The 70,811-nt window shown below is 47.3% G+C and overlaps 1 protein-coding gene and 1 pseudogene across 5 annotated transcripts; both read left to right on the top strand.

The window, feature by feature from the left end:
- Positions 1–11,812: 11,812 nt before the first annotated feature.
- On the top strand, positions 11,813–12,169 carry LOC129041455 (large ribosomal subunit protein eL31-like; annotated as a pseudogene).
- Positions 12,170–18,325: 6,156 nt separating this feature from the next.
- TMEM248 (transmembrane protein 248) lies at positions 18,326–55,617 on the top strand. Of its 5 annotated transcripts, none has more exons than XM_054495073.2 (8): positions 18,507–18,635; positions 24,829–24,964; positions 38,969–39,145; positions 42,094–42,379; positions 45,617–45,767; positions 48,032–48,215; positions 50,294–50,437; positions 52,562–55,617. In XM_054495073.2, the coding sequence occupies exons 3-8, from the start codon at positions 38,987–38,989 to the stop codon at positions 52,580–52,582; spliced, it is 945 nt and encodes a 314-aa protein (XP_054351048.1). In that variant the 5' UTR covers positions 18,507–18,635; positions 24,829–24,964; positions 38,969–38,986; the 3' UTR covers positions 52,583–55,617. The 5 variants fall into 5 exon arrangements, with proteins under 5 accessions (XP_054351047.1, XP_054351048.1, XP_054351050.1 ...); XM_063668317.1 differs by lacking the exon at positions 18,507–18,635 and adding an exon at positions 19,138–19,417; XM_054495072.2 differs by lacking the exon at positions 24,829–24,964 and having other exon boundaries at positions 18,326–18,635.
- The last annotated feature ends 15,194 nt before the right edge of the window (positions 55,618–70,811 follow it).

The raw sequence follows: 70,811 nt of genomic DNA, 5'->3' as shown, positions 1-70,811 counted from the left end.
GGCTTCCCGGCGGCCCGGAGAGACCCGGCTCCTGCCTGACGACGGTCTCTCCCGGCCCAGCTGTGGCCTCACGTGGGCCTCCCCGGGCCACGTTTCCGCCTGCCTCGCGGCAGCACCGGTAGGCCCGGCTCCGGCCTGCTGAGGGTCTCTTGAAGAGGCGCATCTCGTGCCTGGCCGCGGCCTCCCCAGGCCAGGCTCCTGCCTCCCGGCAGCCTCCGCGGGCCCGGCTCCTGCGTCCCGATGGCCTCCCTAGGCCCGGCTCGTGCCTCGCTGCGGCCTCTTGAGGCCCAGCTTTTCCCTCGTGGCGGCCTCTCCAGGCCCAGAACTTCCTCAGGTCGGCCTCCCCCGGCCCAGTGGCTGCCTCCCAGCCTCCTCTCCGGGCCCAGCTCTCTGCTCGCGGCTGCGCCCGCAGGCCCAGCTCCCGCCTCCAAACAGCCTCCTTTGATTCGGCTCCTGCCCAGCTGGCGGCGGCCTTCGTAGGCCCGAAGCCTCCTCCGGTCCAGCGCTCCGGGCCCGCCTCTTGCCTCGCCTCGCCTCGCCTCGCCTCGCCTCGCCTCGCCTCGCCTCGCCTCGCAGCTGCCTTTCCAGGCCCAGCTCCCGCCTCCCGGCGGCCTTCACCGGCCACGCTCGTGCCGGCCACCCGGCAGCCTCCACAAGCCCAGCTCCTGCCTCACGCTGGCCCCTCTGGGCCCAGCTCATGCCTCGCGGTGGCCTCTCCGGGCCCAGCTCCCGCCCAGCCCGATGGCGCTTCCCGGCCCAAAGCTGCCTTCCTCGACGTCGGCCCCTCTGGGCCCAGCTCCTGCCTCCCGCTGATGGCCTGTGCGGGCCCGAAGCGTCCCGAAGTCGGCCTAGCCAGGCCCAGCTCCTGCCTGGCGTAGGCCCCTAGGGGCGCGGCCTCTGCCCCACACTGGCCCCTGCGGGCCCGGCTGCGGCCTCAGCCTGGCCGCCTCAGGCCCAGCTCCTGCCTGTTGGCAGCCTATCCAGACCCGGCTCTTGCCCCTCGGTCTCCTCTCCAGGCCCAGAACTGTTTACAGTCGGCCTCTCCGGGCCTGGATCTCCCTCGCGGCCGCGTCCAGGGGCCCAACTCCTGCCTGACGACGACCACGTTCGGCCCAGCTCCTGCCCAGCTCCTGGCAGCCTCTGTAGGCCCCAGGCTTCCCTGCGTTCAGGCCTTCCAGGCCCACCTTCGGCTTCCCGGCGGCCCGGAGAGACCCGGCTCCTGCCTGACGGCGGCCTCTCCCGGCCCAGCTGTGGCCTCACGTGGGCCTCCCCGGGCCACGTTTCCGCCTGCCTCGCGGCAGCCCCGACAGGCCTGGCTCCCGCCTGCCGAGGGCCTCTTGAAGAGGCGCATCTCGTGCCTGGCTGCGGCCTCCCCAGGCCAGGCTCCTGCCTCCCGGCAGCCTCCGCGGGCCCGGCTCCTGCGTCCCGATGGCCTCCCTAGTCCCGGCTCGTGCCTCGCCGCGGCCTCTTGAGGCCCAGCTTTTCCCTCGTGGCGGCCTCTCCAGGCCCAGAACTTCCTCAGGTCGGCCTCCCCCGGCCCAGTGGCTGCCTCCTGGCCTCCTCTCCGGGCCCAGCTCTCTGCTCGCGGCTGCGCCCGCAGGCCCAGCTCCCGCCTCCAAACAGCCTCCTTTGACTCGGCTCCTGCCCAGCTGGCGGCGGCCTTCGTAGGCCCGAAGCCTCCTCCGGTCCAGCGCTCCGGGCCCGCCTCTTGCCTCGCCTCGCCTCGCCTCGCCTCGCCTCGCAGCGGCCTTTCCAGGCCCAGCTCCCGCCTCCCGGCGGCCCTCCCCCCGCCACGCTCGTGCCGGCCGCCCAGCAGCCTCCATTAGCCCAGCTCCTGCCTCACGCTGGCCCCTCTGGGTCCAGCTCATGCCTCGCGGTGGCCTCTCCGGGCCCAGCTCCCGCCCAACCCGGCGGCGCCTCCTGGCCCAAAGCTGCCTTCCTCAACGTCGGCCCCTCTGGGCCCAGCTCCTGCCTCCTGCTGATGGCCTGTGCGGGCCCGAAGCGTCCGGAATTCGGCCTGGCCAGACCCAGCTCCTGCCTGGCGTAGGCCGCTAGGGGCGCAGCCTCTGCCCCACACTGGCCCCTGCGGGCCCGGCTCCGGCCTCAGCCTGGCCGCCTCAGGCCCAGCTCCTGCCTGTTGGCGGCCTCTCCAGACCCGGCTCTTGTCCCTCGGCCTCCTCTCCAGGCCCAGAACTGTTTCCAGTCGGCCTCTCCGGGCCCGGCTCTCCCTCGGGGCCGCGTCCAGGGGCACAACTCCTGCCTGACGACGACCACGTTCGGCCCAGCTCCTGCCCAGCTCCTGGCAGCCTCTGTAGGCCCCAGTCTTTCCTGCGTTCAGGCCTTCCAGGCCCACCTTCGGCTTCCCGGCGGCCCGGAGAGACCCGGCTCCTGCCTGGCGGTGGCCTCTCCCAGCCCAGCTGTGGCCTCACGTGGGCCTCCGCAGGCGAGGTTTCCGCCTGCCTCACCGCAGCCCCGGCGGGCCCGGCTCCCGGCTGCCGAGGGCCTCGTGAAGAGGCGCATCTCATGCCTGGCCGCGGCCTACTACCCAGGCCAGGCTCCTGCCTCCCAGCAGCCTCCGCGGGCCCGGCTCCTGTGTCCCGATGGCCTCCCTAGTCCTGGCTCGTGCCTCGCAGCCGCCTCTCAAGGCCCAGCGTTTCCCTCGTGGCGGCCTCTCCAGGCCCAGAACTTCCTCAGGTCGGCCTCCCCCGGCCCAGTGGCTGCCTCCTGGCCTCCTCTCCGGGCCCAGCTCTTTGCTCTTTGCCGCGGGCCCATCTCCCGCCTCCCAACAGCCTCCTTTGACTCGGCTCCTGCCCAGCTGGTGGTGGCCTTCATAGGCCCGAAGCCTCCTCCGGTCCAGCTCTCCAGGCCCTCCTGTGTCCTCCTGGTGGCCTTTCGAGGCCCAGCTCTCTTCTCACAGCCGCCTTGCTATACCATTTTTGTGCCTGCCTTGTTGCAGCATCTCAAAGCCCAGCTTTTGCTTCTTGTCTGCCTTCTGAGTCCCAGCTCTTGTTTTATGGCAGCCTCCTGAGGCCCAGCTCCTGCCTCCCATTTGCCTCTTTTAGCCCAACTCTTTGCTCACCATGGCCTTCCAGATCATGTTCCTGCCTTTTAGCAGCCACTAGAGGCCCAGCTTTGCCTCCTTTCAAGAGTCCTGCCTCACGGTGGCCTCCCAAGGGCAACTTTCTGCCTCATGTCAGCTTCTTGTGCCCTGGTCCTGTCTCCTGGTAGACTATGCAGGCCCTGCTCCTTCCTTACATTGCCCGTTTTATAAAGATCCAGTTCCTGCCTCCTGGCTTCCTCTATGAGCCCAAATCCTGCCTAACAACAACCTGTTTTTGCCCAGCTCCTGCCTCCGGGCAGCCTCCTTAGGCCCAAAATTTCCTTCATTTGTCCTCTCCAGGCCCAGCTCCTGCCTCTCAGTGCCCTCTTTAGGCCCATCTCCTGCCTTAATAAATTTGAATAAATTATTATTACGTGATTATTTTGTGAAACATTTTTTCTTCAAAAGGTAATGAAAATTGAGGTAAAGTATAAAAGTCTAACATGTAAATTTCTCTATCGTCACCCCTCGTATTAGTCACAGTTCTCTAAAGGAGCAGAACTGTTAGGATAGATGTGTATATACAAGGGAGTTTCTTAAGGGGTATTAACTCACAGGATCACAAGGTTCCACAATAGGGTGTCTGCAAGCCGAGGAGCAAGGAAGCCATTCTGAGTCCCAAACCTGAAGAACTTGGAGTCTGATGTTCTAGGGCAGGAACCATCCAGCATGGGAGAAAGATGTAGGCTCAGAGGCTAAGCCGGTCTCACCTCTTTATGTTCCTCTGCCTCATTTTTATTTTTGCCACACTGGCAGCTGATTAGATTGTGCCCACCTAGTTTAAGGGCGGATCTGCCTTTCCCAGCCCCCTGACTCAAATGTTAATCTCCTTTGGCAACACCCTCACATACACACCCAGGAACAACAATACTTTGCATCCTTCAGTCCAATCTAGTTGACAGTCAATATTAACCATCACAAGTTCACCCCTTGTCAACTTTAACCCATACACATCTTCTGAAATTATACATAATCTTTAAATAAAGACAATAATAAGGTCATAATTATGCCTAAGATAGTAATACAAGTATTCTTCATACAACTGGAAATGCACCAATCCTGAACCCAAATGCTCTTATATAAAACTAACACTTAGATGCTTATATGAAGTCAATCAATCTTATTCACACAATAAAGGAAAAAGGAAATAAAATGAAATATATTCTTAGTACAAGCGTATATGTGCACAAACATGTTTTTAACGAAAGAAGGAGGAAATACTCATGACAATTACAGTCCTCATTTCTGTAGCTGGTCACATGGTCATAGCTGGTATTGATGACTGCCTTTTTCTATTACCCATTCTGTATTCTTTTTGCCTTCAGAAAGCATCTCAGCAGGTTTTTCCCTGGAGTGACCCAAGCCGCCATTCCTGAAGGGTCTGGGACATTTGTAGTCCTGCCTGGGTTGGGCTGTTATAGTTTCCCATTGACCTTAATCACAGGGCATGGTAATACTAAGAGACACCCTAAAGGATCTCCTGTATTCCACGCATACTCTTCCTTACCTCCATTGTGGAGTAGTAGACTGATTTCATCTTGATAGCCCGGGTGAATCATCCCGGAAGGTTCTAACTCCCTTCTTAGCCTGTTGACTTAAAAGTGGCAGGACCACAAAGTGTCCAGGTGGCAATCGTAACTTCCAGTTTAATGGAATCATTGTTGGGTCTCCTGGTGGCAGCTTTCTTCCCTCTGGATCTAAGACCTCTAGACCAGCAGAATGTAATGTTGTGGGAACAGAAAGCCAAAATTTTCTAGTGGATCACTAGGGGTGATGGTGAATGATGCCACTTCCACTTCCACCCCTTGATTCCTGGACCTGTGAATCCTGGCTATGGGATAAACAGTACCATATATTGGATGCTGATTCAGAGCAGACATGGCCTTCTGGAGAATTTTGCCCCAGCCCCGCAGAGTATTATCACCTAGTTGGCATTGTAATTGTGACTTCAAAAGGCCATTCCACCATTCTATCAATCCAGCTCCTTCAGGATGGTGGGGAACATGGTAGGATCAGTGAATTCCAAGAGCATGAGCCCACTGTCACACTTTAGCCGTAAAGTGAGTTCCTTGGTCAGAGGCAATGCTGTGTGGAATACCATGATGGTGGATAAGGCATTCCGTGAATCCACAGATGGTAGTCTTAGCAGAAGCATTGCGTGTAGGATAGGCAAACTCATATCTGGAGTGTCTATTCCAGGGAGGAGAAACCTCTGCCCTTTCCACGATGGAAGAAGTCCAATATAATCAATTTGCCATGTAGCTGTGTGATCACCCAAGGAATGATGCCATATCAAGGGCTCAGTGTTGGGCACTGCTGCTGGCAAATTGGGCACTCAGCAGTGGCTGTAGCCAGGTCTGCCTTGGTGAGTGAAAGTCCATGTTGCTGAGAAAGTCCATCCCTGCCACCATGGCCACTTTGTTTATGGGCCCATTGGGCGATGGCAGAGGTGAGTGGGGAAAGAGGCTGAGTGGTGTCTACAGAATGAGGCACCCTGTCCACTTGATTATTAAAATCCTCCTCTGCTGAGGTCACCCTTTGGTGAGCACTCAGATGAGATACAAATATCTTCACTGTTTCTGACCACTCAGAGAGGTCCATCCACATACTTCCCCAAATTTCTTTGTCACCAGTTTTCCAATCATGCTTCTTCCAAGTCCCTGGCCATCGAGCCAAACCATTGGCTACAGCCCATCAGTCAGTGTATAATTGCACACCTGGCCATTTCTCCTTCCATGCAAAGTGCACAACCAGGTGCACTGCTTGAAGTTCTGTCCACTGGAAAGATTTTTCTTTACTGCTGTCCATAAGGGATGTCCCAGAAAGGGGCTGTAATGCTGCAGCTGTCCATTTTTGGGTGGTGCCTGCATATCGTGCAGAACCACCTGTGAACCAGCCCCTAGTCTTCTCTTCCTCTGTCAACTGATCATAGGGAACTCCCCATGAGGCCATCAGTGCAGGCTGGGGAAGAGAAGATAGGATGGCAGGAGTGGAGACCATGAGCATTTGAGCCACTTCCTCATGTAACTTAGTTGTGCCTTCAGGACCAGCTGGAGCCTGATCACATATATACCACCTCCATCTGATGATGGAATGCTGCTGTACACGACCCAATTTATGGCTAGGTGGGCAGAAAACACCAGTTCATGACAGGTAGTTCAGGTCTCATGGTGACTTGATGACCCATAGTCAAATGTTCAGTTTCCACCAAAGCCCAGTAACAAGCGAAGAGCTGTCTTTCAAAAGGAGAGTAGTTCTATGCAGAAGATGGCAGGGCCTTGCTCCAAAATCCTAGAGGCCTATGGGGGTCTGCCAGAGGCTCCAAACACCATCCCTATCTGCCACTGACACTTCAAGCACCACTGGGTCCACTGGGTCATATGGCCCAAGTGGCAGAGCAGCTTGCACAGTGGATTCGACTTGTTGCAGAGCCTTCTCCTGTTCTGGACCCCACTTCTGGTACCAAAATCTGTATTAGGGTCCTCTAAAGGGACAGAACTAATAGAATATATATATATATATATATATATATATATATATATATGAGTTTATTAAGGGGTATTAATTAACTCACCAATCACAAGGTCCCTTCACAGGCCATCTGCAAGCTGAGGAGCAAGGAAGCCAGTTTGAGTTCCAAAGCTGAAGAACTTGGAGTCTGATGTTTGAAGGCAGGAACCATCCAGCACAGGAGAAAGATGTAGGCTCAGAGGCTAAGCCAGTCTAATCTCTTCACATTCTTCTGCCTACTTTTTATTCTGGCCTTGCTGGCAGCTGATTAGATGGTGCCCACCTGGATTGAGGGTGGGTCTGCCTCTCCCAGTCCACTGACTCAAATGTTAATCTCCTTTGGCAACACCCTCACAGACACACCCAAGAACAATACTTTGCATCCTTAAATCCAATCAAGTTGACACTCAATATTAACCATCACACCCCTCCTCCCTTCCCCAATTCCCACCACAAAAGCATAATAATTTGTCCAAAGAGTCCTACACTTAGTCCTTCTCTAAACAAAATGCCAGGTGGTTGTAGGCTGAGTGTCACTCCTTTGTCACGTCTCCTCAGTTATTTTTTTTATTTTTGAGACAGGGTTTCCCTCCTGCCCAGGCTGGAGTGCAGTGACACAATCCTAGCTCACTCTAACCTTCAATCCTGGGTTCAAATGATCCTCCCCCTTCAGCCTCCTGAGTAGCTGGGACTACAGCTACTTAACCACTATGAACCACTTCTGGCTCATTTTAAAATTTTTTATACATATGGGGTCTCACTAGATTGCTCAGGCTGATGTGGAACTCCTGGCCTCAAGAGATCTGCCCACCACAACCTGGTTCAAGCAATTCTCCCGCCTCTGCCTCCCAAGTAGCTGGGATTACATGTGCGCACAACCATGCCCAGCTAAGTTTTGTATTTTTAGTAGAGATGGGGTTTCACCATGTTGGCCAGGATGGTCTCAATCTTCTGACCTTGGCCTCCCAAAGTGTTGGGATTACAGACATGACAGTGTTTTAATTGCCCATTTTAATTTTCAATTAACCTGAGAGTTTGAGAGTGATAAGGAATGTGATAAGTCCATCGAATGTGCTGGTTCTTTGCTCATTGTTGCTTGGCATGGGTGTGGATTGAGTGTCTTGATCTGGGAAAACGTAACTGAGAGTGACAAACCAATATGCCTGTTCAAAGCCAAACAGACCAGGTGTGATCACTCATGCCTGTAATCCCAGCACTTTGGGAAGCTGAGGCAGGAGGATCACTTGAGCCCAGGAATTTGAGACCAGCCTGGGCAACATAGTGAGACCCCATTTCTACAAAAAAATTTAAAAATTAGCCAGGCTTGGTGGTATGCACCTGTAGTGCCAGCTACTCAAGAGGCTGAAATGGGAGGATCTCCTGAGCCTCTGAAGTTGAGGCTGCAGTAAGCTGTGATTGCACCTCTGTACTACTGCCTGGGCAACAGGTGATACCCTGCCTGTAAAAACTAAAAATAATTAAAAAATAAAAACAAAGCCAAACTCAGAGTATGCATGCAGACCTGTCAATGTCCATTTAATTTCTCTTGGAAAAATGGGTAAATGGCCAGTAACATCTACTTGCCAGCTGTGGGCTGGACTTCCTCCCCAGGAAATACTCCCAGACCTAACTGCAAACATAAACTTCTCTGTTGGTAAACAGAGCAATATTTAGTAAACATTTGAACTTCTGCAGGGAAAGTACTACATGGTGCTCAGCCCCTCACTTCATGGCACGAGTGCCCCAGGCCCACTCATTTTATGGACCCACATTGCTACTTTATGAGCTTGAAGTAGGGCAGGTGCAGTGGCTCAAGCCTGTAATCCCAGTACTTTGGGAAGCTGAGGCAGTAGAATTGCTTGAGGTCAGGAGTTTGAGACCAGCCTGGGCAACATAGGGAGACCCTGTCTCTACCGAAAAAAAAATTAGCTGGGTGTGGTGGCACATGCCTGTGGTCCCAGCTACTTGGGAGCCTGAGATGGAAGGATCTACTTGAATTTGGAAGGTCGAAGCTGCAGTGAGCTGTGATGGTGCTACTGCACTCCAGCCTGGGCAACAGAGCAAGACCCTGTCTCAAAAATAAATAAATAAATAAATAAATAAATAAATAAAATGAACTAAAGGGCCAGGTGCAGTGGCTCATGCCTGTAATCCCAGTACTTCGGGAGGCCGAGGCAGGTAGGTTGCTTGAGGTAAGGAGTTTGAGACCAGCCTGGCCAACATGATGAAACCTTGTCTCTACTAAAATACAAAAGTTAGCGGGATGTGGTGGTGCATGCCTGCAATCCCAACTATTCAGGAGGCTGAGCCAGGAGAATCACTTGAACCCAGGAGGCGGAGGTTGCAGTGAGCCAAGATCGCTCCACTGCACTCCAGCCTAAGTGACACAGTGAGACTCCATCTCATAAAAAAAAAACTAGGTATTCACTTGTTGATTCTGGCCACCTTCAGACCCTTGCATAAGGCTTCTTTTGGTGAGCATTGATATGCCCTGCTTTGATTTGCCTTTTATTTTATATATATTTTCAGAGACGGGGTTTTGTTCTGTTCCCCAGGCTGGAGGGCAGTGGTGCGATCATAGCTCACTGCAGCCTCAACCTCCTGGACTCAAACAATTCTCCTCCCTCAGCTCCCCAAGTACCTGGGAACACAGGCATGTGCAACTATACTTGGCTAATTTTTTTTTATTTTGTAGAGATGGAGTCCTGCTATGTTGCCCAGGCTTGTCTCAATTCCTGGCCTCAAGCAATCCTCCCATCTTGGTCTCTCAGAGTGCTAGGCATGAGCCACTGCACCTGGTCTCACTTGCCTTTTAAATTCCCATGGAGGTTTCCCAAGAGCAGTAGACCACAAGGGGATGCATTGTATTCTCCAGTAATGTAAGAACCCACTTAAGCCACATTGCAAGTCCACTGACAAAAGTCAATCTACAGCCAACCAATGGGTCCTTTATCTGTGTCCAGTTCATCAATTACTGCACTGAATATAGCCCCTGGGTCAGCTTGTGTTTGCCAATCTCCTGGACTCAGGTAGCAGCTCTCCATGTTGGTCTATGGCCTGTGATTCTGAAACTGTAATCTGTGGGCCAGCCAGTTGCCTTCCATCCTCCGGCAATTGGTTGAACAGAGGGGTACATATGGCAATAGTAGCAGGCAGGTCCCTGGACATCTCTAGAGTAAGTCCTAGGAGGAGAGGCTATTTGTTCCTGAATATATTTATTTTTAAAACAATTTTTAATTTTTTTTTTTTTGAGACAAAGTCTCACTCTGTCACCTCAGCTGGAGTACAGTGGCGTAATCTTGGCTGACTGCAACCTCCACCTCCTGGGTTCAAGCGATTCTCATGCCTCAGTCTTCTGAGTAGCTGGGATTACAGGTGTGCACCACCATGCCTACCTAACTTCTGTATTTTGTTAGAGATAGGGTTCCACCATGTTGGCCAGGCTGGTCTCAAACTCCTGACCTCAGGTGATCTTCCCGCTTTGGCCTCCCAAAGTGCTGGGATTACAGGTGTGAGCCACAACACCTGGCCGATGTTTGTTTATCCATTTATTGAGACCGACTCTGTCACCCAGGTTGGAGTGCAGTGGCATGATCTTGGCTCACTGCAACTGTCGTCTCCTGGGTTCAAGCGATTATCTTGCCTCAGCCTCCCAAGTAGCTGAGATTACAGGTGCATGCCACCATACCTGGCTAATTTTTTGTATTTTTAGTAGAGACAGGGTTTCACCATGTTGGCCAGGCTGGTTTCGAACTCTTGACCTCAAGTTATCTGCCTGCCTCGGCCTCCCAAAGTGCTGGGATTACAGGCGTGAGCCGCTGCACCTGGCCAATGTTTATTTATTTATTTTTTAGAGACAGGGCCTCCCTCTGTTGCCCAGGCTGGAGTGCAATGAGGCAGTCATGGCTCACTGCAGCCTCAACCTCCTGCTTGCCTCAAGTGGGATCCTCCTGCCTCAGCCTCCTGAGTAGCTAGGACCACAGACATGTGCCACCACGCCTGGCTAAGTTTTTTTATTTCCTTAATTTTCTTATTTTCTTCAAGATGGGGTCTTGCTCTGTTGCCCAGGCTTGTCTCAAACTCCTAGCCTCAAACGATCCTCTCATCTCAGCCTCCCAAGTTGTTGGGATTACAGGCATGAGTCATCATGCCCAGCAAGCAGCTATAGGCTTTTGCTAGAGAATCAGCTGCCATGAGTGTGGGTGGCCAACACTTCTCATGTTATTTTAGTGGTGGGATCATATTCTAATAGAATACTTTGGGCTACAATTTTCTGTAGACCTAAGAAGGTGTGTTATTGTTCCAGCCAATCAAAGATGATCCCTTTGCTGGATGATTTTATACACTGAGGCCAAGTAAGGAATATGAGTCTCCAAAAGCCACATAGGCCCACTAGGCATTTAGCTTCTTGTTTACTCTGAGGGGTGGGGAGAGACATTGTATTCCAAGTTGTCTGCGTGTGGTAGGTCATAGGTCACTGAAAGCCATGTAATTCTTCCTGAATTGCAGTCTGTGTGGGTCTTGGATTTTTGCAATTCATTAACCATCCCTAATCTGATTATGAGCTTAATAAAGTTGTTTTAGGCTGAGCGAGGTGACTCACGCTTGTAATCCCAGCACTTTGGGAGGCTGAGGTGAGAAGATCGCTTGAGCCCAGGAGTTTGACACCAACCTGGGCAACACAGTGAGACTCCATCTCTAAATAAATAAATAAATATGATTGCTTTTAGCTTAACCCATAATCTCCCAGATAATCGTATCATCAATATAGCATACTAGAATAATGTCCAGTTTTATTAGCTCTACATCTCACCTTACCAGCTTGTGAAAGTATGCAAGAGAGTTCAAATATCTTTCAAGAGTACATGTATATTGTAGACTATCGCACATAAATGCAAATTATTATTGGCTCTCTAGCAACTGACATGGAGCAAAATTGACTAGCCAGATCAGCTGTGGAATACCAGTCACTTTCAGTTTGCTGTGTAAGTTGCATAGTCTGCACCATATTCCGGGCTTCTGAGGCTTCTTGGGGTTGCTGTTTGGTTGAATCCCCTGTAGTCTACCGTGAGTCTCTATGATCTGTCAGCCTCTCACACTGGCCACACCAGGGTGTCATACAGTGAGTTTGTGCATACTATTTGTATATACATTTTATTCGTAATATACCTGCATTAATATTTCATTAATGAGACCTGGCAGAATGGCTCCCACAAAGAAGGGTGGCGAGAAGAAAAAGGGCCAGTCTGCCATCAACGAGGTGGTGACCCGAGAATACACCATCAACATTCACAAGCGCATCCATGAAGTGGGCTTCAAGAAGCGTGCCCCTCGGGCACTCAAAGAAATTCAGAAATACGCCATGAAGGAGATGGGAACTCTAGATGTGCACGTTGATACCAGGCTCAACAAAACTGTCTGGGCCAAAGGAATATCCCATACCGTGTCTGTGTGTGGTTGTCCAGAAAATGGAATGAGGCTGAAGATTCACCAAATAAGCTCTATACTTTGGTTACATATGTACCTGTTATTACTTTCAAAAATCTACAATGTGGATGAGAACTAATCGCTGATTGTCAAATACATCATATAAAGTTATAAAATTGCCAAAAAAAATTTCCTTAATTAGGGAAACAATTTCTTGTTGCTCTTCAGGTCTTTTTTTTTTTTTTTTTTTTTTTTAAGAGACAGGGTCCCACTCTGTCACTCAGGCTGGAGTGCAGTGGTGCGGTCATGGTTCACTGCAGTCTCAACCTCCCTGGGCTCAGGCAGTCCTCCCTTTCAGTTCTTTTTTTTTTTTTTTTTTTTTGAGACAGAGTCTCGCTCTGTCACCCTGGGTGGAGTGCAATGTCACAATCTCGGCTCACTGCAACCTCCACTTCCCAGGTTCAAGCAATTCTCCTGCCTCAGCCTCCTGAGTAGCTGGGATTACAGGCGTGCACCACCACGCCTGGCTAAGTTTTGTATTTTTAATAGACACGGGGTTTCACCATGTTGGTCAGGCTGGTCTCAGACTCCTGACCTCGTGATCTGCCCGCCTCAGCCTCCCAAAGTGCTGGGATTACAGCCATGAGCCACCGCGCCCAGCCTCACTTCAGCTCTTCAAGTAGCTGGGATTACAGGCACCCACTGCCACACCCGGCTAATTTTTGTATTTTTTGTAGAGATGGGGTTTTGCCACGTTACCCAGGCTGGTCTTGAACGCCTGGCCTCAAGTGACCCTTCCTCCTCGGCCTCCCAAAGCATGGGATTCCATGCGTGAACCACTGTGCCTGGCCCAGGTCTCTGATATGGTTTGAGACGTACTATGTGAATTGGCTTGGGTAATGGTAAAGGCTCTCATTTTTGCATGTCCAATTGGAGAAAGATGTACATGTCATTCCTTATTTCATTTTACTCAGCAGGGAAAGAAATTTCCATTCAGACGTTATTATCCATACCCTTATTAGCATTCAGGTAAAGGAGACACTGTCAGAATATACATTACACATTTTTAAAAAATGACACATTCCAACTTTGAACCAGACTTTACCTTTGATCCCTTTCACCGTGGCTTCCCCATACAGCCCTGAATCAATTCTGCGGCCCTTAAGGAGCTCATTAGTAGGCCCAGGCAATACTTTCCACTGTGTTCCTGTCACAGTAAACTTGAAAGAGTTTCTTCTCAATCTTGACCATTTCCCACACACATTTGTGAAAGGCCTCAGGAACCCCACTGGGAGCTGGATCACGAGGTTCAGTCCTTCTCGTCGTTCTTCTTTCTCTATTACCACATTGATTCTTTTTTTGATAAGGAATGTCACTTAATTTTTTATATTATTATTATTATTATTATTATTTTAGATGGCGTTTCACTCTATCACCCAGGCTGCAGTGCAGTGGCCTGATCTCGGCTCACTGCAACCTCCGCCTCCCGGGTTCAAGCAATTCTCCTGCCTTAGCCTCCCAAGTAGCTGGGATTACAGGCACCCGCTGCCATGTCTGGCTCATTTTTGAATTTGTAGTAGAGATAGGGTTTCACCATGTTGGCCAGGCTGGTGTCGAACTTTTGACCTCAAGTGATCCTCCAGCCTCAGCTTCCCAAAGTGCTGAGATTACAGGCATGAGCCTCCATGCTCTGCCTTATTTTTTAATTTTGAAACCATCTCAATGTTAAAGAAAAATTTGCAAATATGGAACAAGGGACTACTGACTTAATATTAAAAGTGGGGGCTGGATGCGATGGCTCACACCCGTAATCCCAGCACTTTGGGAGGCTGAGGTGGGAGGATTGCTTGAGCCTGGGAGTTTGAGACCAGCCTGGGCAACGGACACTGTTTGTACAAAGCATAAAATAAAGACATTAGCTGGAAGTGGTGGCACGCATCTGTAGTCCCAGCTACTTGGGAGGCTGAGACGAAGATTGCTTGAACCCGACAGGTTGAGGCACTGAGCTATGATTGTGCCACTGCACTCCAGCCTGGACAACAGAACAAGACCCCGTCTCAAAATGAATAAAAAAAAAAAAAAAGTGGGTATTTTGGCATTCAATGCTGTAGGTTCATTGGAAGAATTTTCTTTCTGAAACTTCTCTAAGCCTCAGAACTGTATATGCTAAGGAGTTTGAGGAGACTTCACGGTGGGAACCCCAGATTCCTAGAAAATTATCTCAAGGTTTTGTTGGCTCTTTGTCAATTTCCTTCTTTTTCATGCCATTTAAAAATTAACTGTCTAAGGATTTCCACATGATTAGAGCCTATATTTTTATCCCTTTTCTTGTTTCGGTTTTATTTCTTTTGTAAAGCCTTAACCTTAAAAAAAAAAAGTTTTGTTTAGATCTAATTAACATACATACAATTAACTCAATTAAAAGTGTACACTTCAGTGGTTTTTAGTTTAATCACAGAATTGTGCAACCATCATCACAATTTTTTTTTTCTTGAGACAGAGTCTTGCTCTGTCGCCCAGGCTGGAGTGCAATGGTACGATCTTGGCTCACTGCAATATCCGCCTCCCAGGTTCAAGCGATTCTCGTGCCTCAGCCTCTCGAGTAACTGGGATTACAGGCAGGCACCACAACGCCTGGCTATTTTTTGTATTTTTAATACAGATGGAGTTTCACCATGTTGGCCAGGCTGGTGTCAAATTCCTGACCTCAAGTGATCCACCAGCCTCAGCCTCGCAAAGTAGTGGAATTACAGGCATGAGCCACTGCGCACGGCCTGTTTTTGAATATTTTCATCACTCTCAAAAGAAACTCCCTGGCTATTACCACCGCCCAATTGCCTCTCACCCACCCTAGGCAACCCAACCACTAATCTGCTTTCTGTTCCATAGATGTGTCTATTCTGGACATTTCATAGACATGCAATCATCCAATACAGGGCCTTTTGTGACTGGCTTCTTTCACTTGGCATAATGTGTTCAACATTCATCTATGGTGTAGTATGCATTATTTCTTCATTCCTTTTCATGGCTGAATACCATTCTGCTGTGTGAATTTGCTATTTTGTTTTTCCATTAATCAGTTGATGAACATTTGAGTTGCTTCCACTTTTTGGCTATTATGGTGCTGCTATGAACACTCCTGTACAACTTTTTGTTTGGAATTTTTGTTTGCAATTCTCTTGGATCTCCAGAAGTGGAATTGTGAGGTCAAATGGTAACTTCTTTTTTTTTGGCGACAAGGTCTGGCTCTGTCGCCCAGGCTGAAGTGCAGTGGCGTGATCTCGGCTCACTGCAACCTCTGCTTCCTGGGTTCAAGCCACTCATCTCAGCCTCCCAAGTAGCTGGGATTACAGGCACCGGCCACCAAACCCGGTTAATTTTTTGTATTTTTAGTAGAGACGGGGTTTCGCCATGTTGGCAAGGCTGGTCTCGAACTCCTGACCTCAAGTGATCCACCCACCTTGGGCTCCCAAAGTGCTGGGATTACAGGCGTGAGCCACCACACGTGGCCAGTAACTTTTTATTTTTTTAAATAAAGCCATATGTCTTAGAACTTGTTCATTTATTTATGAGATGGGGTTTGCTATGTTTTCCAGACTGGTTTTTTTTTTTCAGACAGTCTCATTCTGTTGCCCAGGCTGGAGGGCAGTGGTGCAATCTCGGCTCACTGCAACCCCTGCCTTCCAGGTTCAAGTGATTCTCCTGCCTCAGCCTCCTGAATAGCTGGGATTACAGGTGCCCACCACCATGCCCAGCTAATTTTTTTATTTTTATTTTTTAGTAGAGACAAGGTTTTACCATGTTGGCCAGGCTGGTCTTGAACTCCTGGGCTCAAGCGATCCTCCTGCCTCAGCCTCCCAGTGTTGGGATTACAGGCGTGAGCCACCACACCTGGCTTCAAATGATAACTCTATGTTTAACTTTTGGAGAAATTGCCAGATTGTTGTTTAAAAGTGGCTGCACCATGTAATCTTTTTTTAAAAAAAGAATTTTACAATCCAGCTAGACATGGCAGCTCACACGTATAATCCCAGCTCTTTGGGAAGCTGAGTAAGGAGGATTGCTTAAGGCCAGAAGCTCAAAACCAGCTTGGGCAACACAGTGAGACCTTGTCTCTATTAAAAAAGGTTTCTTTTTTTTTACTGGACTCGGGCTCACACCTGTAATCCCAACAGTTTGGGAGGCCAAGGTGGGCAGATCACTTGAGGCCAGGAGTTCATGACCAGCCTGACCAACATGGCAAAACACCTTCTCTACTAAAAATACAAAAATTAGCAGGGCATGGTGGCAGGCGCCTGTAATCCCAGCTACTCAGGAGGCTGAGGCAGGAGAATCACTTGAACCCGGGAGGCAGAGGCTGCACTGAGCCAAGATCACGCCACTGCACTCCAGCCTGGGCGACAGAGCGAGACTCCATCTCAAAACAAAAAGAAAATTTTTTTTGAAATCCCATACAAGGCAGCTAGGATAAAAGATTTGAGGTTGCCTTTTTTACATTCTCCTACGGTCTCAATCACTAAGTCATATATGGTGCCATTGGTGGTGGGGCTCCTTTAATTACATTATCAGTCATAGCCTGGTAAGGGACATCTCATTAGGAAGTTTGGGTCCATCGTTATATACACAATTCAATACTGCCTGCACTTGCAGATAATGTCACACCCATTACAAAAAGGAAGATAATTCAAATGGTGCAAGATAACAAAAGAGGGCAAGAATCATGGAAATAAGAGGGTATTCAGTGAAGGAACTGAGCCATTGTGTTGATCATTACAGGCTTCACCTGATAAACTTTTGTTAAAGATGGCTGGGTGTGGTGGCTCATGCCTGTAATCCCAGCACTTCGGGAGGTGGAAGTGAGCAGATCACTTGAGCCCAGGAGTTTGAGACCAGCCTGAGCGATTTGGGGGAAACCCGATTTCTGTGAAAAATACGAAAATTAGCTGGGCACGATGATGCACATCTGTGGTCCCAGCTACTCAGGAGGCTGAGACAGGAGGATCACTTCAGCTTGGGAGGCTGAGTCTGCAGTGAGCCATGATCACGCCACTGCACTCCAGCTTGGGTGACAGAGCAAGACCTTGTCTCAAAAGCAACAACAACAAAACTTTATTACCTTTAAAGCGCCCTGTGCTCCTCCCCCATCCCATTCCCCTAACACTTAACATGAAGTTTATGCATCTTTTTCTCATGCTTCATGTCAGTTCAACCAATTATGTATGCATCTCTAAACAATATGTTATGAACTTGCCTGTTTTGAATTTTATATAATGGAAATATGTAGCAGTGTACCATTTTGTGATTTGGTCCCTGCCAATATATTCTGCAATTAACTACCATAATTGTGTGAGCTGTATTAAATAATTTTCACTGGTCTTTTGTATCTGATTAAACATGAAGATGGGCCAGGCGTCGCAGCTCACACCTGTAATCCCAGAACTTTGGGAGGCCGAGGTGGGAGGATCACTTGGGTCCAGTAGTTCGAGACCAGTTTGAGTAACATAGGGAGACCCTGTCTCTACAAAAACAAACCAAACCATGAATATATCAAAGTTGGTTTTTACATTTGACTGTATGGACATCTGCTTTTTCTCCCCAATTTTTAGTGAGTCATAGTGCTGCTATAAACATTAGTGTTGCTATGAGCATTATTTTGTCTACTTGTGCATAGGTGCAACTGTTTCTCCAGGGTAATATATTCTCAAGAGAGGATGTGTATCTTTAAGTGTACTGCATAATGCCAAATTATTTTGCAAAGTGATTGTACAAAATTATACTTTAAAAATTTTCATTTTCATTTTATTTTATTTATAAATAGAGACAGAGACTCCCTATGTTTCCCAGGCTGGTCTGGAACTCCAGGACTCAAGCGATCCTCCTGCCTTGGCCTCCCAAAGTGCTGGGATTACAGGCCTGAGCCACCGCGCCTGGTCCAAAATTACATGTTTATCAGCAGTGATTAATATACAAGCACATCAACAGACACACGCACAGCACACACGAGCATGCACACACGTGTGCGCACTCCCTACACATCTAGGCATGCACACACCCATACCCATCACACACCACACACGCGCACAGATGCACATACATGCACTGCACACACCGTTGTACACGATGCACACTACGAGCCACATATACGCACTACGCACACACGCACACGCACAACACCAGACCCGCACACAGACCCATAAACGTCCATCACGCACTCCACGCCCGTCCGCATGCACGCGACGCGTCCCGTAAACGTGGTCTCGGCCGCCTGCCTCTGACGAAGCTTGTCCCGGCCGCGCCGCCGTCGGACGCCCGGGGTCGGAGGTCACGGCGGCGTTGGAGGTGGCGTGTTTTTTTTTTTTTCACCCGGAAACCGCGGCTGCTGGAGCCCGAGCTGAGGCGGCGGCGGGAGCCCGGTTGGCTTCTGGTCCTCGCGTCGGCCCAGCGGAGCCGGACGCTGCCCCCGGCGCGGGGAGAAGATGGTGCCGAGCGGCCCCGGGCCCGCCACGCGCCGCCACGAGTGAGCCTAGCGCGGCCGCGGGCGTCCGCCGAGCAGCTGGCCCGGCTGGGCCCGGGGCGCGCAGCTGCCCGCCGGGGCGGGGTGAGCCGGGGCTGGAGGGCAGGCTGGGGTCGGGCCCAGTCGGGGCTGCCCGCGGGGCCGGGAGCGGGGAGCGTGCTGGTCGGAAGCGGCTCCTCCGCCAGCTTCTTTCACCGCTTCTCGGGGTGCAGACCCTGCCCCAACTGCTGGCGGGGGTCGCCCAGCATCGGCCGACCTCAGCCTGGTCCCCCAACACTGGGGTTTGCCCACTCGCGTCCCCCGAGCCAGGGTTCCTTGCCGGCCTTGGAGATGGTGGGACTTCCCACATCTGGAGCCGAGGCCTGGATAATTCGGATTTGGCACGAGAAACATTTTGGTCGTTTGCCATTTTTTGACTTTGGGGAGTGTTTGCGTTTCTTCTCCGTTTGGCAGTGAAACACATCTCAGAAAGGTGGGAGGGAGAGACTCACGTACGTGTACAGAGTTAAATGGCATAGTGGTGTTTCCTGTGTCAAGCTTGGTAAATATCCAGAATGGGGTGGATTCTTTCTTCATGTTTTTAATAAAATGAGTGATCGCAAGGTAATCTAGAGGCATGTAGTTTCAGTTCCCTTGACGGGGACCATCAGAAATAAAACCAGGCCTGTTGTGCTGTTTTGAGTCGTCTGAACGCCGTACCCATTGGACAGCTGGTGAGGAGGCCTTTGTGGAAGAATCTGATGTCTGAGTTTAGTTCTCAACTAGCAGGTGACAGCCCTCACTGGCTGATGAATGGTGAGCTTCTCTGAAGCCTGCTTTGTAAGGATTGTGGCTTCCCCCTGAACTGCTTCTTTCCTGCCTCAAAGGTGAGCCGCTATGGGAGGGAATGGGAAGAAAAACTCCGAGACTGCTGATGAATATGTGATAAAGTGGTTCGTCTTGATAGCACCGTCAGCTTGGGTCAGCTTAGGGTCTCAGCACGTGTATCTCATTTGTAGATGAGTGTTCCATCAGCGCTTGACCGATAAGGGTGTCCACCTACTTCCTCTTTTCATCTAGGAATTCTGACAGGAAATAGACCTGTTGCGCACCTAAGATGTACTTAGGTTTGCATTGACCCTAAGTGCATTTACTCTCTAGGATTAAGGATTTGGAGTTTCAACTTGTAGTGAAGATTCTGGGAGAATTCCTGTGGCCTGAATCAGGTGGACTGGAATCACTGCTAGCACTGGAGTCTCAATACTAAAATCACCAAACGCTGGTTAACTGGCACCTTCTCCGTTTAGGCTCTAGCTGCGTCTGTTGCAAGGAGGAAAGGTAGAGCTAAGTGCAAATATATATATATTTTTTGAGACAGTCTCGCTCTTGTCGCCCAGGCTGGAGTGCAGTGGCGCGACCTCTGCTCACTGCAACCTCTGCCTCCCAGGTCCAAGCAATCCTCCTGCCTCAGCCTCCCTAGTAGCTGGGATTACAGGTGCCCGCCACCATGCCCAGCTAATTTTTGTATTTTTAGTAGAGACAGGGTTTCACCATGTTGGCCAGGCTGGTCTTGAACTCCTGACCTCAGGTGATCCATCCGCCTCGGCCTCCCAAAGTGCTGGGATTACAGGCGTGAACCACCGCACCCGGCCTAAGTGCAAATATATTAATAGTTTCTGCCCGTAAGGAACGTACTTAGAGGAAGCAATAGGCTAGAAAATGTGGCAGGACTGAATTGCCATAGTGGTATACCAACTGTTCGGGATTTCGTTATGGTTAGGATCAGAAACTTACTTTCTTTCTTTTTTTTTTTTTCTTGAGGCGGAGTCTTGCTCTGTTGCCCCAGCTGGAGTGCAGTGGTGCGAAGTTAGCTCACTGCAACCTCTGCCTCTCAGGTTCAAGCGATTTTTCTGCCTCAGCCGCCTGAGTAGCTGGGATTACAGTCGCCTGCCACCACGCCCGGCTAATTTTTTGTATTTTTGGTAGAGACGAGGTTTCACGTTGTTGGCCATGCCTTGAACTCCTCAGGTGATCTGCCCACCTTGGCCTCCCAAAGTGCTGGGATTATAGGTGTGAGCCACCTCGCTCAGCCCGAAACTCATGAAGTAACCTTTGAGATGGACCTAGAAAGATCAGGAGGATTTGGGCCATTCAGAATTAGCTGGGAAATGAAAAAACTAGGGCCGGTTGGTGGACTAGGTAGCTGGACAATCAGTGCCTAGAAATATTGGCAGAGGCAGCTAGTTAAGGGTTAAATGCTTTTCTAAGAAAAGCATAAGCTACCCAGTCTAGCTTCTGGTAGATTTCTGGGTTTTGTTTTTGTTTTTGTTTTCTTTGAGATGGAGTCTCACTCTGTTGCCCAGGTTGGAGTGCAGTGACTCAGTCGGCAACCTCCGCCTTCTGGGTTCAAGCGATTCCTCAGCCTCCTGAGTAGCTGGGACTACAGCTGCATGCTGCCACACCCAGCTAATTTTTGTATTTTTAATGGAGACAGGGTTTCACCATGTTGGCCAGGCTGGTCTCAAACCCTTGACCTCAAGTGATCCGCCTGCCTCAGCCTCCCAAAGTGCTAGGATTACAGGCGTGAGCCACCAGGCCCGGCCTTTGGTTTTCTAAAGAATTATTTTCATTTAATGGGTTTGTCTTGTTCTGTAAGAGGCCGGTGGCATAAAACAATGCTTAACTTATTTTATTAAGGACAATGAAAAAGATGCTGATTGTCATTCCTGTCTGGTATTGACAATCAGGAAATTAAATTTGATGTCTGTGAGTTGTTTCAGTGCCTGTGTTCAGTTTGCAGGAGCACAGCTGTAGTCTGGTCTCTGCAGCTCTGGCTACAGCCAAAGGATAAATGGCAAGCCCTTAGGTCCTCTCCAGAGGGTTTTTAGTGACATCTGGTCCACGTCACAGAGATGGTGTATTTCCCTTGCCCGGTACTGAAGAACCTTTGAAGCCATTCATACAGGATGCCATGTAATTGCTCTAGATTATATGACTGATCTCAGGACCTCACTGGCCTCAGCCTTAGCATTTATTTTATTTTATTTTATTTTATTTTACATATTTTTTTGAGACGGAGTCTCGCTCTGTCATCCAGGCTGGAGTGCAGTGGTGCGATCTCAGCTCACACTGCAACCTCCGCCTTCTGGGTTCAAGCAATTCTCCTGCCTCAGCCTCTTGAGTAGCTGGGATTACAGACGCCCGCCACATGCCTGGCTAATTTTTCTGTTTTTAGTAGAGACAGGGTTTCACCATGTTGGTCAGGCTGGTCTCAAATTCCTGACTTCAGGTGGTCCACCCACCGCGGTCTCCCAAAGTGCTAGGATTACAGGCATGAGCCACCACACCTGGCCTTATTTTTATTTATTTATTTATTTGAGATGCAGTCTCGCCTTGTTGTCTGGGCTGGAGTGTAGTAGCATGACCTTAGTCACTGCAACCTTCGCCGCCCAGGTTCAAACGATTCTCCTGCCTCAGCCTCCCGTGTAGCTGGGGCTACAGGCACGCACCACCACGCCTGGCTAATTTTTTTGTATTTTAGTAGAGACGGGGTTTCGCCATGTTGGTCAGGCTGGTCTTGAACTCCTGACCTTGTGATCCGCCCACCTTGGCCTCTCAAAGTGCTGGGATTACAGGCATGAGCCACCAGCCCTGGCCTTATTTTTTAATTAAAAAATAATAATTATTACGGGACAGAGTTTTGCTCTGTTGTCCCGGCTGGAGTGCTGTGGGTGATCATGGCTCACTGCACCCTCCTCCTGCTGGGCTCAAGTGATACTCCTGCCTCAGTCTCCTGAGTGGCTGGGAGCACAGATGTACACCATCACATCTGGCTAATTTTTTGATTTTTTGTAGAGGCAAGGTCTCACTTTGTTGCTCAGGCTGGTCTCGAACTCCTGGGCACAAGTGATCCTCCCGTCTCGGCCTCCCAAAGTGCTAGGATTAAAGGTGTGAGCCACCCAAAAATAACTGTATTAACTATATTTACCACACTGTGCAATATAACTCAAAAAAGAAAAAATATGTTCCTTTTCTCTAACGGACTTTGTACCCTTTGACCATCATCTCCCTGTTCCCCACCCTGTGCTTCTGTAACCATAGTTCTGCCCTCTGCTGCAATGAGTTCCATTGTCTTCTAGATTCCACATATAAGTGGAATCCTATATTGTGCTTCTGTGCCTGGCTTATTTCTCTTAGTATAACGTTCATCGCTTCTGTCCATGTTGTGGCAAATAGTGCTGCAGTGAACAGACATCTCTTTGACAATCTGATTTCAATTTGGGGGTAGTATATATTCGGCAGTGGGATTGCTGGATCATAAAGTAATTCTATTTGTAGTTTTTTTCTTTTTTCTTTTTCTTTTTTTTTTTTTTGAAGACAGAGTCTCGCTCTGTTGCCCGGGTTCAAGCGATTCTCCTGCCTCAGCCTCCCAAGTAGCTGAGATTACAGGTGCACGCCACCATGCCCGGCTAATTTTTTGTATTTTTAGTAGAGACAGGGTTTCACCATGTTGGTCAGACTGGTCTTGAACTCCTGACCTCATGATCCACCCGCCTCAGCCTCCCAAAGTGCTGGGATTACAGACGTGAGCCACCACGCCCGGCCTATTTTTAGTTTTTAAAGGAATTTCTGTGCTGTTTTCCATCATGGCTGTACTAATTTACATTCCCACAGTGCATGAGGGCTCCCTTAGCTCCACATTCTCACCAGCATTTGTCTTTCTTTGATAAAAGTCATTCTGACAGGCGCGAGATGATATCTCATTGTGATTTTACATTTGCATTTCTCTAGTGATTGTGATATGTTGGCCAACTATATCTGTTGGCCATTTGTCGGTCTCTTGAGAAACATCTGTTCGTGTCCCTTGCCCATTTTTTAATCCCTAGGGATTTGGAGAAGCTACTTGCAAACCATACGTCTGAAAAGGGGTTAATATCCAAAATATATACAAAGCTTAAACAACCCAGTAGCAAGAAAACAAAAAATCCAATTGAAAAATGGGCAGCCAGGCACGGTGGCTCACGCCTGTAATGCCAGCACTTTGGGAGGCCAAGGCTAGTGGATTGCTTGAGGTCAGGAGTTCGAGACTAGCCTGGCCAACATGGTGAAACCCCGTCTCTACTAAAAGTACAAGAATTAGCTGGGTGTGGTGGCACATGCTTGTAAGCATGCTTACAAGCTACTTCAGCTACTCAGGAGGCTGAAGCAGGAGACTCACTTGAACCTGGGATGTGGAGGTTGGCGGTGAGCCGGGATCGCACCACTGCACTCCAGCCTGGGCGACAGAGCAAGACTCCGTCTGAAACAAAAAAAAAAAAGAAAAGAAAGAAAAATGGACAAAGAACCTTGGCCTTTCTTTAAAATGAAAAAACAGAAAGGAGGAAAGATAGAGGTTTTAGCAAATTGAATTTTCATTTAGATTGATTTCGAACATGGAAATCCTTAAGTTAACTTTCTCATGTACGAATCAAATACATTTGACAAGAGGTCTGTAGTGTTTTTTCTGCGTATGATTACATACCTGAGTGTGATCCTGGGGAGTACATGACACAGCCTTCGAAACACTGCCATTTGGACTTTTGTGCTGTTTGGTTACAAGTGCTGTTTTTCAAACATGTCCCAGTCTTACACACTGAGTTTGGTTACAGAAAGGTTTCATACTGAACCGTTAGCTTTTGTTTGATCTTGGCATCCCTCATGACTTGTTTTCTTAAAAATTGATTAAGCCCCAGATTATTAAATTTTAATATGAGAGTACTTTTAATTTTCGTGTTTAAGATGGTCGGCAATTATTTAAAAAACTAAAGAACAAAGATAAATTATTTTCTATCTTGAGACTGTAGTGGATTTTTTTAAGAAGCGGGGGGAATGTTGAACGTTACCATGGTTTTATATCATGATTTTGAAAATAGAACGATGCATTCATTAACCGTGAGGAGAAATAAACGGGAAGTCTGAGTTTTGGAAGTAAGTCTGGTTCCAGACATGTAGTTAGATCAGCCTACGTTCCTTTCCTTTTGTCTTTATGAGACTACTGATGTTGCCTGAACTACACGTTTGGCAACTAAAACTATGCTTTCTTTTGTAATTTCTCATTTGATCTTTTTTTTTTTTTGAGACAAGGTCTCTCCCTGTCACTGAGGCTGGAGTGCAGTGGTGTGACCATAGCCATGGCTTACAGTAGCCTTGAACTCTTGGACTCAACTGATCTTCCTGCTTTGCCCTCCCAATTAGCTGGGACTATAGGTGAAACCGTGCCCAGCTAATTTTTTTTAATTTGGGTTTTTTTTTTTTTTAGGGACGGGGTCTCACTGTGTTGTCCAGGCTGGTCTGGAACTCCTGTGCTCAAGTGATCCTCCGACCTTGGCCTCCCAAAGTATTGGGATTACAGGCATGAACCACCACGCCCAGTCTCTCTTTGGTTCCTTTTAAACGTGAGTTATTATGAAAGTCTGTTCTGCACTATGAATTGTATCACATTAAGAAACAAGACACTATTGGCAGAAGACTGTGCTAGTCTTTGCTTCATACTATTAACTGATGAATGAGTGCTGAGATGGGAGGTACCCTGCTAAAGAAATGGAAAATAGGCTGAGCACGGTAGCTCACGCCTGTAATCCCAGCACTTCGGGAAGCCAAGGCAAGTGGATCACCTGAGGTCAGGAATTGAAGACCAGCCTGACCAACATGGTGAAACCCTGTCTCTACTAAAAATACAAAAATTAGCCAGGTCTGCTTGTGGGCGCCTGTAATCCCAGCTACTCAGGAGGCTGAAGCAGGAGAATCACTCGAACCCAGGAAGCAGAGGTTGCAGTGAGCTGAGATTGTGCCATTGCACTCCAGCCTGGGTGATGAGAGTGAAACTCAGTCTTAAAAAAAAGGAAACTAAGTTAAACATTTTAAACTTCAAAAAAGTTGATCTCTAATTGTGCCTTTGTTAAAATCAATGACTAAAATACACTTTGTATATCTATGGTATGTGAGATTTTTTTTTTTTTCACTCACTTTGGCATTTGACTTGAAACTGTCTTATCAACCTTGGCATTGTGATTGATGGCATGGCTTTTGGGGTCAGATGAGTTAAGTCAGAATCCATTTCTGCCATTTATTTGCAATGTGACCTAGTACAAATTACTTAAGCTCATTTGCTTCAGTTTTCTCATCTGTAAAGTGGGAACAGTAGTATCTACCTAGCAGTGTTGCAAGGATTAAAAAATATGTTAAGTGAAGCGCTTGGCACGGTGCCTGGGAATGGCATGTTCTAAGTGGTAGCTGTTAAGAATGCTCTCTTCTCACTCCTTCGTCCTTGTCACCTGGTTTTTGCCTCTATCACCCTAGTGAAAGGGGTTTTGCTTACATCACTATTGATGTCTTGATTGCAAAATTATATGGATGCTTTTCTGCCTTTTCTCATTTGATGGGGTTGACTCTTCAAAAAGAAAATTTTTTTCCTTTTTATTTTCATTTTTTGAGATAGGGTTTAACTCTGTCTCCCGGGCTAGAGTGCAGTGGTGCCATCACAGCACACTGCAGCCTCAAACTCCTGGGTTCAGGTGATCCCTCCACCTCAGCCTCCCAAGTAGCTGGGACTACAGGTGTGCACCACCACACCCAGCTAAATTTTGTATTCTTTGTAGACACAGGGTCTTCTTGTGTTTCCCAGGCTGGTCTCGAACTCCTGGGCTCAAGTGATTGGCTGGCCTCAGCCTCCCAGAGTGCTGGAATCACGGGCAGGAGCCATTGTGCCCTGCCAGATTGACTTCTTTATGCAAACCTATATCATTTATTGGACCGAAGTAGAACTTAATGGTTAATGCATGGGCTCTGGAGGCCAACTGGATTTGAATCCAGGTTCACTTCCCGTGTGATCATGGGCACATTAGCTGACTTCTACATGCCTTAATTTCCCTATCTGTAAAATAGAGATGTTTTAGGGATCATACATAATAGGTGCAAAACTCTTAGAGCAGTGCCTCTCTCAAAAAGTAGGCAATGACAGTAGACGTTATTATTGTTAAGCACCTTCCTGGTGTCAGGCACTGTCCAAGGTAGGAGGAATGCAGAAACAATATCATGGAAATGAGAGAGAATTCTTTTTTTTTTTTTTTTGAGACAGACTCTTGCTCTGGTGCCCAGGCTGGAGTTCAGTGGCTTGATCTTGGCTCACTGCAACCTCCGCCTCCCGGGTTCAAGCAATTCTCCTGTCTCAGCCTCCTGAGTAGCTGGGATCATAGGCGTGCACCGCTACGCCCAGCTAATTTTTGTATTTTTATTAGAGATGGGGTTTCATGTTGGCCAGGATGCTCTCAAAGTCCTGGCCTCAGGTGATCCACCCCCCTTGGCCTCCCAAAGTGCTGGAATTACATCTGTGAGCACCCGGCTCAGACAACAATTTAATTTGGCTGAAGGAGGCAGTGTCAGTGGGGATGGAGTGAGAGCTGCCTTTGAGAGACACTTAAAATGGGAAATGATAGGACTTGGTAACTGGTTGTAGGAGAGCCAGAGTGTCAAGGATGACTGGCAGGAGCCGGGCGCAGTGGCTCACGTCTGTAATCCCAGCATTTGGGAGGCGGACGCGGGAGGATCGCTTGAGCCCAGGAGTTTGAGACCAGCCTGGGGAATGTGACAAAATCCCATCTCTACAAAAAATACAAAAATTAGCCGGGAGTAGTAGCATGTGCTTGTAGTCCCAGCTACTTGGGAGGCTAAGGTGGGACGATTGCTTGCGCCCGGGAAGTCAAGGCAGCTGCCATGCTCATACCACTGCACTCCAGCCTGGGCACCAGAGCCAGACCCTGTCTCAAAAAAAAGAATGACTGGCAGGGATCACTAGGCAAATGATGGTGTTTTTCCTTATGGGAAGGAGCCAGTTTGGTGCTTTGGGATAAGTTTTGGCCTTGATGGCCTTTGGGTCATCTAAGGAGATAGCTCCAGTAGGTGACTGTTTAGATCTGGAGGTGAGTAGGTACATAAAATGGGATTAAGGCATGAATGAGCGTGTCCCCCTTGAGCAGAGGCCCCAGCTGGAACTTGGAACGCCAGCTTTTGAAGGAGCCTGAGAAGGAAGGGGTGGTCAGATGAATGTTAAGAAAACCAGGAGTGTAAGCTGGGAGAGGATCCACCCCACTTCTGTGTCAGATGCTGCAGCAACATGAGTTAGGGACTGGAGCTCCGGCTTTGGACTTAGCAGCCCAGAGATCACTGGAGACCTTGAAGTTCTCCTGTGTCTTCGTTGCTTCTCACTTGTCTCTCTGAAGGTTCATTCTGCCTGCACTGCTTTACGGTGGGGCAGGAAGATGGTTTCTGCGCAGTGCTCGGGGCAGCTGGGTGCTGGAGCTTGCACAGGGTCTCTTTGATACCAATAAGTGTCTTCAGCTCTAAGTGTTGGATAATCTAGCATCGCGTCGATGACTGTCGTTTACTAGGCTCAGGGTTTGTAACCCCGGCCTTAAAGCTCTTTGAGGGTCTCAGACATCACAGGATATTTGAGAAATGCTACTTTCTGCTACATGAAGGTGAGTTTCTGTCATTCTCTCTTAGCACAAGTCCGATATGTTTCCTTTGGTTGGCGTAGAGAGCAGGCTTGCTTCTCCCATCCTCTCTTCCTCACCTTTCAGAAACTTCCTATTTAACCTAAGGTAGAAAATCTCATTTAAGATGAACGGTGGGCCTGATGTGGTGGTTTGCTTCTGGAATCCCAGCACTTTGGGAGGCTGAGGCGGGTGGATCACTTGAAGTCAGGAGTTTGAGACCAGCCTGGCCAACATGGTGAAACCTCATTTCTACTAAAAATATCAAAACTAGCCGGACGTGGTGACATGCGCCTGTAGTCTCAGCTATTTGGGAGGCTGAGGTAGGAGAACCGCTTGAACCTGGGAGGCAGAGGTTGAGCAGAGATCGCACTGCTGCATGCCAGCCTGGGTAACAGTGCGAGACAATATCTCAAAAAAAAAAAAAAGAACAGTTTAAAACTACAATAAAGTTAGTTTAAAACTTGGACAAGTAGCCATGTGGCGTACATATGCGGGCTTTGGAGAGAGGGAGAAACTTCCTGTGTCTGTGGCATAATGAATGTTAACTTACTTTTTTTCTGATAAAATGTTATTAAGTTGCAAAATTACATTTTTTTCCACCATGTTGGCCAGGCTGGAGTGCGGTGGCATGATCATAGCTCACTATAGCTTTGACCTCCTGGGCTGAGCCAGTCCTCCCCATCTCAGACTCCCAAGTAGCTGGGCCATTGGTGTACACCACCATGCTTAGCTAATTTATTAAAAAATTGTTTTTTGTAGAGACAGGGTCTTGTTGTGTTGGCCAGCCTGGTTTCTAATTCCTGGCCTCAAGCAATCCTTCCATCTCAGCCTCCCAAACTGCTGGGATTACGGGTGTGAGTTATTGTGCCTGACCAGGAGGCCTTCCTCCTTTTTTTTTTTTTTGAGGCAGAGTCTCGCTCTGTCGCCCAGGCTGGAGTGCAGTGGTGCTGTCTCGGCTCACTGCAAGCTCTGTCTCCTGGATTCATGCCATTCTCCTGCCTCAGCGTCCCGAGTAGCTGGGACTACAGGCGCCCGCCACCACGCCTGGCTAATTTTTTGTGTTTTTAGTAGAGACGGGGTTTCACCATGTTAGCCAGGATAGTCTCGATCTCCTGACCTCATGATCTGCCCACCTTGGCCTCCCAAAGTGCTGGGATTACAGGCGTGAGCCACCGCACCCATCCGGCCTTCCTCCTTTACTAGCTCCTTTCCTCCCCTTATATTAGGTTGGTACAAAAGTAATCATGGTTTTTGCCATTATGTATTGGCAAAAACCGCGATTCCTTTTGCACCAACCTAATTAACTGTGTTTTTGTTAACTCATGTAATAAAAAGTAAGCATCTCCTCCCACACCTCTGTCCCTTTCACCTGAACTAGTAGTGTTTTGAAAGTTTATAACACAGCCTTCTCCTGGCCATCTTTAAGGAACTTGTGTTCTTGCAACCTGTGGGTTGCTTATTATTAGGGTAACCTGGATATTGCCTTTTGCTTATGTAAAGCACCATCTGTTGTTTACCTGTTGCCTCAGTTTCTCCATCCCTGTTCTTCTCACCTCGCCAGATGGAAGACTGTGCAGAGCACAGTTTTCCCTGAGAACTTTTTTTTGAGATGGAGTCTTAGTCTGACACCCAGGGTGGAGTGCAGTGGCGTGATCTCGGCTCACTGCAACCTCTGCCTCCCGGGTTCAAGCAATTCTCCTGTCTCAGCCTCCCGATAGCTGGGATTACAGGCGCACGCTGCCACTCCCGGCTAATTTTTTGTATTTTTATTAGTGACTGGGTTTCACCGTGTTGCCCAGGCTGGTCTCAAACCCCTGAGCTCAGGCAGTCCATCCGCCTCAGCCTCCCAAAGTGCTAGGATTACAGGCATGAGCCACTGCGCCTGGCCGATTTTATTCTTTTTTATGGCAGCTGTATGTGATATTTTAGATCCTGTGGGTGTTTTTTTTGTTTGTTTGTTTGTTTTGAGACAGAGTCTCACTCCGTCACTCAGGCTGGAGTGTAGTGCACGATCTTAGCTCACTGCAACCTCCCAGATTCAAGCAATTTGTGCCTCAGCCTCCTGAGTAGGTGGGACTACAACCACGCACCACCACACGCGGCTAATTTTTTGTGTTTTTAGTAGAGACAGGGTTTCACCATGTTGCCCTGGCTGGTCTCGAACTCCTGACCTCAGGTGATCAGCCCGACCTCCCAAAGTGCTGGGATTACAGGCGTGAGCCACTGTGCCTAGCTCCTGCTTTGTTTTGGTGGTTGTGGGGGATAGGATCGCACTCTGTTGCTCAGGCTAGAGTGCAGTGGCGTAATCATAGCTCACTGCTGCCTCAAACTCCCAGGCTCAAGCCATCCTCCCGCCTCAGCCCCCCACGTAGCTGGGACTACAGCCGTGTGCCACCATGCCCAGATCTTGTTTTTGATAGGTACAATACTGGGGAGAAATCCTACTTTATTCAGTTGTCCCCTGCTATTGTTGGATATGTAGTTTTCCATTTTTTAACAATTGCAAACACTCCAAAAATAACTCTGAGTAGTTAAATCTTTGGAGCAATGGGTGTTTCCTTAGGTTTAGTTCTTAGAAGTAGAATGTTGGAGATAAAATATGCCAGATTTTAAAACTATTGATATGTATAGCCAAGTTGGTCTCCAGAAAGTTTACAACACAGCATTTCCGTGCCCCTTTTTAAGGAACTTGTGTTCTTGTAACTTGTGGGTTGCTAGAGATATCTTTGGGATAATCTTGGTATTGCCTTTTGCTTGCTTAAAGTGCCATCTGATGTTTAGCGTCTTCACTGAGTTAGTCTCAGAGATCTAAGGTACTGTGCTGATAGATTTTCATCACATGTTCTCACATGCTTGTGAATTTGCCTTTTGGCCGTGTTCTGTTCACCCTAAATCCCTGGACTTTTCAGAGAGGCAGCTTCCCAGCGGTGGTCATTTCTTTCTTCATCTTGGTCAATACCGGGACGCCCTAATTGGAGTTGGAATGAATTTAGGGGGAGGGGTCAAATAGTGTGCTTTCTTTTATCTCTTTTTCTTTTTTTTTTTCCTAAACAGAACTTAATTTATTCATTAATTAAAACTAACATTTGCCACTGTGACGCTTACAGAAATTTTCTTGTAACTCTTTGCAGAGGGAATACATTTATTTAGTCTTCATTAATTTCTGTTTGAAAACGCTTGTGAATGGTAAAAAGGAATTTTAAGTTTGTAAAATGTTTGGAATCTTAATAGTTTTATTCAAACATTCTTTTATTATTATTATTATTATTATTATTATTTTGAGATGGAGTTTTGCTCTTGTTGCCCAGGCTGGAGTGCAATGGCACGAAGTCAGCTCACTGCAACCTCCGCCTCCTGGGTTCAAGTGATTCTCCTGCGTCAGACCCCTGAGTAGCTGGGATTACAGGCACATGCCGCCATGCCCAGCTAATTTTTGTATTTTTAGTAGAAACGGGGTTTCATCATGTCGGTCAGGCAGATCTCGAACTCCCGACCTCAGGTGATACACCCGCTTTGGCCTCCCAAAGTGCTGCGATTACAGATGTGAGCCACTGCGCCCGGTCCATTCTTTCGCTTTTTTAGTGACTATAATTGTCCTGTGCTGGAAGTTTCCCTAAATTAAATTGGCTTATGTTGACAATATTTGCCATTTTGTGGGTATTTCTGTTGATATAATTGTTTAAATTCTAGTGCGATGTGCTTTTAATGACTATTAGTTTTCCTTGAAGTAAATTCTAATTCAGATTTTTCTACTGTTTTTCTGAATGTTTCATAATTGTTCCAAGTGATAAATGGGTCCTATTCATTTTTATATAAGGCTAAGGTTTTGGGCCAGTTGTGGTGGTTCACACCTATAATCCCAACAGTTTGGGAGGCCAAGGCGGGCGTATCACTTGAGGACAGGAGTTTAAGACCAGTGGGGTCAACATGGTGAAACCTTGTCTCTACAAAAAAAAGACAAAAATTAGCCAGGCATGTTGGCATGCACCTGTAATCTCAGCTACTCAGGAGGCTGAGGCAGGAGAATCACTTGAACCCAGGAGGCGGAGGTTGCAGTGAGCTGAGATTGTGCCCCTGCACTCCAGCCTGGGCGACAGAGTGAGACTCTTGTGTCCAAAAAAACAAAAAAAAAAAATTAAGTTTTTGTTTTTGCTCAATAAATTGAACTCTGATTTACTGTTGACATTTTTATTTATGAATCCTATTAATCTTAACCTAACTAGTGTTGTTTCTAGATTATTATTGTTATTATTTTTGAGATGGAGTCTTGCTCTGTCACCCAGGCTGGAGTGCAGTGGCGCAATCTCAGCTCACTGCAACCTCCGCCTCCTGGGTTCCAGCAGGTCTCCTGCCTCAGCCTCCCAAGTAGTTGGCATTACAGGTGCGTGCCACCACACCTGTCTGACGTTTGTATTTTTAGTAGAGACAGGGTTTCACCATGTTGGCCAGGCTAGCCACAAACTCCTGACCTCAGGTGATCCACCCAGCTTGGCCTCCCAAAGTGTTGGGATTACAGGCGTGAGCCACTGTGTCTGGCCCCATTTACTTTAAATCATCTCTAGATTACAGTACCTAATGCAATGCAAGTACTATGTAAATCGTTTTTATACTTTTTTGAAACGGAGTCTTACTTTGTTGTCCAGGCTGGAGTGCAGTGGCACGATGTTGGCTCACTGCAACCTCTGCTTCCCAGGTTCAAGGGATTCTCATGCCTCAGCCTCACGAGTAACTGGGATTATAGATGCACACCATCATGCCCAGCTAATTTTTATTTTTTTTAGTAGAGATGGGGTTTCACCATGTTGGCCAGACTGGTCTCGAATTCCTGGCTTCAAGTGATCCACCTGCCTCAGCCTCCCAAAGTGCTGGGATTACAGGCATGAGCCACCATGCCTGAACTCTTGATTTCTTTTTTAGATTGCTCTCTGTTGGCACATAGAAATGCTACTGATTTTTGTAGGTTGATTTTGTGTCCTGCAACTTTACTGAAAATTGGTCTATCAGTTCTAGTTTTTTGATGGAGTATTTAGATTTTTCCAAATATAAGATCATACCATCTGCGAACAAGGATAATTTATCTTATTCCTTTCCAGTTTGGATGCCCTTTATTTCTTGTCTGATTGCTCTAGCTAGGACTTCTAGTACTCTGTTGAATTACAGTGGTGAAAGTGAGCATCCTTGTCATGTTCCAGATCTTAGAGGAAACGCTTTCAGTTTTTCCCCATTCAGTGTGATACTAGTTGTGGGCCTGTTGTATATGGCTTTCATTGTGTGAGGTATGATCCTTCTAAGCCCAGTTTTTTTGAGGGTTTGTATCATGACGAGATATTTAATTTTATCAAATGCTTTTTCAGCATCAGTTGAATGGATCATATGGTTTTTGTCCTTTATTCTGCTGATATGATGTATCGCTTTGATTTATCTGCCTATGTTGAACCGTCCTTGCTTCTAAGGGATAAATCCCACTTGGTCATGATGAATGATCTTTTTAATGTTTTGTTGAATTTGGTTTGCCAGTATGTTTTGGAGGAGATTTACAACAATCTTCATCAGGGATATCTGCCTGTAGTTTTCCTTTTTTTTTTTTGATATGTCTTTGGTTTTGGTATCAGGGTGATACTGGCCTCCTAGCATGAGTTTGGAGGTACTCCCTCTTCCTCTGCTTTTTGAGATAGTTTATGTAGGATTGGTATTAGTTCTTCTTTTAGTGTTTGGTAGAATTCAGCAGTGAAGCTGTCAGGTCTTGATAGGTTGTGTGTGTATAGGAATTCATCCATTTCTTCTAGGTTTTCCAGCCGGTATGCAGTTGCTCGTGGTAGCCTGTAATGATCCTTTGAAGTCCTGTGATGTTGGTTTAATATCTCCTTTTTCATGTCTGATACTATTTCTTTGAATCTTGTCTCTCTTTTTTCTGAGTTCGCCTGGTTCAAAACACCAACTCTTTGTTTCATGGATCTTTTATATTTTTTCGTTTCAAATTTATTTATTTATGCTCTGATCTTTATTTCTTTTCTTCTACTAATTTTGTGTTTGGTTTGCTCTTGTTTTTCTAATTCCTTAAGATGCATTGTACGTTGCTTTTTTGATGTTCTTCTACTTTTTTATGTAGGTGCTTATAGCTATAAACTTTCCTCTTAGTATTGCTTTCACTGGATCCCGTAGGTTTTGGTATGTTGTGTTTTCATTTTCATTTGTTTCAAGACACTTTTTAATTTCCTTCTTAATTTCTTGATTGACCCACTGGCCATCCAGGAGCATATTATTTAATTTCCATGTGTTTGTATAGTTTCCAGAATTCCTCTTGTAATTGATTTCTAGTTTTATTCCATTGTGGTCAGAGAAGATACTTGATATAATTTCTTATTTTTTTTTAATGTTTTAAGACTTGTTCTGTGGCCTAACATGTGATCTGTTTTTGGGAATGATCATGTGATCTGTTAGGTCCATTTGGTCTGTAGTGCAGATTAAGTCATTTCTTTGTTGGTTTTCTGTCTGGATGATCTGTCCAATGCTGAAAGTAGAGTGTTGAAGTCTCCAGCTATGATTGTATTGGGGTCTATCTTTCCCTTTCGTTCTAATATTTGCTTTATGTATCTCAGTGCTCCAGTGTTGGGTACATATATATTTATAATTGTTACATCATCTTGCTGAATTGACCATTTGACCTCCTTTGTCTCTTTTTATAGTTCTTGTCTTGAAATCTATCTAGTCTGGTTAAGTATAGCTACTTCTGCTCTACTCTTTTTTGGTTTCCATTTGCATGGAATATCTTTTTCCATTTCTTTATTTTCTTTTTTTGAGACAGAGTTTTGCTCTTGTTGCCCAGGCTGGAATGCAATGGCACGACCTTGGCTCACCACAACCTCTGCCTCCCAGGTTCAAGTGATCCTCCTGCCTCAGCCTCCCGAGTAGCTGGGATTACAGGCATGCACCACTACACCTGGCTAATTTTTTGTATTTTTAGTAGAGTCGGGGTTTCTCCATGTTGGTCAGGCTGGTCTTGAACTCCTGACCTCAGGTGATCTGCCCACCTCAGCCTCCCAAAATGCTGAGATTACAGGTGTGAGCCACCGTGCCTGGTTATTTCTTTATTTCCATTTGATGTGTGTCTTTATAGGTAAGGTGTGTTTCTTGTAGGCAACACATCTTTGGGTCTGGCTTTTTTATTCATTCAGCCACTGTGTCTTTTGATTGGAGAGTTTAGTCCATTTACATTCAGTGTTGTTACTGATAAGTAAGGATTTACTCCTGCCATTTTGTTAGTTGTTTTTTGGTTGTTTTGTGGTCTTTTCTTCTTTCTTTCCTTCCTTCCTATCTTCATTTTAGTGAAGGTGATTTTTCTCTGGTGGTATGTTTTAATTTATTTTTATTTTTTATGTATCTGTTATAGGTTGGGCTTTCTTTATAGGACAATGAAAACATTTGAAAATTGATTGTGAAGATTGTTGTTCAATTCAGTGAATATACCAAAAATCATTGAATTGTATACTTTAAATGGGTGAATTGTATGGTATGTGAATTATGTCCATTAAAAATATCAAGAACCTTTCTTTTTCTTTTCTTTTTGTTTTCTTTTGAGATGGAGTCTCGCTCTGTCCTTGAAGCTGAAGTGCAGTGGTGTGATCTCAACTCACTGCGCCTCCACCCTCTGGGTTCAACCGATTCTCCTGCTTCAGCCTCCCAACTAGCTGGGACTACAGGCACACGCCACCATGCCCAGCTACTTTTTGTATTTTTAGTAGAGACGGGGTTTCACCATATTGGCCAGGCTGGTCTTGAACTCCTGACCTCATGAGCCACCTGCCTTGGCCTCCCAAAGTGCTGAGATTACAGGCGTGAGCCACTGTGCCTGGCTTCTCAAGAACCTTTCATATGGCAAAAGATACCCGAAACCATATTAAAGAAAACCCAGACTTGGATTAATTATATGTAACATATAAAACTGTTAAAGGCTTAGTACCCAAAACACAAAAGGAATTTCTAAACATCAATAAGAAATAGACTAACACCCTATTAGTAAATTACCAGAGGATTCAGGCAGTTCACTTAAGATTGGGCCTAAATGGCTGAAGAAAAAAGCGGAAAGATGCTCTGTTTTGGGGAGATACAATTTAAAATAATAGAGATATCATTTCACATCTGTCTTTTTGGACCAAATTAATATGCCTTAGGAAATCAAGTGTTGGCACAAATCTCATGGAATGGAGCAGGCTCCTTCATTGCTGGGGAAGTGTAAACTGGTTGATCTCCTTGGAGCGTGGTCTGACAATATGAGGTTGAAGACAGGCCCTACTCTGTGACTTTGTTGTACTACAGCCACTCTTGTACCTGTTGCAGTGCCCTTGGTGGGTAAAACAGTAACAGGAACCCAGCTAGGCCCCTCACACTGGGATAACTCAACCACAAAACAATTACATATATACATCAGTGAAATTCAGCGAACTAGATCAACAGAGATCAACAGAGATGTCAGAAAAACAATGTTGAGTGAAAGTGGCATGGAAAATGTGTTGCTGTTGATTTTTAGGGGCTGTTGATGCATCTCTTTGTCTCTAAAATTTAAACGCTGATACAGACTTTTTTAAAAATTGCTTTTTGCTAATGTTGTCGCAGTCTGCTCATATTTATAAGTGCTCATTGTGTGCCAACTACTGTTCTAGGGGCCAGGGGCCAGGGCTGTAGCCGTGAACAAAACAGGCAAAATCTCCACTCTCACTGGGCTCATAAAAGAGGGATGACAGATAGTAAACAAGTAGGAAAATAATTGTGCTCTTGGTTGACGCTAAACAATATGAAGGAAATAAAGCAGGGGCTGAGGGTGACCAGGGAAGGCGTGCAAAATCTCCACTCTCGTTGGGCTCATAAATGAGGGATGACAAACAGTAAACAAGTAGGAAAATAATTGTGCTCTTGGTTGATGCTAAACAATATGAAGGAAATAAAGCAGGGGCTGAGGGTGACCAGGGAAGGCGTGCTCTGAGGAGCTGCCTGTTAAACAGAGACTTGCATTTTTTTTTTTTAATTGAGACAGTCTCATTCTGTCCCTCAGGCTGGAGTGCAGTGGCGTGATCTTGGCTCACTGCAAACTCCGCCTCCCAGGTTCAAGCGATTCTCCTGCCTCAGCCTCCCTAGTAGCTGGGATTACAGGTGTGCACCACTACACCTGGCTAATTTTTGTATTTGTATTGGAGCGGGGTTTTGCCATGTTGGCCAGGCTGGTCTTGAACTCCTGACCTCAAGTGATCCACCCGCCTCGGCCTCCCAAAGTGCTGGGATTACAAGCATGAGCCACTGTGCCCAGCCATAGACGTGCGTTTTAAGAAGAGCAAACGTGGAAATGTTTGGGGAAAGCATCCAGGCAGATACAAAATTTTTCAGCTACATCATGGTCAAAAATGGTAAGAAGCATTAAATACTTATGAATAAACTTAATAAAAGAAGCGCAAATGTTAACACTGAAAACAGAAAACATTGTTCAAATAAGCAGCCTAAATAGACAGAAAGGCCTGCAAGGCTCTCGGACTAGCAGACAACATTGTTAAGAGAGCAGCACTCCCCAAACCGATCCACAGATTCAGTGAAGTCCCTGCCAGTCCCAGCTGATTTCTTTGCAGACATTGACAAGACGATCCTGAAGAATAGCAAGTCCAGTGTGGCCAAAGCCCAGGAGGGAGGAGGGGAAGTGGATGGCGATGCAGTCAGGGAGATTGGCAGGGCTTCTGAGTCCTGAAAACCCTGTGGGCCATGACAGGGAGCTATTGCCGACCTCTCCTAGGTCTGGTAGAAGCCTTAGGAGCTTTTAAGCAGGGCTAGGATGGCTGTGAGCTATATGGCAGTGAGCAGGACAGAATGTCGAATAAATAGAATTCAGCTTTTCAGTGGCAGGAAATGAGAGCATCCTCACTTTCTTTCTGTACATGTTGTTGTGTATATACTTGTGTCACATTACTGACCCACCTAAACCTTTCCTTAAGTGATATGGAAGTAACACTTAAGTGTTACTTATTTTTAAGTATTTATTATAGAATATTTAGAAGATTGAGGCTGGGTACAGTGACTCACACTTGTAATCCCAGAACTTTGGGAGGCTGAGGCAGGAGGATTGCTTGAGGCTAGGAGATCAAGACCAGCCTGGACAACATAGCGAGACCCCATCTCTTAAAAAGTAATAAATTAGCCGGGCATGGTGGCTCATGCCTATAATCCCAGCACTTTGGGAGGCCAAGGCGGGCAGATTACAAGGTCAGGAGTTCGAGACTAGCCTGGCCAATATGGTGAAACCCCATCTCTACTAAAAATACAAAAATTAACTGGGTGTGGCAGCACATGCCTGTAGTCCCAGCTACTCGGGAGGCTGAGGTGGGAGAATCACTTGAACCCAGGAGGCAGAGGTTGCAGTGAGCCGAGACTACACCATTGCTCCAGCCTGGGTCACAGAGTGAGACTCCGTCTCAAAGAAAAAATAAATAAAGAAAGAAAATTAGCCGGGCATATTGGTACACACCTTTAGTCCTGGCTACTCGGGAGGCTGAGGTGGAGGATAGCTTAAGCCTGGGAGTTCAAGGCTGCGGTGAGCTATGATCGCGCCACTGCACTCCAGCCTGGGTGACAGAGCGAGAGACCCTGTTTCTTAAAACACACACACACACACACAAAATATTTAGAAGATTCAAACTGAAAGAGAATATGTATTCAGGATCCTGCCACTTTGAGGTAATGGCAGTTAACATTTAGTGTTTTTTCCTTCTAGTCTTTTGAATGAAGTTATGATCCGACATTTCTCAAATTCAGTAATGAGTGCCCATCCCACCCAGCTCACCCCCCAACACCTCAAAAGCAAACAAAAGAATCATAGCTTTCCTGTTGGCAAGTCAGTCCTTGAGGCTTCTGATTCATTTCTTTCAGGTGGAGCTGATCAGAATAATGTTCAGCATCAACCCCCTGGAGAACCTGAAGGTGTACATCAGCAGTCGGCCTCCCCTGGTGGTCTTCATGATCAGTGTGAGCGCCATGGCCATAGCTTTCCTGACCCTGGGCTACTTCTTCAAAATCAAGGAGATTAAATCCCCAGAAATGGCAGAGGTACAGTATGCTCTGACTTCTCCCGGGCTGGCTGGTCCTTGTGGAGTGGGGCAACACCCTGTGGCTTGCCATATAGCTTTCTTAGGTTTTGGCCTTTCTCTCCTAGTGAGAAAGATCAGTATTTATTCAGAATTTACTGTTTTCCATCTCCCCAGGACTCACTTTGTTAGGAAATACCTAGATGGGTATTGTTTGATTTAAATATGCTACCAGTTTCAGTTAGACTATTTCAGCAGTGAAACATGCACGTTGGAGAGTACATTTGTAAAATGATCTGTGTCAAAAAGCTGGAGACCTCACCTCTTTAATATTCCATCTCAAATGGGTTCATTGCTGTTTTAGAAAACAACGTTTGGTATTTTAAAACCACATATCATCATGGAGTTTTATCAGTTGTACTAATGGTTTTTTTCATGAGATAAGAAGGAATCCTAAAGAAATTCAAAAACAGGGCCTAATTTCCAAATATGTTTGTTTTTTGTTTTTTGAGACAGAGTCTCACTCTGTCACCTAGTCTGGAGTGCAGTGGCGCAATCTCAGCTCACTGCAACTTGCACCTCCTGGGCTCAAGCGATTCTCCTGCCTCAGCCTCCTGAGCAGCTGGGATTACAGGTGCCTGCCACCACGTCTGGCTAATTTTTGTCTTTTTAGTAGAGACGGGGTTTCGCCATGTTGGCCAAGCTGGTCTCGAACTCCTGACCTCAGGTGGTCCACCCATCTCGGCCTCCCCAAGTGCTGGGATTACCGGCGTGAGCCACTGCACCCAGCCTAATTCCTGTCTTTTAGTAGGTTCCTTGGGTGCCTTCTCTTATTCTTTTTCCTTCTTCTTGGATTTGTTGGTGGGTGGAGGTGGGGGTGGGGGTGGGGCTGGGATTGCGTGGTTGCCGCACTGAGTATGCCTTGCAATAGAGAGGAGAGTTCTGTTCCATGTAATTGAGATCGTAGCTTTCTCTTGTGCTCTAGGGCATTCTGGATCTTAAGTGATCTTGGCAAAAGGAACCGCCTACACATGTGAACTCTTTCTAGCACAGTTCAAGTAACGAGTTTTAGCTATTTCTACCATGTAACCCTTTCAAAGAGTTTATTACTAAGAGACATACTGGCTGGCTTAATTCTCCCTCTTTTCTGACCCTGCCTCAATCTTTAAAGGTGGTGAAAACAGGCTGCCCCCACATCAGGGCTGAAAATGAATATTCTACTCAAAACTAAAGCTCCACAGCCTCCTGCCATTTCTTTCCCGCAGAGCTTGAGTCCATGTTGAGCACTTGGCCAAGGCCAGTGGTTGCAATGAAGCCTGGATAATTAGCCCTTAATAATCCAAATTAGGCCTGGTGGCTTTAGCCGGCTGTTCAACGTGGACTCCAGCTCTGTAGGAACGCATTGTTGAGATGCTTTGGAACTTTGGTTATGATTAGTTTCGTGATTTTTATTTTCAAATGAGGATCCTAGGTTGTAGGAAAGGCAGTGGTGTATGGGAAACATTTGGGGCTGTGAATCAGAACTTAATGCTGATTCTACCTTGAACTAGAATTGGAGAGTCCCTAATTTGCCCTGGGCCTCAGTTTCTTCATGTCTAGGACTATGAAGGACTGAGACTAGAATGTTCATTTTCAACCCTAATGTACTAGAATGGTCAGTTGAGTTTGTAGGTGTTAGGGAAAATGTAATTTGATAGACGCAGTTGCAGTCTTACTAAATGTCACATACAGTTAAACTGATGCTGTAAGGGTAGACTTACTGGGCTGGGTAGGGGTTGCTCGGATGACTTTTTTTTTTTTTTTTGAGATGGAGTGTCACTCTGACACCCAGGCTGAGGCTGGACTTCAGTGGCGCGATCTTGGCTCACTTCAGCCTCTGCCCCGCTTCAAACGATTTTCGTGCCTCAGCCTTCCAAGTAGCTGGGATTACAGGCATGCGCCACCATGTTCAGCTAATTTTTTTATTTTTAGTAGAGACATGGTTTCACCATGTTGCCCAGGCTGGTCTCGAACTCCTGGCCTCAAGTGATCCACCCTGCTTGGCCTCCCAAAGTGCTGGGATTACAGGTGTGAACTACCGTACCTGGCCTCAGATGGCTTTTTTTTTTTTTTTTTTTGAGACAGAGTCTCGCTCTGTCGCCCAGGGTGGAGTGCAGTGGCACGATCTCTCACTGCAACCTCCACCTCCCAGGTTCAAGCGATTCTCCTGCCTCAGCCTCCCAAGCAAGTGGGATTACAGGCACACACCACCAACACCCGGCTAATTATTGTATTTTTAGTAGAGATGTGGTTTCACCATGTTGCTCAGGCTGGTCTCGAACTCCTGACCTCAAATGATCCACCTGTCTTGCCCTCCCAAAGTGCTGGGATTACAGGTGCGAGCCACCGTACCTGGCCCCTTCCTTTTTGAAATCGTTGCTGCTCTAAGGTGTCATCAAAAGTCCATAAGAAGGGGGGCAATGTCCCAAATGAGTATTAGTATTCACTGCTGTTTTGTGTTCTAGAGAAAGAGAGCAAGGTATGTGGAATTGACCTTTTGGGACATTATTTTAAGGTGACTTTATTTAAAGAAAAGAATTGTAGTTGCAAAATGAGTTTAGATTAATGCTTTTATTCAAGCTTTCTTTTCAAGTTTGGTTCTGAGGCTAGATCATTTTCGCTAAGTCTAATATGCTGGATTTTTTTAAAAGAAGATTTTCTTGAATAAATTGATTTGATTTCACAGTTTATTGAGTATCTTGTGCCAGTGAAGAGTTCATATTTTAGGTTGTGAATATAAAAGTGATTAGGAAAGCCACATCGTGCTGCCTGTGAAGAGGGTGGTGGCCGAGTTGTCATGATCTTAAATGATCAGCTCTGAATTGTAATTTGCTGATGTGCTGCGGTGCCACACTGGGGTCTTACCTGTATTCCCGTAGTGGGAGACAGGCGCTGCTCACACCCATTTCTCTTTCTTTCACTTTCCCAAAGGATTGGAATACTTTTCTGCTACGGTTCAATGATTTGGACTTGTGTGTATCAGAGAATGAAACGCTGAAGCATCTCACAAACGACACCACAACTCCGGAAAGCACAATGACCAGCGGGCAGGCCCGAGCTTCCACCCAGTCCCCCCAGGCCCTGGAGGACTCGGGTCCGGTGAATATCTCAGTCGCAATCACCCTAACCCTGGACCCACTGAAACCCTTCGGAGGGTATTCCCGCAACGTCACCCATCTGTACTCAACCATCTTAGGGCATCAGATTGGACTTTCAGGTATGCAGTAGCCACTTTCCATTCAGGCTCCTCAGGCAATCACTGTTACAAAAAGAGGATGCACTGTGTGTGTTTTTACTGACTATATTGTACTAGATTGTAGTCTTGCACGTGTGTCTTTTTCTTGTTGAGTTTGAACTACATGAACCATTTCTGCTCCATCATTACATGGTAAAGTACCTGGCTAGAAGTAGTCTCTCAAAAGCCTGTAGGAATGAGAAACTGTGAAAAAACTGTAAGGGCTGTCTAATATTTACAAACACGTAATTTTTATTCAGGCTTGTCCTGTTGGAGTTTTCATTACTTACTACACATTTTCTATTAGTTTACAGATTTTTTAATGGCCATTGTTAGTCTGGCACTGTGCTAAGCTGCTGGGAGGAACTAGAAAATGACTAAGATGGCTGGATCCAGTGGCTCATGCATGTAATCCCAGCACTTTGGGAGGCTGAGGTGGGCAGATTGCCTGAGCTCAGGAGTTTGAGACCAGCATGGGCAATATGGTGAAACCCCATCACTACTAAAATACAAAAAATTGGCCAGGCACGGTGGCTCACGCCTGTAATCCGAGCACTTTGGGAGGCCAAGGTGGGCAGATCACAAGGTCAGAAGTTTGAGACCAGCCTGGCCAATATGGCAAAGCCCCGTCTCTACTAAAAATACAAAAATTAGCCAGGCGTGGTGGCAGGCACCTGTAGTCCCAGCTACTCGGGAGGCTGAGGCAGGAGAATAGCTTGAACCCAGGAGGCAGAGGTTGCAGTGAGCTGAGAATCATGCCACTGCACTCCAGCCTGGGCGACAGAGGGAGACTCTCTCTCCAAAAAAAAAAAAAAAAAAATCAGCTGGGCATGCAGGCGTGGTGGTGCACACTTGTAGTCCCAGCTACTCAGGAGGATGAGGCAGGAGAATTGTTTGAACCCGAGACGTGGAGGTTGCGGTGAGCTGAGATCACACCACTGCACTCCAGCCTGGGCGACAGAGCGAGACTCCATCTCAGAAAAAGAAAAGAAAAGAAAATGCCTAAGATGGGCCCGTGCGCAGTGGCTCACGTCCGTAATCCCAGCACTTTGGGAGGCCGAGGTGGGTGGATCACTTGAGGTCAGGAGTTCAAGACCAGTCTGGCCAACATGGTGAAACACCATCTCTACTAAAAACACAAAAAAATTAGCCAGGCGTGGTGGCAGGCGCCTGTGATCCCAGCCACTCCGGAGGCTGAGGTGGGAGAATTACTTGAACCCTGGAGGTGGAGGCTACAGTGAGCCAAGATCATGCCACTGCACTCCAGTCTAGGCAACAGAGCGAGACTTCACCTCAAAAAAAAAAAAAGGCCTAACATTTGGTCTCTTCCTTTTGGAATTTTGGGGTTATGGAAGAGACAAAGATAAACATGAGTTAATGTTTATCAAACACTTATAATAGTTCCTGCCACAAAGGAAATGCTATGTAAGTGCTTGATAAGGGATATGAAAAATACATACTTATAAAATGTGGAACACTGCCCTTTGACCAGTACTAAACCCATGACAGATTGTAAGTGATACAGGAGAAGGGCTAGAAGGCAGTGGAAGCTGGAATAATCAGGAAAGGCTTCATATGGGCCTTGGAAGAATAACCTTTTGTTATTTGGTTACCAAAAGGCTTTTAAAAAAGTTCTTAGGCTGGATGCAGTGGCTCATGCCTGTAATCCCAGCACCTTGAGAGGCTGAGGCAGGAGGATTGCATGAGCTCAGGTGTTGAAGCCCAGCCTGGGCACATAGCAAACACCTGTCCTTGTGAAAAATTAAAAAAATTAACCAGGTGTTGTGGCGTGCACCTGTAGTCCCAGCTACTTGTGAGGCTGAGGTGGGAGGATTGCTCGAACCTGGGAGGTCGAGGCTACAGTGAGCTAAGATTGTACCACTGTACTCCAGCCTGGGCAATAGAGTGAGACCCTGTCTCAAAAAAAAAAAAAAAAAAAAGAAAACAAGAAACAAATAAAAAGTCCTTGAAGGAATTTAAGTGCCCACCAGCCTCCTATTGGCTGTTAGAGGTGAGAATATTCCCATAATAATCAAGGTATAGGTGACTTCTGGGTTTTCCATGTAGCAAGTGGACCTCTTGCTTATGGCATGGCATAAGGACACCTTCGGGATTTTTTTTTTTTTTTTTTTATTGTTAATTTGAGATGGAGTCTCACTCCTGTCACCCAGGTTGGAGTGCAGTGGCACAATCTTGGCTCACTGCAACCTCTGTCTCCCGGGTTCAAGTGACTCTTCTGCCTCAGACTCCTGAATAGCTGGGATTATAGGCTCATGCCACCATGCCCAGCTAATTTTGTATTTTTAGTGGAGACAGGATTTTACCATGTTGGCCAGGCTGGTCTTGAACTTCTGACTTCAAATGATCCGCCCGCCTCAGCCTCCCAAAGTGCTGGGATTACAGGCATGAGCCACCATGCTTGGCTATTTTTTATTTTAATTTTTAAAATTTATTTTTTGAGACAGGGTCTTGATCTGTCGCCAGGCTAGAGTGCAGTGGTGTGATCATAGCTCACTGCAGCCTCAAACTCCTGGGCTAAAGTGATCCTCCCTAGTACCTGGGACCACAGGTGTGCACTAGTACACCTGGCTGATTTTTAAAACTTTTTTGTAGAGACAGAGTCTTGCTGTCGTGTTCACGCTGGTCGTAAATTCCCGGCCTCAAGCAATCCCCCTGCCGCAGCCTTCTAAAGTCAAAGTGCTGGGACTACAGATGTGAACCACCGTGCCTGGCAATACGTTGGTTTTAGTTTAAGCTTCATCACTTGCCTTTCTTAACTCTGAAACCCTCTGACCTCTGTTTGTTCATATGTAAAAGGGGAACAGCTGCACTTCTTCGGTCAAGTTCATGGGAGAGTAGTAAATTTTAAGTGAAATAATACATATAAAAGATGTTTGAAAATGGCTGGACGGCTGTGCAGAAATGCTGGGGATAATTCACCGAGCCCGAGCTTTTCATCTCTGATCTGCCCGAGGTCTGGTTTGGCATCTCCAGGCCACGTACTGGAAAGTGGCCACTTCCTTCGCTGCTTCGTGGCTCTGAGTTGAGTAGGACTCATGGTCAGGGTCAGGACTACTCTTGTTCCTCAGATCCCACAAAGGCAGGTGCCTGGGCTGATAGATGATTCCGTGTGGGTTTGATTTCAGAATTTATTTGTATCCCAGAGAATAACAAATATGTGGTTCTTGACTTTATAAAAAAAAGATTTCTCTTTCATAGGCAGGGAAGCCCACGAGGAGATAAACATCACCTTCACCCTGCCTACGGCGTGGAGCTCAGACGACTGCGCCCTCCACGGTCACTGTGAGCAGGTGGTATTCACAGCCTGCATGACCCTCACGGCCAGCCCCGGGGTGTTCCCCGTCACTGTGTAAGTGTACCCGGCACCCGGTGAATGCGCGTAACAAGCTCCACTTGCTGTGAGTACGGCTGGGCTGCTTCGGCCGTAAATTCTCAGGATGGCTCACTTCACATTTCTTTATAGAATTATCTCTACTCAGACCTATCTAAAGGATTATTTAATTTGTCTAAAGGATTATTTAATTTGGAATTCTAAAGATAGAGCTTCTGCATATAAAATCAGAAAGTTAGTGCCCCCTCGAGGCAGTAAAAGCACCTGGCTGTTGTTGGGCATTCATAGGATGTCTTTCCTGCAGGAGTAGAAGCAGCAAGTCACAGAAAAGAGGCTCACTGTGGCCGGGTGCAGTGGCTCAGGCCTGCGATCCCAGCACTGTGGGAGGCTGAGGTGGGAGGATCACTTGAGCCCCGGAGTTCAAAACCAGCCTGGACAACATATAGGGAGAACCTGTCTCTATTTAAAAAAAAAAAAAAAGGCAAAAAGAAAAGAGGCTCTCTAAAGATAAAGGTTTTCAGCCAGGTGCAGTGTCTCATGCCTATAATCCCAGCACTTTGGGAGGCCAAGGTGGGCAGATCACCTGAGGTCAGGAGTTCAAGACCAGCCTGGCCAACATAGTGAAACCCCATCTCTACTAAAAATATAAAAATTAGCCGGGCATGATGGCACATGTCTGTAATCCCAGCTACTCGGAGGCTAAAGCAGGAGAATTGCTTGAACCTGGGAGGCAGAGGTTGCAGTGAGCTGAGATCGTGCCACTGCACTCCAGCCTGGGAGATAGCAAGACTCCGTCTCAAAAAAATAAATAAATCAAATAAAATAAAGATAAAGGTTTTGTTCATCTCCATTATCCAGAAAGATAGTTTAAAATCATTGATTTTAGTTTATCTTGATTTTAGTTTTAAATCAAGTGTAATCAAAACTTATTTTCCGTTAAACAATTACTAATTTTAAAATGTAACATTTTAAATCATTTCCCATTAAACAATTACTTTAATTTTACCTACGAATTTGAAAATTAGTTTTAAAATCAAATATAAATTGAACTTTATTTTCCATTAAACAATTAAGGTTTTTGAAGGAAAACTTCAGTGTTTTTGAGCAGCATTCAGTGTTATTGCTTTGCATTTTAGGTTTTTTGTTGTTTTTTTTTTTTTTTGGTCTCTCCTGTCTCTATAAAGGAGATAATTATCTATAAATAGGTGAAATACATAAGATATAGCCTATTTAAAAGAATTCTATGGTGAATCGTTTTTAAATAAGAATTATCTAGAGATTTGTCTATTTTAGACATTTGGAGGTTTGTAGGACAAGATCACATTAAGTGAAACATTACTTTGTGTTACAGTAACTGATATAGAATTTTGTAGGTAAAGCTTCCAGTTGTAACTAAGTGATATGCTTTGGGCCGGGTGCAATGGCTCACGCCTGTAATCCCAGCTACTTGAGAGGCTGAGGCAGGAGAATCAGTTCAACCTGGGAGGTGGAGGTTTCAGCGAGGTCACACCAGCCTGGGCAACAGCGAGACTCTGTCTCAAACAAACAAACAAAAAAGGATGATATAGTTCGGCTGTCTCCCCACCCAAATCTCATTTTGAATTGTAGTTCCCATAATCCTCATGTGTCATGGGATGGACCCAGTGGGAGGTAATTGAATCTTGGAGATTGTTACCCCCATGCTGCTGTTCTCATGATAGTAAGAGAGTTCCCATGAGATATGATGGTTTTATAAGGGGTTTTCCACCTTTTATTTGGCACTTCTCTTTGCTGCCGCCATGTGAAGAAGGATGTGTTTGCTTCCACTTCCGCCATGCTTGTAAGTTTCCTGAGGCTTCCCCGACCATGCTGAACTGTGAGTCAATTAAGCCTCTTTCCTTTATAAATTACCAGTCCTGGGTATGTCTTTATTAGCAGCGTGAGAACGGACTAATATACTAAGAGTTTAGCTAATTTGAGAAGATAGGCTTAAAAGGGGCTTATGTGCTTTGCATCACATGTGAGAGGACTGTAGGCTGAATTCTGAAGGCAAAAATCCAACACCCAAACTCCTAAATGTCAGGCACCTATTTATTTTTCTGTTATATTTTTATTTTTTTAAAAAGGCCCTCAAACTAAAATATAATGGTATTTATCTCAAAGAAGCATGAACATGTAAGTTACATTTTTCCTTTCCATGTGTGTTGCTGTGTTCAGTGTTTTTACCAGCTGCTGTGGGGGTGACACAAGTGAATGACTCAGGCCACTGAGCACGTGTCTTTCCTCCTCCTCTTCTCCTGCAGACAGCCACCGCACTGTGTTCCTGACACGTACAGCAACGCCACACTCTGGTACAAGATCTTCACAACTGCCAGAGATGCCAACACAAAATACGCCCAAGATTACAATCCTTTCTGGTGTTATAAGGGGGCCATTGGAAAAGTCTATCATGCTTTAAATCCCAAGCTTACAGTGATTGTTCCAGATGTAAGTGAGAAAAATCGTGTGTGTGTGTGTGTGTGCGTGCATATGCACATGTGTGCGCATGTGCTGCAACCGTTGGTGTAGGCCCTGCTGACTTCCCTGGGTAAGCGTATCCTCTGCCACTTTAGATTTCCAGGTGAGTTAGGACACTAGGCGGAGTGGTGGATGCTTGGAAAAACATGTTACCCATTGGTTAAGAAAAATCTGGTTTTTCTCTTCATTTTCTCTGTTGTTCACCAGCAGTTATTTCTTGAGCAACTGCCTAATCCCTGGGGGGGTTACAAGGGATCCTTCTATTGATATTATCTTAGAGGGATGTTCACAGACATTCATAGAAGACTAGTTAGTGTCCGTGTGAACAAGAAATAGTGCTGCTTAGAGTTCTGAAAGGTAGAAGTGAGTAGTAGGAGGAGATGAATCTTCGGCTAGAGAGTGAGGCCTGAATAGGATTTAACTTAACCAAGAGGCAAGGGGAAGAAAATACTTACCTATCTCGTCTAGTAGCTGTGTGCTAGCTCAGCTTCCTACTTAGACTTCAGCCCACTTATTTTTTTAGAGACAGGATCTTGCTCTGTCGCCCAGATTGGGGTCTAGTGGTGCAATTATAGCTCACTGCAGCTTCAGACTCCTGGGCTCAAGCTTCCCAAGTGGCTGGGACTACAGGTGCATGTCACCATGCCGGGAGAATTTTTAAACTTTTTGTAGAGACGGGGTCTTGCTATGTTGCCCAGGCTGGTCTTGAACCCCTGGTCTTAAGCGATCCTCCTGCCTTGGCCTCCGAAGTTGCTGGGATGACAGGTATGAGCCGCTGCACCTGGCCTGAGCCCACTTTTTAACACTGCTTTGATATTTTGTAAATATGTTCCTTTCTGGCAGTGTGTGTTAGCTAGATCTCTCTTCTTTTGGCCTGGCCCTTTGCCCTTTTCTTTTTTTCTTTATTTTGAATTTTCTTTATTTTTTTTTTGAGATGGAGTCTTGCTCTGTCGCCCAGGCTGGAGTGCAGTGGCACAATCTTGGTTCGCTGCAACCTCTGCCTCCTGGATTGAAGTGATTCTAAGTAGCTGGGATTACAGGCACCTGCCACCACGCCCAGCTAATTTTTGTATTTTTAGTAGAGATGGGGTTTTGCCATGTTGGCCAGGTTGGTGTTGAACTCCTGACTTCAGGTGATCCTCCCACCTCAGCCTCCCAAAGTGCTGGGATTATAGGCATGAGCCACTGCGCCCGACATTTGCCCTTTTCTGGGGCTCATTTGTAGGCCAGGGTCCTGCAGGAGCCAGCTGTGGAGGTCAGGCTAGATGGTGGGCTGAGGCCCTTCATGCCTGGCCAAGGGCAGTCCCTGCCTGTGTTTGGGGCGTGGAGGTTGGTAAAGCAGTGTGTTGAGAAGACTGAGCTGCCCCGCTATACTATAAATGACCGGGGGAGCCCAGAGCTGTCCTGAGGCCTGGAGATATTAGAGGGTAAAGGAATGGAAGCATGTCTGGGGTCCCTCTAGTAACTTTCAGGGCCTGGGGATTGACTGCATGTGGGAGGTCAAAGGGCAGTGAATCAAGGATGATCTCAGCATTTTCATCCAAGGACTTAGAGAAGTAGAGAAAAGCAGGAGGAAGGAGGTGATCCTGGGGAGAGGTGAGGTGCCGAGGCCTTCCTGGTGGGGGCATAGCCACGAGTTAGGAATGCAGCCTCGGCTGTCAGCCGTGCAACCTGAGGGCAGTCTTATGACGAGGATGTGTCCAGAAAGGAGTGGGGCTTAAAGACGGAGTGTCTGCAGCGTTGGCAGGGGAGGAAGCCTGCTGGAGGGGCAGGGTTCAGGCAGTGTGGGGGTGCAGAAGGCAGGGCAGAGGACAGCGCTAGGAAGGAGTGGGTGCTCTCCAACAGAGGCTCGGGAGCACCATGTCTTCACTTAATGAGACCCAGCTTTGGTCATTTAGGAGACAAAAGGAGAAACCTCCTCTTGCAGCCTAAGAAGAAAAGTTGTGGGAAGTCTGGAGGCTGTCAATCCTGTCTCTCAAAACCCAGCATTAAAACCTTTCAGTCGCTCATAGCAGATGTTTCTGATTTTTTTTCTCTTCTTTATTTAGGATGACCGTTCATTAATAAATTTGCATCTCATGCACACCAGTTACTTCCTCTTTGTGATGGTGATAACGATGTTTTGCTATGCTGTTATCAAGGGCAGACCCAGCAAATTGCGTCAGAGCAATCCTGAATTTTGTCCCGAGAAGGTGAGCGGTGGATGGGGTCCGGCCAGCATTTTGCTAGAGGTCTCTGTATACAGAAAGTCCCAGTTATCCTTATTCCATTTATTGTGGGTGGCACCTTTCGTCTAAAGAAATGACAGTCATCCCTCGGTATCCGAGGAGGATTGGTTCCAGGACCCTGATGGATACCAAAATTCGTGAATGTCCAAATCCCTTCTGTAAAATGGTACAATATTTGCATATGACCTCTGCACATCCTCTGTAACTTTTTTTTTTGAGATGGAATCTTGTTCTGTCGCCCAGGCTGGAGTGCAGTGGCACTATCTGAGCTCACTGCAGCCTCCGCCTCCCGGGTTCAAGCAATTCTCCCACCTCAGCCTCCTGAGGAGCTGGGATTACAGTCGCAAGCCACCACACCCCACTAATTTTTTGCATTTTTAGTAGAGACCAGGTCTCACCATGTTGGCCAGGCTGGTCTCAAACTCCTGACCTCAAATGATCCACCCACCTTGGCCTCCCAAAGTGCTGGAATTACAGGTGTGAGCCACTGCGCCCAGCTCATCCTCTGTAACATTAATCTCCAGATTACTTTCTTTTTTTTTTTTTTTTTTTTGAGACAGAGTTTTGCTCTGTCACCAAGGCTGGAGTGTAGTGGCACGATCTCGGCTCACTGCAACCTCCGCCTCCTGGGCTCAAGTGATTCTCCTGCCTCAGCCTTCAGAGTAGCTGGGATTACAGGCATGCGCCACCACACTCAGCTAATTTTTGTATTTTTAGTAGAGACAAGGTTTCACCATGTTGTCCAGGCTAGTGTTGAACTGCTGATGTCAAGTGATCCACCTGCCTTGGCCTCCCAAAGTGCTGGGATCACAGGCGTGAGCCACTGGGCCCAGCTTCTAGGTTACTTATAATACCTAATACAATGTAAATACTATGTAAATAGTTGTTACAGTGTATTTTTAAAACTTGTGTTATTTTTATTGTTGTATTCTTATATATTGGTTTTTTTCTTTTGAGTATTTTTGCTTTTTTTAATTTTTTTTTTTTTTTTTGAGACAGGGTCTCGCTTTGTCACCCAGGCTGGAGTAGAGTGGTGCGATCATAGCTCATGACTCAATCATAGTTCACTGCAGCCTTGACCTCCCAGGCTCAAGCGATTGTCACCCTCCCGAGTAGCTGGGACCACAGGCGTGCATCACCACACCTGGTTAATTTTTGTATTTTTTGAAAAGACAGGGTTTCGCCACCTTGCCCAGGCTGGTTTTGAATTCCTGGGCTCAAGCGATCCACCCACCTTGGCCTCTCAAAGATTACAGGTGATTACAGGTGTGAGCTACCATGCCCAGCCTTCTTTTGTGTATTTTTAGTTGAATCTGTGGATATGAAACCCACAATTACAGAAGGCCAGCTGTAGTTTCTGTCTTCATTAGAAGTGTCTTTACCCTCAACCTAAATTATGATGTTGGATTTTTAATCATATACCCAAGCCTCTGTCGCTATTAAAGGGAGTGACTTGGCAGTTGTTCTCAAGTCTCCACTGGAGCACTACTGACTCTGGGTAGCTGCCTCCTCTGTAGTCCATCAGCATAAGCAGTCTTTTAACAGAATGCTTATCAAGGTTTAAAGACAGTTACCTCAGCTAGGTGCACCTGTAATCCCAGGACTTTTAGGAGGCCGAGGCAGAAGGATCACTTGAGCCCAGGAGTTCGAGACAAGCCTGGGCAACATAGTGAGAACCCATCTCTACTAAAAGTTAAAAAATTAACCAGATGTAATGGTGCATGCGTGTATTCCCAGCTACTGGGGAGGTTGAGGAAGGAGGATTGCTTGAGCCCAGAAGTTGGAAGCTGCAGTAACCTATGATTGCACCACTGCACTCCAGCCTGGACGACAGAGCGAGACTGTGTCTCAAAAAAACAAAAACCAGTTAATTCTGTCTCCGCACAGTGGTTCCAGATGGGCTGCGTCTTGCAGGAGACTTTGAGATTTCTAGTCATTGCTTCCTAGGTGAGATTTTCTTCTTAGGGATTTAGTAGCTTCACTGCCTGCTTGATATGTGCAGTTAGTGTGGCGTCCTGGTCTTTGGGTAGGGCTGAGTTACCTAGGCTTCCCTTTCTTGACTGGTTTCCCTGGCTTGCTGTCTTCCAGGTGGCTTTGGCTGAGGCCTAATTCCACAGCTCCTTGTTTTCTGAGAGAGACTGAGAGAACCATAATCCTTGCCTGCTGAACCCAGCCTGGGCCTGGACGCTCTGTGAATACATTATCTTGTGATGTTGGGTTATTCCAGCCAAAGACATTTCAAGTGCCTGTAACTGATTTGTACATATTTATAAAAATCTATTCAGAAATTGGTCCAATAATGCACGTGCTTTGCCCTGGGTACAGCCAGAGCCCTTCAACCCCACCTTGGACTTGAGGACCTACCTGATGGGATGTTTCCACATGTCTCTAGAGAAGGATTCCTGGATCTAGCTGGTCACGACGATGTTTTCACCAAGGTCACGGGGGCATTGCGTCGCTGGTGGGGTTGAAGTTTGGTTTGGTTCTTGTTTCAGCCCAATATGTAGAGAACAGTTGAAACAGTCTGCACCTTTGCTATGGTGTTGCATTTCCAAAGCCACCAATCCATTTTGTGGATTTTATGTGTCTGTGGCTTAATAATCATAGTAACAACAATAATACCTTTTTCTCCATTTTGCTTGCAGGAAACATACCTAAGTTTTTTTTGTTTTGTTTTTGTTGTTTTGTTTTTTGTTTTCCTTTATGAAGAAAAAATAAAATAGTCACATTTTAATACTACTCTAGTTAGGACAGACTTGTGCTTTTATCCTGAGTAAAAAGTTAAATATTTAAGTCACGTACATGGTAAAGATCTAAGTTTCATTTTCCACATGGATGACAACTTGGTCTTGTTGGAGCTGGCACAGAAGGTTCTACTGTCTTGTCGTCCACTCTTGTCCCTCCCTTCTGTTATCAAAGTTAAAGCGCCTCTTCACTCAAAAGGGCTTCAAGATGTAAATGGCCCTAGAGTTAGAGTGACCGTTTGCTCTTCTGCTTTCTGGAATGTAGATGACAGTATGGAAAGAAAGAATAATGATTCGGTCTAATAGGAAAGGATTTCTTCTTTCTTTCTTTTTTAAAGAGTGGGTGGATTTCCTCCTTTTTGTTTTGCTTTTATTTTTATGCGACTAACATATCTTCAGAAGGAAAATGGCAACTAGTAGATCAGTAAAATTATGAAAACGATGCCTGTGAAATTTGAAGGAATGCAATTCTGATTTGCCATTTATCAGGGAAAATCGAAAGCATTTTTCTTGTAACTTTTTTTCTTTTTCTTTTCTATTTTTTTTTTGGGGGGAGGCAGGGTCTTGCTCTGTCCCTCAGGCTGGAGCTTAGCTCAGTGCAGCCTCCAACTCCTGGGCTCAAGCAATCCTCCCACTTTAGCCTCCTGAGTAGCTGGGACTACAGGCGTGTGCCACTGCGCCTGGCTAATTTTTAAATTTTTTTGTAGAGACAGAGTCTCCCTCTGTTGCCCAGGTTGGTCTGGAACTCCTAGCTTCAAATGATCTTCTCACCTCGGCCTCCCAAAATCCTGGAATTCCAGGCGTCAGCCACCGCGCTCAGCCCTCTTAAAACATTTTGTTTGATTGTCTAGTCCCTGTCTCTTTTTCCTTCTAAGGAAAACCATTTAAGCAAAACCATACATTATCTTTTCCAGTCCTTTCTTGTATTCTTAATGTTTTTTTAGATAACTTTTTGCCTTAATAGCTCATTGTCACTAATAACTTCTGTGTTCTCCCAGGCAGTGTTATAACAGAAGGGCAATGAAAACCTTGGACATGACCATGAGTACTTCCTTTCCTTAACTCTCTAGGTTTGTAGTCTGTTTTAAATTAGGATTAGTTCCTGCATTCTGAAATACATTGGCCTAGAACATTTTATCCCAGGCATTTTTGAATGGAAAACAGTTGCGTGCTTTTATTGAAGATTGTTAAAATAATCACCATAGTCACTTGATATGTTAGTATTTTTCTTTTTCCTTTTAGTATGTTTCAAGTGCAGTAATCGTACTTGTCTATCCAGTTTCTTTGTATGATACGAGTTGCTTACATGATGCATGGCTAACTTGTTAATTTAGTTTTCTCTTTAGAGACTTTGAGACCCTTAAGAGACAAGATTGAGAAAGAGCCATGTGGCTTGGCTCTAGAAACGTCATTATCATTAGGACCATCAGATTTTAGATTAAGCTGCTATTGAATTAATAAAATCCCAATGAAGCAGAGTTATAAGGATAGATTTATAGCTGGCAGAGTGGTATCAAAGGAGAAAGACAGTGAAAAAGCCAATTTCACTGGTTCGTTCAATCCAGCTTGTTGCTAATATTAGTTACCCTTGTTTTAATGACAGAGAGTGGCTGGAATCTGTAGCCAGGGGAGGGGCAACACTGTTAGGTGTGAGGAAAGGAAGTGCCAAAAATGCCTGGACAGATGGCTTGTCCCAAGGCCAGGACACACACTTTAAAATCCAACATTCACCTAAGCAAGTAATTCCTAAAGATCTTACAGAAACGCAGAGTCAATCAGGTTTATAAAGGAAGGCTGAGGGGAGAGAGGAGGCCCTGGGGGCCTGGACGAAGAGGCCTAGGACCTGAAGAGACTCCAGCGAGTCTCAGGAAGCCCAGGGGACCTGTCACCATTTGGGCACTTCCCAGGCTCAATGCTCAGCCGGAGTTTGCTGGTGGACCTCAGGATTCAAAGTGTGCGACAGACGGGGTGCGCTTGCTGTTTAGGGCGGCCCCGTGCAGGAGCACCAGCTCACCCTCAGGCATCTCGGACTGGAGGGCCAGCGGAAGGTCAGCAACTTACTCTTAAAACGATTGTTTCGGATCATATTGATCTCTTTCCTTTTTCCTTTTGTCCTTTCGCTGTATGACTTGAATCAGTTTTGATTCTATTCGTAAGTGTTTCTTGTCGTGAGGCACCTGCCATGTCTGTTGCGTTTTCCTCGGCAGCGTGTAGGGCTTTAGCTTCCTGGGTTTTCACCCCTCCTGCAGGCACTGTGGGGTCCTGAGGGCCAGCGGGTCCGTTTCACCTCTTGCTGCATGATGGTCAGTAGCTGATCTGTTATGGCATTCACTTCCAGATTAATTTTCCGTGTTTGAAGTATGTGCATATGTGCTTTATAGAATAAAACATCTGAATTTATTTGCTCTGCGTCTTCTTCCTCCAGCCGGATGGGTGTTTTCTAAGGGAAGAACGTGTGTGATCAGCAGCTGAGGGTTTTTTGCAAGCTGCTGCTTTGAAATGTCACTTGTCATTTGGACGAGGGGTGGTCATTGTTCTGCTGAAGGCAGCCTCACCAAGCACATGCATCTTCCCCCTGAGGGTACAAAACCTCCTGTAGCTTGCTAGACCAACAAATGCTTGCAGGCCTGACCCTAATCCTGCCCCAAGGAAGTAAATAATAAATACAGACCAGCAGGGAGCACTGAATAGACATAGGAGTTCCAAGACACACCTCTCGGTGACATAAACCCTCAGCATACACTAAGCCTGTATGCCCAGCCGCAGGTGCCCAGCCCGCTCTGCGGTCTCCTGTTGCCCGCTCTAGACCTCCTTTGCCAAGACAGTGCATCCTCCGCAATTTCTATAGCTAAAGGGAGATCGTATTCACGAATGCGAATCCTTCCCTTTCCAGCAGCCAGAGGCTCTGTGTCCCTTCCCTTCCCTCCCCAGCAGGCGCTGGGGTCGCAAGGTCAGTCTGGTGGTTGAGGAAGGTGCTACTCAATGAGCTCTTTGTTCCTTCCGCCTCCACCTCTCCCTGCCTCCTGCCTGGAACAGGCAAACTCTGCGTGGAGCGTGGTATTATTCCCTGCTCTCTCCTTGGGCTCAAGTATTTGTGTAGGTGGTGATTCACCTCCATCCCAGTACAGAATACGCCTTGGAGAAGAAGAGCTCTTGTCTCTCTGCTGTCTTAGCCTGGTAAAACCTGATACGTGCCAGGTTCTCAAGTCAGGTCAGAGGTTTTGCTTTAAAATCATTTCATTTTCCCGGTGGGCCCCCTGTGCTTCCAGTTCCCTCACACTCATGGATGTGCAAGGATTCCCCCAGAAGTGGAATGAACGCAGAGACTATAGCACTCCGGAGTCTACCCAAGGTCACTGTGAACTTAGTTGCTGTCTCAAAGAAACATATTCTTGCCTGGAGTTCGAGACCAGCCTGGCCAACATAATGAAACCCCGTCTCTACTGAAAATATAAAAATCAGCCGGGCCTAGTGGGGGGCGTCTGTAGTCCCAGCTACTTGGGAGGCTGAAGCAGGAGAATCGCTTGAACCCGGGAGGCAGAGGTTGCAGTGAGCTGAGATCACGCCACTGGACCCCAGCCTGGGAAACAGAACAAGACTTTGTCTCAACAAAATAAAATAAGAAGGGTATCCCTGCCCATTTGAGAGCCCACATTGTTTCCACCTCTGAAGACCACGCACACTTCACATATCACGCTAGTTGTTGATGATGGGAGAACTAGGATGGTTTGAAAAACTGCAAGAAGAGGCTGCCCATGGTGCTTACACCTGGAGTCCCAGCCCTTGGGGAGGCCAAGGCGGGAGGATCACTTGAGCTAGGGAGTTTGAGACCACCCCGGGCAACCCCAGCTCTGCGAAAAATACAAAAATTAGCCAGGCGTGGTGGTGGCACATGACTATAGTCCAGCTACTTGGGAGGCTGAAGTGGGAGAACCACTTGAACCTGGGAAGTCAAGGCTGCACTGAGTTATGATCACACCCCTGTACTCCCTCCTGGACGACAGGCTGAGACCCTGTCTCAAAAAAAAAAAAAAAAATGCTAGAAGACTTGGCAGTAAATCATGCTACATCCAAGAGGAAAGAAGCAGGGGTTGAGTTTTGCTGTTGACATTCAGTCTCTTTTCTCCAAATTCTTTTTTTTCTTTCTTTCCTCCTTTACTTATGTCTCTCTCTCTCTCTCTCTCTCTCTCTCTCTCTCTCTCTCCTTTCTTTTTTGAGACAGGGCCTCACTCTGTCACCCAGGAGGCTGGAATGCAGTGGTTCAGTCATGGCTCACTGTAACATTGAACTCCTGGGCTCAAGCAATCCTCCCGCCTCTGCCTCCTGAATAGCTGGGACAACAGGTGCACACCACCATGCCTGGATAATTTTTTGCATTTTTTTTGTAGAGACAGGGTCTTGCTGTATTTCCCAGGCTGGTCTCAAACTCCTGTGCTCAAGCGATTCTCCTACCTTAGCCTCCCCAAAGTGCTGGGATTACAGGCGTGTACCACCACACCTGCTGCCTCCAAACTTTTTAGCTCATTCAATAACATTTCCCGGGATCCTCTTATTGCCGGTCACTGTTTTAAGAGCTGGGGATACAACAGTTTACAGACAGTGCTTGCCCTCTTGGCACTTACCTTCTAGTCATAAGGAAACACATAAATACATCATCTGATGACAGATCATGGGGAGGTGGAGAGGAGCAGGATAGAGAGGATGGACATGATACTTCAGTTGTGCTCACAGAAGGCATCTTGGGGCCAGCCATAGTGGCTCACGCCTATAATCCCGGCACTTTGGGAGGCCGAGGTGGGCGGATCACCTGAGGTCAGGAGTTCGAGACCTGCCTGACCAACATGGCGAAACCCCGTCTCTACTAAAAATACAACAATTAGCTCGGCATGGTGGTGCATGTCTGTAATCCCAGCTACTCGGGACACTGAGGCAGGAGAATCACTTGAACCCGGGAGGTGGAGGTTGCAGTGAGCCAAGATGACGCCATTGTACTCTGCCTGGGCAACAGAGGGAGACCTTGCCTAAAAAAAAAGAAAAAAAAAGACATCTTGGAAGAGGCGCCATTTGTAGACGAACATGGGGAGTTCTGGACCCAGGCACTCCATGTGGAGGTGGCAGGCTGTGCTCCTGGTGCACAGAAGCCATGCTTAGGTGCCCTGGGTCATTGTTAAGTGGAGACTAGGAGTCCTGTAGGGACGTGTGTCCCCATCTGGGTCATTGTTAAGTGGAGACTAGGAGTCCTGTAGGGACGTGTGTCCCCATCTGAGGACAGGATTCCCCCAGGCTGCTGCCAGAGGGACCCCAGGGGGTGGTCAGCAGGAGGACGCACAGGGAGACGCTCCTCCAAAGACGGTCCAAGAAGGGAGCTCCCAGAGCTGAAGCACAGCATGGTGGGTGTGAGCTTAGACCCTGACTCCTACAGGCCTGTAACTGTTGCCAAGTGGCTGAGCCTTTTGTTTTGTTTTTGAGATGGAGTCTTGCTCTGTCTGTTGCCTAGGCTGGAGCGCAGTGGCATGCTCTCGGCTCACTGTGACCTCCTCCTGGGTTCCAGCGGTTCTCCTGCCTCAGCCTCCTGAATAGCTGGGATTACAGGCGACTGCCACCATGCCCAGCTAATTTTTATATTTTCAGTAGAGACGGGGTTTCACTATGATGGCCAGGCTGGTCTCGAACTCCTGACCTCAGGTGATCCACCCATCTCGGCCTCCCAAAGTGCTGGGATTGCAGGAATGAGCCACCGCGTCTGGCTGTGGCTGAGCCTCTTGTGCCTCAGTTCCCTCATCTGTAAAACAAGGATGGTGGGACTCATTTTAATGTGGTGAGGATTCAGCACGTCAACACAGTGTGTGGCACACAGTGAATGTTTATATATTTATTTTTAGAGATAGAGTTTCATTCTGTTGCCCAGGCTGGAGTGCAGTGGCACGATCATAGCTCACTGCAGCCTCGACCTCCCAGCCTCAAGTAGTCTTCCTGCCTCAGCCTTCTGAGGAGCTGAGATTACATCCAGGCACCACCACGTCCAGCTAAGTTTTTTATTATAATTATTTTTTAGAGGCGGGGTCTCGTATTACCCAGGCTGGAGTGCACTGGTGTGATCACAATCACAGCTCACTGTAATCTCAATCTCCTGGGCTCAAGCAATCCTCCCGCCTCGGTCTCCCGAGCAGCTGGGACTACTGGTGTGCAACACTGAGCCCAACTAAGTTTTTTTTTTTTTTGAGACAGAGTCTTGCTCAGTTGCCCAGGCTGGAGTGCAGTGGCACAATCTCAGCTCACTGCAACCTCCACCTCCCGGGTTCAAGTGATTCTCCTGCCTCAGCCTCCTGAGTAGCTGGGATTACAGGCGCACGCTACCACGCCCAGCTAATTCTTGTATTTTTAGTAGAGATGGGTTTCACCATGTTGGTCAGGCTGGTCTCAAACTCCTGACTTCATGATCCGCCCGCCTCTGCCTCCACCTCCCCAAGTGCTGGGATTACAGGCGCAACTAATTTTTTAAAGAATTTTTTGGCTGGGCATGGTGGCTCACACTTGTAATCCTAGCACTTTGGGAGGTCAAGGTGGGCAGATCACTTGAGCCCAGTAGTTCGAGACCAGCCTGGCCAACATGCAAAACCCCATTACTAGAAAAAATACAAAAAATGAGCTAAGCATAGCGACGCACACCTGTAGTCCCAGCTACCTGGGTGGTTGAGGTGGGAAGATCATCTAAACCTGGGAGATCCAGGCTCCAGTGAGCTATGATTGCGCTACTGCACTCCAGCCTGGGTGACAGAGTGAGATCCTGTCTAAAAGAAAAAAAAGTATTTTTTGGTAGAGATGCAGTTTCGCAGGCTGTTCTCAAACTCCTGGCCTCAAGCAATCCTCTCATCTAAGCCTCCCAAAGTGCCGGAATTACAGGAAATGCTAAGTGGAGGTGTCTGAGAATGCAGCTGGTGTGTCAACCTTGGTTACCCTTTGGAGAGGAGAGCTCACCAAGCAAAGAGAATCTTCCCTAAGCCCTAGTCCTTCATCGCCGTGATGCTATCTATCTGTGCCGTGGCTTCTTAACATTCGTTGTGGGGGTATGAGAACCAGTCTCTGAAAGGATGCATATGTTACAGAAACAAGTTTCACTACATGATAATCACCCTCACTGCATAGGACACACACTGATACGTTTCCATTTAGTCTCTTTTCGTTTAACTAAAACACAGGGCGTGACCAGTACATTGGTTGCATGGCCCACAAATGGAAGGCAGCTTGCAGTTTCAAGACACCGATCTAGAAAAAATCTTTTACAGCTGGGAGAGTTCTGACTCTGAATGCCAGCATTCTAGCTATCAAGAATTTTGTCTTTTTATTTTTATTTTTTATTTTTTCGAGATGGAGTCTCACTCTGTTGCCCAGGCTTGAGTGCAATGGCACAATCTCAGCTCACTGCAACCTCCACCTCCCGGTTCAAACAATTATCCTGCCTCAGCCTCCCAAGTAGCTGGGATTACAGGTCCCCCCTACCATGCCCGGCTAATTTTTGTATTTTTAGTAGAGACGGGGTTTTGCCATATTGGCCAGGCTGGTCTCAAACTCCTGACCTCAGGTGATCCGCCCACCTTGGCCTCCCAAAGTGCTGGGATTCCAGGCACGAGCCACCACACGCAGCTCCTTTTTTTTGTTTTTTTTGAGATGGAGTTTCACTCTTGTTGCCTAGGCTGGAGTGCAATGGCCCGGTCTCAGCTCACTGCAACCTCTGCCTCCCTGGTTCAAGTGATTCTCCCGTCTCAGCCTCCCAAGTAGCTGGGATTACAGGTGCCCGCCACCACGCCTGGCTAATATTTGTATTTTTAGTAGAGACGGCGTTTCACCATGTTGGTCAGGCTGGTCTTGAACTCCTCACCTCAGGCAATCTGCCCACCTCGGCCTCCCAAAGTTCTGGGATTACAGGTGTGAGCCACCGCACCCAGCCCTTTTTTGAGATAGTCTTGCTCTGTCACCCAGGCTGGAGTGCAATGGCACGATCACAGCTCACTGCAACCTCCACCTTCTGGGCTCAAGCGATTTTCCTGCCTTAGCCTCCCGAGTAGCTGAGATTACAGGCACCTGTCACCATGCTCAGCTAATTTTTTTTTTTTTTTTTGTATTTTTAGTACAGACAGGGTTTCGCCATGTTGGCCAGGCTGGTCTCGAACTTCTGACCTAAAGTGATCTGCCCCCTTCGGCCTCCCAAAGGGCTGGGATTACAGGCGTGAGCCACTGCAGCAGCTGGGGCTGGTTGGGATTCTAAAGAAAGAAACACTAACTGCCAGGGTGATCAGGCCAGAACATTTATTAGGGGAATTTACTTAGGAGGGCTGCAGTGATCCTCACAACAGTGAGAGAAAAGGGAGGTTCTACCTAGGTATGTCTTCAGTGAGGGGCTCAGGGTCAGGAGTTTTTATGAGGGTTTGAGAAATTTGGCTCAGGACCAGTTTTTTGGTTTTTTTTTTTCAGTGTTTCGAGCAACAATCTAGATGCCTTTATCAGTGCCTGAGAATGTTGAAGGGAACATTCTGCTGGGAAGATCCTGCAGCTGCCTGGCTCACAGCATGGTGAAGGCATGCTGATGTTTAGTCAGGATGCAGGCTCCTTTAAAAAAAAATTCTAAAAAAGATATCCCTTAGCAAACTAAACGCAGGAACAGGAAACCAAATACCGCATGTTCTTGATTATAAGTGGGAGCTAAATGATGAGAACACATGGAATAACACACACTGGGGCCTGTTAGAGGGCGGAGGGTGGAAGGAGGGAGAGGATCAGGAGAAACAACTAATGGGTACTGGGCTTAATACCTGGGTGATGAAATAAACTGTACAACAAAGCCCCATGACACAAGTGTACCTATGTAACAAACCTGAACCTGTACCCTTGCCCTTGAAAGTTAAAAAAAATTTGGGCCAGGTGCAGGGGCTCATGCCTGTAATCCTAGCACTTTCAGAGGCCGAGGAGGGTGGATCACGAGATCAAGAGATTGAGACCATCCTGGCCACCATGGTGAAACCCCATCTCTACTAAAAATACAAAAATTAGGGCTGGGCGCGGTGGCTCAAGCCTGTAATCCCAGGGCTTCGGGAGGCCAAGGCGGGTGGATCACAAGGTCAGGAGATCGAGACCATCCTGGCTAACGCGGTGAAACCCCGTCTCTACTAAAAATACAAAAAAATTAGCCGGGCGTAGTGGCGGGCGCCTGTAGTCCCAGCTACTCGGGAGGCTGAGGCAGGAGAATGGCGTGAACCCGGGAGGCGGAGCTTGCAATGAGCCGAGATCTCGCCACTGCACTCCAGCCTGGGCGACAGAGCAAGACTCCATCTCAATAAAAAAAAAAATACGAAAATTAGCTGGGCGGTGGTGGCGCATGCCTGTAGTCCCAGCTACTCAGGAGGCTGAGGCAGGAGAATCACTTGAGTCCGGGAGGTGAAGGTTGCAGTGAGCCGAGCGCGCCACTGCACTCCAGCCTGGTGACAGAGCAAGACTCTGTCTCAAAAAAAAAAATTTTTTTTTCAAAAGATATCAGCCCAGCCTGGGCAACATAGCAAGACCCTATCTCCACAAAAAATAAAAAAATTATCCGGGTGTGGTAGCACACACCTGTAGTCCCAGCTACTTGGAGGCTGAGGTGGGAGGATCGCTTGAGTCCAGCAGTTTGAGGCTACAGTGAGCTATCTTTTTGGCACCAGGGACTGGTTTTGTGGAAGACAGTTTTTCCATGGATGAGGATTAGTAGGGGATGGTTTTGGGATGAAACTGTTCCACCTCAGATCATCAGGCATTAGATTCTCATAAGGACCATGCAACCCAGATCCCTCCAATGTGCGGTACACTATAGGTGCTCTTATGAGAACCTAATGCTTCCACTGATCTGACAGGGGGTGGAGCTCAGGTGGGAATTCGAGCAATGGGGAGTGGCTGTAAATACAGATGCAGCTTCACTTGCTTGCCCGCTGCTCACCTCCTGCTGTGCAGCCTGGGCATTGGAGACCACTGAGCTATGATCACCCCACTGCACCCAAGGCTGGGTAACAGAGCAAGACCCTGTCCCAAAAAAGAAAAAAAGACTGGGCGCGGTGGCTTATGCCTCTAATCCCAACACTTTGGGAGGCCGAGGTAGGTGGATCATCTGAGGTCGGGAGTTTGAGACCAGCCTGGCCAACATGGCGAAAACCTGTCTCTACCAAAAATATAAAAAATAGCCAGGCATGGTGGTGCATGCCTGTAATCCCAGCTACTCGGGAGGCTGAGGCAGGAGAATTGCTTCAGTCCAGGAGGCAGAGGTCACTCTTGTCTCCCAGGCTGGAGTGCAGTGGCACGATCTCAGCTCACTGCAAACTCTGCCTCCCCGGTTCAAGCAATTCTTCCGGCTTCAGCCTCCCAAGTAGCTGGGGTTACAGCACCTGCCACCATGCCTGGCTATAATTTTTTTGTATTTTTAGTAGAGATGGGGTTTCACCATGTTGGCCAGGCTGGTCTTGAACTCCTGACCTCAGGTGATCCACCTGCCTCGGCCTCCCAAAGTGCTGGGATTACAGGCATGAGCCACGGTGCCCAGCCCCAAACAAAGTACACTTTTGCTTCAGTTTAGTTTCATTGCTGGAAAATACAATGTATGTTAAGACTGTGAAAAAAATCCTTTCTGCAAAATAGAGTTCGGTTCAGGGCTCAAATGAGGATGAACAATTTTCATCTGTGTGAATGTTGGATACGACACTGGAGCCACGTGGAACTTGGGACAGATCTTTGCAGAGTCTCTGTCTGTATCCCAGGAGTGGGTTGCTATTATTAATATTATTTTTTAGATAGAGCCTCACTCTGTTGCCCAGGCTGGAGTACAGTACAGTGGCATGATCATATCTCACTGCAGCCTCAACCTCCCCAGCTAAAGTGATCCTCCAGCCCCAGCCTCCCAAGTAGCTGGGACCACGGGCGTGTACCACCATGCCCAGGTAGGTTTTTTTGTTTTGTTTTGGCTTGCTATGTTGCCTAGGCTGGTCTTGAACTTTTGGGCTCAAACAATCCACCTCCCTCAGCCTCCCAAAGTGTTGGGATTACAGGCGTGAGACACTGCGCCTGGCCACAGGTTGCTATTATATTATTGGGATGATCAGAAAACCCCCAAATTTCCAAAGTGACCTCAAGGGGGTGGCATCACCTACCACGGTTCTAGCATCCTGCCCAAGACAGAGCAGTTCCTGATTGCCTCAGCCTTTGACTTTCGACCCACCCTGGGCACCTAGGGCAGCTGTCACCCCCTACCCCCGCAGGCCAGGTCCACCAGCCTGAGATCTGTGCCTCTTCCTTGGGGTTTACCTGACTGCCCTGCACCGCAAGATGATGATGGGGGCTGAGGAGGGACTGGCCTCTTCCTAGCCCTCCTGGAGGGAGAGGGAATGGATCCAGAGGATGGACCAGCCTTAAAGATGTCCATTTGACACCCAAGGAAGCCCAGTGTTGGGCATGGTGGCTCCCGCCTATAATCGTAGCACTTTGGGAGGCCAAGGCAGGAGGATCACTTGAGGCCAGGAGTTTGAGACCAGCCTGGCCAACATGGGAAAACCCCATATCTACAAAAAACACAAAAATTAACCGGCCGTGGTGGCGCATGCCTGTAATCCCAGCTACTTGGGAGGCTGAGGCAGGAGAATCACTTGAATCCAGTAGGCAGAGGTTGCAGTGAGCTGAGATCACGCCACTGCACTCCAGCCTGGGCCACAGAGCAAGACTCCACCTCAAAAAAAAAAAAAAAAAAAAAAAAAAAAAGGAAGCCCAGGTTCCACCCAGGCAGCCATTGATGCTGGGAGACAAATGGTATACTTCTTTTATTTCCATCTTGTTTTCTGCATGCATCCTCGCCTCCCCCACCACACACACACACACACACACACACAAGCAAATCACAGAATGCTGTGGGAACTAGAAGAGGGAGTAACTGTACCCACTGTCATGTGCATTTTTTTCGCACCCAGATACATAATGATAGCCTATACTCTGGGGTGTGGGAAATGCCACCCACAAAGTTGGTGGCACAACACGGCCATGCCATGGATTGGACGAGATGTGCGGCCTGTGTTGGATGATTCACAAATGGCATGAATTGGAAAGAATAAGCCAAAAATACACAGTGGGAAACCAAGAGGTTGGCCAGAAGTGTGTGATACCTAGAGGATGTGGGATATGCAACTTTTAGTGACAGCGACATTAGAGATCTTGGCCTGGGTTGGATCTGGAAAAATTAGAAATGTCAAAAGTCTAAGCAAAGCAAGCCAGGCAAAGAAAATCCTGGAGGTGGGTCTGGCCAGAATCCGAGTGTCAGCAACAAATGGATGAAGTGTGTGTGTGTGTGTTTGTGTGCGTGTGTGCGTTTCTTAGATGGGACCTTCCAGAGTACATCTTCGGGCAAATTTTTTTTTTTTTTTTAGAGACAGGGACTTGCTCTGTCACCCAGGCTGGAGTGTAGTTGTGTGAGCATAGCTCACTGCAGCCTCAAACTCCTGGCCTCAAGTGATCCTCTCGCCTTGGCCTCCCAAAACACAGGGATTATAGCTGTGAGCCACTCCACCCAGGCCATCTTCATGTGCCCTATTTATTTTATTTTATAATTTTTTTTGGAGATGGGGTCTTGCTATGTTGGCCAGGTTGGTCTTGAACTCCTGGTTCCAAGCAATCTTCCTGCCTTGGCCTCCCAAACTGCTGGGATTATAAGCATGAGCCACTATGCCCGGATAATCTTCGTGTATCTTTTTTTTTTTTTGAGACGGAGCCCTGCTCTGTCACCCAGGCTGGAGGGCAGTGGCGTGATCTCAGCTCACTGCAATCATTGCCTCCCGGGTTCAAGTGATTCTCCTGCCTCAGCCTCCTGAATAGCTGGGATTACAGGCACCCACAACTACGCCCAGCTACTTTTTGTATTTTTAGTAGAGACGAGGTTTCACCATGTTGTCCAGGCTGGTCTCGAATTCCTGACCTCAGGTGATCTGCCTGCCTCGGCCTCCCAAAGTGCTGGGGTTACAGGCGTGAGCCACCACACCTGGCCTCTTCTTTTTTTGAGACAAGGTCTTAGTCACTCAGGCTGGAGTGCAGTGGCTCAATCATAGCTCACTGCAGCCTTGATCTGCTGAGTGATCCTCCTGTCTCAGCCTCCCAAGTAACTGGGACTACAGGTGAGTGTCACCACACCTGGTTTTTCTTTTTCTTTTTTTTTTTTAGAAACAGAGTCTCGTGATGTCACCCATGCTGGTCTTGAAGTCCTGGGCTCAAGTGATCCTCTTGCCTCAGCATCCCAAAATACTGGGATTATAGGCGTGAGCCACTGTGCCCAGCCCATCTTTGTGTATCTTAAGCCCCAATTCTATAAACCTGAAACATGCATACCTTATTTAGAGCAAACAACGGTGCTTTTCTCCTCGGTAGCCAGTTCTGATTCCTGGTAGCCAGCGATTACTAATGTCCAGATCATGGACAGGGAGTGGCTTACTGGGAGGCAGGAGAACCTAGTGGTTAGCAGGTTGGGTTTAGGATTAGGAGCTGGCTTGCCTGGGTTCAAAATCTGGCACCGATGCTTCTTTGGGTAATTTTGGGCAAATTTCTTTTTAAAAAAAAATAGAGTTGGGGGCGTCTCACTGTGTTACCCAGGATGGTCTCAAACTCGTGGGTTCAAGTGATCCTCCCGCCTCCACCTCTCTAAATGGTGGAATTACAGGTGTGAGCCACTGCCTGCGACCACAATTTCTTTTCTTCTTCTTTTTTTTTTGAAATGGAGTCTTGCTGTTGTTGCCCAGGCTGGAGTGCAATGGCATGGTCTCAGCTCACTACAATCTCTGCCTCCCAGGTTCAAGCATTCTCCTGTCCCAGCCTCCCGAGAGGCTGGGATTACAGGCGCCTGCCACCATGCCCAGCTAATTTTTGTATTTTTAGTAGAGACGGGGTTTCACCATGTTGGCCAGGCTGGTCTCCTGACCTCACGTGATCCACCCGCCTCGGCCTCCCAAAGTGCTGGGACTACAGGAGTGAGCCACCATGCCCAGCCGCAAATTTCATTTGTACTCTGTATGCCTCCATTTCATCATCTGTAAAAATAGGGATAATAATAGCACTTACTGCCTAGCGTTCTTGTGAAGATGAAATGAATTAAGATATGTGAAGCCTGTAGATGGTCATTGTTTTCTGTAATTGGAGGAAGGGTGGTTAGAGTCAGCCTGCCTACCTCACACTCAGTCCATCCAGGGAATTACGTGTGTGCGTGGGACAGCTTTTGTAGGTCAAAACTGCAAAACAGTTCGGCAGAGGCAGGAACAGAGCTGTGTTTACAAGCCCCGCCCCTGTCCTAGTCAGGCCCTTCCTACCTCAGTCCCTGTGACACTGGAGGAGGGCAGGGAAGTGCTGGATAGAGAAAGGCGGGTCCCTGCTAGGGCTGCATCCCCACGGACCTAGGTGAGGACAGGCACTTCTGCCTTCATGCCCAAATGTTGCATTTTCCACTTCTTATGACCTTCCTGCTGAAGGATGCAGAGGACTTGGAGCTCACCCAGCTGCAGTTTCGAGCCCCCATTGGTAATGCCAGTACCTTGGAGTTAGGGCGGGGGAGTGAGGTCGTGGCTGCCCAGCCCTGCCAGAGGTTGCAGGAAGCAGTCAGATAGTTATGTATTGAGTTCTGGTCCTGCAAAGCCAGCCCAAAGCTGCAGGAACCTGGCTGGAGCTGGATGTGGAGGGTGTTTGGGATTGGCCAGCCCTGTGGCAGTCTTGGGCTGGCACAATGGCATGGGTACAAACATGGCATCTGTATCAGCCCATTCTTGCATTGCTATAAAGAGCTACCTGAGACTGCGTAAGTTATAAAGAAAAGAAGCTATATTGGTTCACGGTTCCACAGGCTGTACAGGAAGCATGGCTAGGGAGGCCTCAGGATACTTACAATCATGGCGGAAGGCGAAGAGGCACGTCTGCATGGCTGGAGCAGGAGGAAGAGAGTGAAGGGGGAGGTGCCACATACTTTTTTTGGTTTTGTTTTGAGATGGAGTCTCACTCTATTGCCCAGGTTGGAGTGCAATGGCAAGATCTCATCTCACTGCAACCTCCACCTCCCGGGTTCAAGTGATTCTCCTGCCTCAGCCTCCCAAGTAGCTGGGATTATAGGCATGCGCCACCACACCCAGCTAATTTTTGTATTTTTAGCACAGATGGGGTTTCACCATGTTGGTCAGGCTGGTCTTGAACTCCTGACCTCAGGTGATCCACCCGCTTTGGCCTCCCAAAGTGCTGGGATTACATGTGTGAGCCACCGCACCCGGCTGGTGCCACATACTTTTAAACAACCAGATCTCGTGAGAACTCACTGACTATCATAGGAACAGCAAGAGGGAAATCCGCCCCCATGATCCAATCACCTCCCACCAGGCCCCTCCTTCAACATCAGATTTGGGCGGAGACACAAATCCAAACCATATCAGCATCTCAACACAAAAATACCCCTAAAACCTCTGGGCACAGGTGGCAGTAAGCTGAGATCTTGCCACTGCACTCTAGCCTGGGTGACAGAACAAGACTCTGTCTCCAAAAAAAAAAAAATAATAATAAAATAAAATAATTAAAATTAAACGACCCAGGAAGAATAATCTTAGGAAAGAAGTTTTCACATTATATTCAGATTTTTTCTTTTCTTTTTCTTTTTCTCTTTTTTTTTTTTTTTTTTTTTTGAGACGGAGTCTCACTCTGTCACCCAGGCTGGAGTGCAGTGGCACAATCTCGGCTCACTGCAAGCTCCGCCTCCCAGGTTCACGCCATTCTCCTGCCTCAGCCTCCCAAGTAGCTGGGACTACAGGCACCCACCACCACGCCCAGCTAATTTTTTGTGTTTTTAGTAGAGATGGGGTTTCACCATGTTAGCCAGGATGATCTCCATCTCCTGACCTCGTGATCCGCCCACCTCGGCCTCCCAAAGTGCTGGGATTACAGGCGTGAGCCACTACACCCGGCCTGCAGATTTTTCTATTTACTTATTTTAAGAGACAGGGTCTCACTCTATTACCCAGGCTGGTCTTGAACTCCTGGGCTCAAGAGATCTTCCTGCCTTGGCCTCCCAGTGTTTGGATTATAGGTGTCAGCCGGTGGACCCGGCCATCTTCAAATATTGAAATCACTGAAAGGTACCTGGTCATCATTTTCTTGTCAAACTTTTCAATCAGAGCAAGTAATCTGTGGTTGCCCAGCCTTCAGATTAGTAGACTCGAGTGGAGACCGGGCCATATTCCAGGGAGCCACCTCGGGCCTTTTGACTTGGAACACACAGGTGATTACCACAGCCCAGGGTGATAAAGAACTCACTCCTATGACTTGAAAGGGTGACTTTAATATGTGCTGGACATTGCCCTAAGTATTTATGCACATTATCTCACTTAGCTCTTTACCAGTGGATGAGGTACCTATTAGCAGCCTCCTTCCACAAATACATTGAAGTTTAGTGAGATTAGATAAATTGCTCACATGTCTTAGCAAAGGCTTTCTGGTATGAGTTACAGAAACGAACTTCAGCTGAATCTTTTGCAAAGAAAAAGAATACGGGACCCGGGGCGTGGCTCACACCTGTAATCCCAGCACTTTGGAAGGCTAAGGCAGGCGGGTCACCTGAGGTCAGGAGTTTGAGACCAACCAGGCCAACATGGCGAAACCCCATCTCTACTAAAAATACAAAAATTAGCCAGGCGTGGTGACGGGCACCTGTAGTCCCAGCTACTCAGGAAGCTGAGGCAGGAGAATTGCTTGAACCCGGTAGGTGGAGGTTGCAGTGAGCCGAGATCATACCACTGCACTCCAGCCTGGGCGACAGAGCAAGACTCTGTCTCAAAATAAATTAAAATAATAATAACAAATAAGAAAAAGAATACAGGTGGGCAGCCAAAGTTACTTGTAGGCTCTCAGGATATCTTGCTGAATCCAGGGGATGATTTGCTACGAGACAGAGGAAGGTGCTGAACCTGGCTCAGGAGAGAGCTGGAAACTCAGGTAACAGACCCCAGAGTCCTCTTTTTCTCCAACTGAAGAATGGGTTCTTTCTCTTGGCATCTGTATCCTTGTAGAGAAGCATGGCTGCCCCACAACTCCTGGAGTCAAAGAAGACAGGTTCAGCCATCTGCAAAAATCCATGATTATTGTTCTGTCCATATTCTAAACTCCTTAGAGAGACAATCGTATCTTCTTAGCAAAGGTTATTCGTTTTATGTGGTTGCATATGAGTCTGTCTGTCCCTCTCTCTCTCTCTTTCTTCCCCCTTGTGTTGAGAGACAGAGATTCTAGAGAAGAAATGGAAGAATCGTGGGCTGGGCAGATACCCTAAAATGTGCCTGCTGCATACCAACTTTACACAACTAGTAAGGTTTAAATTCCTGTCTTTCCAACTCTGTTTCAAATAGACTATGGACTGGTCAGCCGCAGTGGCTCACACCTGCAATCCCAGCACTTTGGGAGGCTGAGGCGGGCAGATCACTTGAGGTCAGGAGTTTGAGACCAGCCTGTGCAACATGGCGAAACACAGTCTCTACTAAACACACAAAAATTAGCTGGGCGTGGTGGCGGGCGCCTGTAATCCC

Source organism: Pongo pygmaeus, chromosome 6 (assembly GCF_028885625.2).
Source record: "Pongo pygmaeus isolate AG05252 chromosome 6, NHGRI_mPonPyg2-v2.0_pri, whole genome shotgun sequence".
In the NCBI taxonomy this organism is placed as follows: domain Eukaryota; kingdom Metazoa; phylum Chordata; class Mammalia; order Primates; family Hominidae; genus Pongo; species Pongo pygmaeus.
This window is presented reverse-complemented; position numbering and strand designations above follow the sequence as displayed.

Coding starts and splice junctions, on each gene's coding strand:
- TMEM248 (XM_054495072.2), top strand. CDS start 38,987: ATGTTCAGCATCAACCCCCTGGAGAACCTGAAGGTGTACATCAGCAGT. Junction 39,146..42,093: donor AATCCCCAGAAATGGCAGAG/GTACAGTATGCT, acceptor ACTTTCCCAAAG/GATTGGAATACTTTTCTGCT. Junction 42,380..45,616: donor GCATCAGATTGGACTTTCAG/GTATGCAGTAGC, acceptor TCTCTTTCATAG/GCAGGGAAGCCCACGAGGAG.